Raw genomic sequence first — 71425 nt, forward strand, 5'->3', positions numbered from 1 at the left:
GGTTCAATGAGGACCCAATTCAAGGATAGGATTGCCAGTTGACTGCTTTGGAGCAAACCCCTCATTTCCTCAGAAGTGACACATGTACCAGTGTATACAAGTTTGCATTCGCTTCTGACTGAAGTATTTCTTGAATTTTGAATCTCTGTGATCAGAGAGAGGGTATTTACAACGTAGAATGGACGAAAAGGCCGCTGAAAACGGACCGGCTCGGTTCTCGTCCAGTGGCATCCTTTTTCCTCCGGAAGAGCGATTGCAGCTTCGATTGCGATGGGAAAAGGCCATGGATTTAACCCGTTACACATTGCAGGTAGATTTTGGTTCTTTTCCTTTTCCGGCCAAGTAGTAAGCCCGGTTGGCTTCTGGGTACGTGACTTTGGAGAGAGGCAATTTGTAGATGGCATCGTTGTTGGTGGTGAGAAGCAGGAAGGTGAGAGAAGACAAGCAGAAAGCCCAGGTCCCCAAGGGCAGTCCAAACTGGGAAGGAAAAGAAATTAATAATAATATGATGATATTGGATTTATATCCCGCCCTCCACTCCGAAGAGTCTCAGAGCAGCTCACAATCTCCTTTACCTTCCTCCCCCCACAACAGACACCCTGTGAGGTAGATGAAGATATTGGATTTATATCCCACCCTCCACTCCGAAGAGTCTCAGAGCGGCTCACAATCTCCTTTCCCTTCCTCCCCCAGAACAGACACCCTGTGAGGTAGATGAAGATATTGGATTTATATCCCGCCCTCCACTCCGAAGAGTCTCAGAGCGGCTCACAATCTCCTTTCCCTTCCTCCCCCACAACAGACACCCTGTGAGGTAGATGAAGATATTGGATTTATATCCCACCCTCCACTCCGAAGAGTCCCAGAGCGGCTCACAATCTCCTTTCCCTTCCTCCCCCACAACAGTCACCCTGTGAGGTGGGTGGGGCTGGAGAGGGCTCTCACAGCAGCTGCCCTTTCAAGGACAACCTCTGCCAGTGCTATGGCTGACCCAAGACCATTCTAGCAGCTGCAAGTGGAGGAGTGGGGAATCAAACCCGGTTCTCCCAGATAAGAGTCCACACACTTAACCACTACACCAAACTGGCTCTCCAGTAATAATAATAATAATAATAATAATAATAATAATAATAATAATAATAATAATGATAATGATAATGTAGTAGTTGTTAAAGAAGTATTGTTCTCCATGTGGCCATCCCTACATCTTCTGGCAGCAAATTCCACACTTTAATCACTCTCTGTGTAAAGTAGTATTTCCTTGTGTCCTTCCTGAACCTACTGCCCGTCAGTTTCAGGTCCTTGAGTTCTATTCTTTTGAGAGAGGGAGAAAAAAATCTCTCTTTGTCAACTCTCTCCACCCCAGGCAGAATTTTATAAAGCTCTATCATGTCTCTCCTCCCCACCCCCAGTTGTCTCTTTTCTAAACTTCAACCATTTGAGTGGTCCATTTTTCATCCCCCTAGATGCCACTCAAATGGCTGCCAGCCAGTTACCAGAAGTGCTCTGAAACATCATTTGCACCCCCCCACCTCCCTGAATGTTCCCCAAAGACCCTCACTGGAAAGGTAAGGGGACTTGGCAACCCTATTGCTACAGCACACTGGACTGACACTTTCCTTGAGCTATGTGCTCTGACCCCATGATCTATCTCCCTTTCAGTCTCAGCAAGTTCAGACCTTATTAGCCTATATGGGTAGGGGTTAAGTGCATGGACTCTTATCTGGGAGAACTGGGTTTGACTCTCCACTCCTCCACTTGCAGCTGCTGGAATGGCCTTGGGTCAGCCATAGTGGTTAAGTGAGTGGACTCTTATCTGAGAGAACAGGGTTTGATTCTCCACTTCTCCACTTGCAGCTGCTGGAATGGCCTTGGGTCAGCCATAGTGGTTAAGTGAGTGGATTCTTATCTGGGAGAACAGGGTTTGATTCCCCACTCCTCAGCTTGCAGCTGCTGGAATGGCCTTGAGTCAGCCAGAGCTCTTGCAGAAGTCCTTGAAAGGGCAGCTTCTGGGAGAGCTCTCTGAGCCCCACCCACCACACAAGTATCATCAAGTCGCAGCCAACCTACGCTGAGCCCATAAAGTTTCAGAGGCAAAAGATGAACTCAGGTGGCTTGTGATTGCCTGCCTCTGTGTAGCCAGCAGTGGCTCGAGGCAGAACAGTTTCCCCCTCCAAAAGCAGTGGGGAGCAGCCGCGCACCTTATAGAATCATAGAGTTGGAAGGGACCTCCAGAGTCATCTAGTCCAACCCCTGCACAATGCAGGAAACTCACAAATACCTCCACCAAATTCACAGGATCTTCATTGCTATCAGATACAGCCTCTGTTTAAAAAGAGGCCATACAGCCTCTGTTTAAAAACCTCCAAGGAAGGAGAGCCCACCACCTCCTGAGGAAGCCTGTTCCACTGAGGAACTGCTCTAACGGTCAGGAAGTTCTTCCTGATGTTGAGCTGGAAACTCTTTTGATTTAATTTCAACCCATTGGTTGTGGTCCTGCCTTCTGGGGCCACAGAAAACAATTCCACAACATCCTCTATATGACAGCCCTTCAAATACTTGAAGATGGTGATCATATCACCTCTCAGCCACCTCCTCTCCAGGCTAAACATGCCCAGCTCCTTCAACCTTTCTTCATAGGACTTAGTCTCCAGACCCCTCACCATCTTCGTCGCCCTCCTTCTCATGAGCTGCCTAACTCACAGGATTCTCATTGCTGTCAGATGGTCATCTAGCCTCTGTTTAAAAACCTCCAAGGAAGGAGAGCCCACCACCTCCTGAGGAAGCCTGTTCCACTGAGGAACCGCTTTAACCGTCAGGAAGTTCTTCCTAATGTTGAGCCGGAAACTCTTCTGATTTAATTTCAACCCATTGATTCTGGTTCTACCTTCCGGGGCCACAGAAAACAATTCCACACCATCCTCTATATGACAGCCCTTTAAGGACTTGAAGATGGTGATCGTATCACCTCTCAGCCGCCTCCTCTCCAGGCTAAACATGCCCAGCTCCTTCAGCCTTTCTTCATAGGACTTGGTCTCCAGACCCCTCATCCTCTACAGGACAGCCCTTCAAGTACTTGAGGATGGTGATCCCATCACCTCTCAGCCACCTCCTCTCCAGGCTAAACAGGCCCAGCTTCTTCAACCTTTCTTCATAGGACCTTCACCACGGAGCACTCTGTGAGGCTGCCCTAGCTCCGCCCCTGTGTCTGATGCAGCTGGCAGAGTGACGGGCAACCCTGTGGTGGGCTCTACAGTGCAGTTGCACCCGGGGCTTGGACCGGCACCCTTGCTAGGACTGTGTCCCAGCCAGCCGCCTGGTTTGCCCTGGACTTCCTTGGTGGTCTCCCATCCAAGTACCAACCGAGGCAAACCCTGCTTAGTTTCCAAGATCAGAGAAGACCAGGCTAGCCTGGACCGTCAGGGCCATTCCCTGCTATCTAAACCCTTTACACGGAGATTCCACAGATTGAATCTGGGGTGTTCTTCAAGGAAAGTATGCAGATATCACTGAGACATGGCTCCTCATTTAGGGAACACCTGGTTCTCTAAGTGGAGTGGCACCTGTTGTTTTGGCCACTGTGTGACACAGAGGGTTGGACTGGATGGGCCATGGCCTGATCCAACATGGCTTCTCTTATGTGACACAGAGGGTTGGACTGGATGGGCCATTGGCCTGATCCAACAGGGCTTCTCTTATGTTCTTATGTGACACAGAGTGTTGGACTGGATGGGCCACTGGCCTGATCCAACATGGCTTCTCTTATGTTCTTATGTGACACAGAGTGTTGGACTGGATGGGCCATTGGCCTGATCCAACATGGCTTCTCTTATGTGACTCAGAGTGTTGGACTGAATGGGCTATTGGCCTGATCCAACATGGCTTCTCTTATGTTCTTATGTGACACAGAGTGTTGGACTGGATGGGCCACTGGCCTGATCCAACATGGCTTCTCTTATGTTCTTATGTGACACAGAGTGTTGGACTGGATGGGCTATTGGCCTGATCCAACAGGGCTTCTCTTATGTTCTTATGTGACACAGAGTGTTGGACTGGATGGGCCACTGGCCTGATCCAACATGGCTTCTCTTATGTTCTTATGTGACACAGAGTGTTGGACTGGATGGGCCATTGGCCTGATCCAACATGGCTTCTCTTATGTGACTCAGAGTGTTGGACTGAATGGGCTATTGGCCTGATCCAACATGGCTTCTCTTATGTTCTTATGTGACACAGAGTGTTGGACTGAATGGGCTATTGGCCTGATCCAACAGGGCTTCTCTTATGTTCTTATGTGACACAGAGTGTTGGACTGGATGGGCCACTGGCCTGATCCAACATGGCTTCTCTTATGTTCTTTATGTGACACAGAGTGTTGGACTGGATGGGCCATTGGCCTGATCCAACATGGCTTCTCTTATGTGACTCAGAGTGTTGGACTGAATGGGCTATTGGCCTGATCCAACATGGCTTCTCTTATGTTCTTATGTGACACAGAGTGTTGGACTGGATGGGCCACTGGGCTGATCCAACAGGGCTTCTCTTATGTGACACAGAGTGTTGGACTGGATGGGCCATTGGCCTGATCCAACAGGGCTTCTCTTATGTCCTTATGTGACACAAAGTGTTGGACTGGATGGGCCACTGGCCTGATCCAACATGGCTTCTCTTATGTGACACAGAGTGTTGGACTGGATGGGCCATTGGCCTGATCCAACAGGGCTTCTCTTATGTTCTTATGTGACACAGAGTGTTGGACTGGAGGGGCCATTGGCTTGATCCAACATGGCTTCTCTTATGTTCTTATGCAACATAGCAGTCAAGGACTACATGCTTAATTGGTGTTTTCTTTCCTTGGTTGGATCACCCAGATTAGGGATCCAAAGCAGGGTTTTTCTGCTCTCTTCTTTTCCTTGCTTGGGTGCCCATCTTACTTCTTCCCCCTCCTTTCCCCCCCTGCATGTGCTTTGTAGTGGTTGCTTCAATATGACATTGCTGTATCTCCTGCGTTTTTCCACTGCACATTTAAAGTGAAGGGAAATCCATGGGAGTTACAGTGATAGACCACTGAAGTGATGTAACATTGAAGTGGCCACTAGAGGGAGCAAAGCACCTGTGGAAAAGAAGTGGGGAAATGAAGCAAAATGGATATAGAAGTAATGATTTTGTGTGTATTTTTCAATGGAGCTGAGCAACATCTTGCCAGTTTGGTGTAGTGATTGAGTGCATGGACTCTTACTTGGGAGAACCGGGTTTGGTTCCCCACTCCTCCATTTGCACCTGCTGGAATGGCCTTGGGTCAGCCATAGCTCTTGTAAGAGTTGTCCTTAAAAGGGCAGCTGCCATGAAAGCCCTCTCAGCCCCACCCACCTCACAGGGTATCTGTTGTGGGGGGAGGAAGATAAAGGAGATTGTGAGCTGCTCTGAGATGCTGAGATTTGTGGAGGAAGGCAGGATATAAATCCAATACCATCACCCACCTCACAGGGTGTCTGTTGTGAGGGAAGAAAAATAAAGGCGATTGTAACCGCTCTGAGATACTAAGATTCAGGGTAGAGAGCGGGATATAAATCCAATACGTTCTTTTTCGTCATCATCCTTGTGATACCCTTAAGGGGATAGTATCGCTTCCCGAGTACTTGAAGAATGCTCTTAAAATCTCTTAAAATCTCAGGAACTTACCACAGAAAACATATTGGACAGCATTCCTCCCACGTAGGCAGTAAACAGAGCTGTGAAAAGATGAAAGATGATCAGATCAGAATGCATTTCCATGCATTATGGGAGACTTTGAGATGGGGGAAGAAAAAGATGACATTTTGGCCTTTTCTTTAAGCTTTCAGTAGCTGTGATTCACATTCAAGAGTTACCAAAGGTGCTAAAACGATCCAGAAAGATCTGCTAATAAAGCTTTGAATTTTTGATTTCCATGGGACAGCTGTAAGAAGAACCATTCTGGGCATATTCACTTGGAAGCAAGTCTTCTGCAATAATAAAGTAGAACTGATTCCCCATTCACTTTACGCCGCTCTCACGTTTCTCTTCTCGGTGGGGCTTCCTTCCAGTTTCACACTCTCTGCCCCAGGGCTGCAACTAGCGTCGGCTTTTTCATGCGGCAAACAGAAACTGGTTTTTAGAGGTGTCATGATCCTGGGCCCAGGGAAGCCTGCTTAGGAGTTACTGGGAAAAGCCTACATCTCCCAGGACCCCCTCTGTCTCTCTGATTGGGTGGCAAGGGTTTTGGAGGGAAACAGGCCCAGAGAGGGGTGGGGCCTGGGAAGAGCCCAGGAAGTGGGTGTTCTTTTCTAAGGAGGCAGAGTTGAGGAAGAGCTGCTGCCAGGGAGAGATCCTCATCCTGCGAGGTAGGGTGAGTAGGCCCAGGTCTGACTGAGACGGTATGGACAGTAAGTTCAGACGCGTTAGGGCATTTGTTTATTTCCCCCCTCACCCTTTTACTGTTTTATGCACCTTGGTTGTTTATATTGCACTGACTTTTAAATAAACCTTTTTGTTGTTCACTCTGCCTGGTCCTCACGCCTATTATTTGGCCTAGGCTACAGGAAGGGCTTCGGAGGGTACTCTGGGCCTTCTCAAGAGGAACCCTTAACCCAGAGTGGTGGCAGCAATTGGTAATACCCGCCTGAGCCGTGACAAGAGGTTTCTGTTTGATGTATGAAAAAGCCGGTGCTTAGGGTTGCCAAGTCCAATTCAAGAAATATCTGGGGACTTTGGGGGTGGAGCCAGGAGACATTGAGGCGGAGCCAAGAGCAAGGGTGTGACAAGCATAATTGAACTCAAGGGAGTTCTGGCCATCACATTTAAAGGGACAGCACACCTTTTTAAATGCCTTCTTTCCATAGGAAATCATGAAGGATAGGGACACCTTCTTTTGGGGCTCATAGAATTGGACCCCCTGGTCAATCGATTTTGAAACTTGGGAGGTACTTTGGGGAGAGTCACTAGATGCAATACTGAAAATTTGGTGCCTCTACCTCAAAACACAGCTCCACCAGAGCCCCCGAAACCTACAGATCAATTCCCCATTATGACCTATGAGAATCGATTCCCCCCCCACCCCGTTTCTGGCGACTCTGAAGTGAGGGATTGGCCTCTCTACTCATGAGTTGCTGCCAACTTCTTCAATTCAAAGTAACGCAGACACCCCATCCAAGAGGAAGCCTTTCAATTGGAGACTGAAGCCTCCGGAGGTGCAAAGGCACATGGTCCTCTGGGGGCGGGGCTTCCCCCCTGCCAGCTGACTGGGGGCGGGAAGGAGCCTGGACGGGGGAAGAACCCCCGCTGGGACCTGGGGATTGGCAAGCCTACCGGCGCTAGCTGTACCCCCGGGGCAGATAGTGTGAAATCGGAAAGAGAAGAGGAACGTGAGAGCGACGTAAGGTGAGTGGGGAAATCGGCCTAGGAGTTCTGAATAAACCTGCATAGGATTTGGCTGCGCCTGTCTGGTTGAAACTGGTGCTTCTTTTCGCAAGTGTTTAAACACTGGCTGGATCGTGTCCATAAACCTTTCATATAAGTCGTGCTTAAATTGGCCCTGTGAATGAATGCGCACAACCTCTCCTGCTTGTTCTGCCCTCAGAGTAAAAACATTAAAAATCAACTGAATTCTGGAGGACAACCAGAAACTGAAAATGGAACCCATATATCACTTTGCGCCTTTGGAGAGGAAATGTAGAAATGATGGATTATTTGGAGGCATGTTCTCGGGCTGCATGAAAGTTTTCTGTGTGGAAAAGCATCAGAATTCATGAAAGGGAACTTGCTTAGTACTAAGGATACCTTAGAGCAGGGGGTCCTCAAACTACGGCCCGCGGGGGCCAGATGCGGCCCGCTGAGGACGTTTATGCGGCCCGCCGGGTTATGGCAAAATCAGACCGGAAGTGACGTTCGACCTAAACTCGCGTTAGCAACGCACACTTCCGGCACTGGGCTGAGGCGATGGAGACAGAGTGTGAGGTGATACCGAGGTGAGGTGAGTTCCCAGGCCGGGGGTGTGTGGTGTGAGGAAGGGAGAGAGATGCAGAAGATGGAGAACTGACGGCCCGCAGCCTTGTACAGTAACAGCAGTCCGGCCCTCCAACAGTCTGAGGGACAGTGAACTGTCCCCCTATTTAAAAAGTTTGAGGACCCCTGCCTTAGAGAGTAGGAGAAAGAAAACGCTGGTGGATAGGGAGGATTTTGGGGGGTGATGGAGTGGGTGCGATGAGATGTGGCAGCAGACACTGGGGGGACAGGCAGTGCTTCTTAGTGTCACTGCTGCAAGAAATGGTGGTGGCTACAAGCATAGACAGCTTGAAGAGGGGAGTGGATAAACATCTGCAGTAGAGGTCCATCTGTGGCTATTAGTGACAAGGTATTGATAGAACACTGTCTGCGGCAGTGATGTTCTGTATTCATGGTGCTTGCGGGGGGGAGCAACAGTGGGAGAACTTCTGGAGTTGTGGCCCCACTGGTGCACCTCATGATGGTGCCTGGTTTTTTTGGCCACTGGATGACACAAGAGTGTTGGACTAGATGATCCATTGGCCTGATCCAACAGGGGCTTCTCTTATGTTCTTAAGAGCAGAGAACCATGAATGGCTATTAGTCACAAGGTTTGGATAGAACAGTCTGGGGTAGTGATACTCTGTATTCTTGGTACTTGGCAGGCAACGGTGGGAGGGCTTCTGGAGTTGTGGCCGCACTGGTGGACCTCCTGATGGTACCTGGGTTTTGGCCACTGTGTGACCCAGAGTGTTGGACTGGATGGGCCATTGGCCTGATCCAACATGCCTTCCATAATTTCTTAAGAGCAGAGGTCCATGAATGGCTATTAGTCACAAGGTTTGGATAGAACACTCAGTCTGGGGTAGTGATACTCTGTATTCTTGGTGCTTGTGGGGCAACGGTGGGAGGGCTTCTGGAGTTCTGCCCCATTGGTGAACCTCCTGATGGCACCTGGGTTTTGGGCCACTGTGTGACCCAGAGTGTTGGACTGGATGGGCCATTGGCCTGATCCAACATGGCTTCTCTTATGTTCTTATGTGACACAGAGTGTTGGACTGGATGGGCCATTGGCCTGATCCAACAGGGCTTCTCTTATGTTCTTATGTGACACAGAGTGTTGGACTGGATGGGCCATTGGCCTGATCCAACGTGGCTTCTCTTATGTTCTTATGTGACACAGAATGTTGGACTGGATGGGCCATTGGCCTGATCCAATATGGCTTCTCCTATGTTCTCAACCCAGGCCATGTGAGTGTAAGAGACAAAGCCAGGTACCCACCACAAACAATCGCCAAGACAAAGGTCTGCCAAGTGAGGGCATAGAACATGCCTCCTATCGCAATGCATGAAAGGCAGCTGTTGTAATTCCATAAACCTGCGTAGATTTTGTTAAAAGGAGTAGCCACGCTCAGGGCTGTGAAGAAAAAAGAGAGGAAGAAACGCCATGAATCAGTGATAAGACCAACTACATACTGGAATAGAACAAATAGCCAGCGTGGTGTTGTGGGTAGAATTTCAGACCAGCATCTGGATGACCCAGGTTCAAATGCCCACTCTGACATGGAAGCTTGTAGGGTGACCTTTGGCCTGCCCCTCAGCCTAACCTACCTAACTTCCTCAGCCTAACCTGCCTCACAATGCTGTTATAAGGATGGGGAAGAGGAGAATGATGGAAGTCACTTTGGGTTCACCACTAGGAACAAAAGTGGGATATAAGTGAAGTAAATAAACAAAGGTGGTCACCTCACAGGTATTCTCCAACCCTGCCAGTTCCTCAATGGACATTTTGGGATGCAAGGAAGGTCCATGCTTTCAAGGATGTCAGGCAGGAACTGCACTCTGTGGCTTCCATCTTCTGCTGAAGGAGGGGATGGAGTTCCACCATGCCAGCTAACACATGGGGGCACCTTATAGCAAGCCACACGATTAGTCTATCAAGACAGCTTCAAGAGTGGACTGGATAAACCTCTGGAGCAGAGGTCCATGTATTAGTCACAAGTTACAGATATAATACTCTGTCTGGAGCAATGATGCTCTGTATTCTCGGTGCTTGGGGGACAAGAAAGGGAGGGGTTTCTGGCCCTATTGGTGGACCTCCTGAGGGCAGCTGGATTTTGGCCACTGTGTGACATAGCATGTTGGACTGGATGGGCCATTGGCCTGATCCAACATGGCTTCTCTTATGTTCTTATGTGACACAGAGTGTTGGACTGGAGGGGCCATTGGCCTGATCCAACATGGCTTCTCTTATGTTCTTATGTGACACAGAGTGTTGGACTGCATGGGCCATTGGCCTGATCCAACATGGCTTCTCTTATGTTCTTATGTGACACAGAGTGTTGAACTGGATGGGCCATTGGCCTGATCCAACATGGCTTCTCTTATGTTCTTATGTGACACAGAGTGTTGGACTGGATGGGCCATTGGCCTGATCCAACATGGCTTCTCTTATGTTCTTATGTGACACAGAGTGTTGAACTGGATGGGCCATTGGCCTGATCCAACATGGCTTCTCTTATGTGACACAGAGTGTTGGACTGGAGGGGCCATTGGCCTGATCCAACATGGCTTCTCTTATGTGACACAGAGTGTTGGACTGGATGGGCCATTGGCCTGATCCAACATGGCTTCTCTTATGTTCTTACGTGACACAGAGTGTTGAACTGGATGGGCCATTGGCCTGATCCAACATGGCTTCTCTTCTGTTTTTCAGTTTTCAAAAGTTTATTGGTTTCAAAAAGAGTGAGGGTAGGGAATAGGGGGAGTAGAAAGCACAATACATTTTGACCTTGTTCTGCATAAAAATAATTTCAAAAAGTACAAGCTTAGTTCTACAATACTTTCTATACATAAATTGTCCTATATTGTTATGTTTAAACTAAACATCATCCACACATTAAAATTTTATAGCATAAATCTATTGTTAAAGTTATCTATTAGTTTTGACAATTCCAGTAAAGGCAATTTTATAATATAAAAATAAAGGGGGGGGGAGGAGAAATAAGTTCACACCAGAGAATCTTAAGAGTCTTGACTGTCTTACCATGTATAAAATTTCATCCAGTATTTTCTTGTTTCTTCTTTAGATTTCCCAGCCAACAGCTGGGGGCTTCTCTTCTGTTCTTATGGGCATACTTCCCCCCCCCCCCCCAGCATTCCTGAGAGAGCCCATTTGGTGTAGTGGTTAAGTGTGCAGACTCTTATCTGGGAGAACCGGATTTGATTCCCTACTCCTCCACTTGCAGCTGCTGGAATAGCCTTGGATCAGCTATAGCACTTGCAGTAGTTGTCCTTGAAAGGGCAGCTGCTGGGAGAGTTCTCTCATCCTCACCTACCTCACAGGGTGTCTGGTGTGCATGTGTGGGGAAGGTAAAGGAGATTGTGACCACTCTGAGACTCTGAGATTCAGAGTATGGGGCGGGATATAAATCCAATATCATCTTATCAAAGATTTCAGGTTTTCACGGCTGGCATCATCATTAGGGTTTGTAGAATCTTTCGGGCTCACGTGCCGTGTTCTACTGGAGAAAGTTTTTCTTCCAGACGTTTCGTTCTCAGCTGCGGAGAACATCCTCAGTGGCGAGGACGTTTCATTCTCCGCAGCTGAGAACAAAACGTCTGGAAGAAAAACTTTCTCCAGTAGAACACGGCACTTGAGCCTGAAAGATTCTACAAACCCTAACAATATCATCTTCATCTGCTTCTTCTTCTTCTGATTATGGGGAAAGCATCTACATGTGTAGACTCTCTACACAACTAGGCTATGTGTTCAAATCTGGAGTCGAATCTCCAAAGTGGCCTTGTTGTTGCTGGAGTGAGCGATTCAGTGCACCTGGGCAGGGGGGGGGGGGGTGCCACACCACTCTAATGGTGTATAGGTGTCATCTCCTTGAATGGGATGCCTCTCTGTCAGGACCTGGGAGCTGGCCTCTGACCCCTTTTCTCCCTTTGTCTTCTCCTTCTTGCACATGGCCTTCCATGTAGACATATGTCTCTGCAGGTCTGTTCTGTAGAGACAATGCCCTCACACTTCCACACATATGAAGCTGTCCATTTGTGATAGAGAAAGTACTCTTTAGATTAGGTATCTTTCTCTCCTTTCAACTGCAAGCTGATTAACTGGCTCTACCTTAGTAAATGTAGGTTTATCTCCCCCCCCCCCCCATATACTTCTTGGGAGATGTATTCACTGTACTCAGAATCATGCCTCTATGACTGAGGAACATAACAGAAGCCATGTTGGATCAGGCCAATGGCCCATCCAGTCCAACACTTTATGTCACATACCCCCCCCCCCCCCCACAAAACAAGTGCCATCAGGAGGTCCACCAGAGGGGCCAGGACACTAGAAAACCTCCCACTGTGCCCCCACCCCAAGCACCAAGAATACAGAGCATCACTTGCCCCAGAAAGAGTTCCAGCAATACGTTGTTGCTAATAGCCAATGATGGACCTCTGCTCCAGATGTTTATTCAAAACATATGTCTGAGGAACTGCTCCAACATTAGGAAGAACTTCTTGGCCATTTGAGCGGTTCCTCAGTGGAACAGGCTTCCTTTGGAGGGGGTGGGCTCTCCTTCCTTGGAGGTTTTTCAACAGAGGCTAAATGGCCATCTGACAGCTATGAGGATCCTGTGAATTTAGGGGGAGGTATTTGTGGGTTCCTGCATTGTGCAGGGGGTTGGACTAGATGACCCTGGAGATCCCATCCAGCTCAATGGTTCTATGACTGGGCCAAGCTCTGTTATATTAACCAAATATCCCAATACTTGCATGGGAGACCACCCAAAAAGGCTCTGCAGAAGAAAGCCCTGGCAAAACCACCTCTGCTTCTCTCTTGCCCCTCGCTGGGATTTCCATAAATCTGTTGCTGCTTGACGGCACATAACATCATTTGATGGCACACTTCTACATCTAGAGACACATCATACCTGCAGGGATTCCCACCGCTGAACCGATCACAGCGTGGGCGAAGATGAGCGGGGAGGAGATAAACAAAGCCACCATAATGATGCCTCCAGTCCAAGGGTTATCACAGCCGTACACCTGCCCGACTCCTACGGGGATCGACTGGAATAGCTACCGAACAAACAATGGGAAATGAGATTTTAAGGTTGCATCCTAAGGACTTCCCTGACACAAATGGTCCAAACTAGCTTGATCTCATCAGATCTTGGAAGCGAAAAAGGTTTGGCCTTGGGTTGGGGCAGCAGGGGTCCTTTTGTAGAAAAAGACGTGCTGAAGCTCATTAGCACAACTCATTAGCACAACTCATTTGCATATGCCACATACCGCCTATGTCTGTTAGACTGTCTACCGTGCTGCTCCTGTTTCGCAATGTTTTGGGGAGGGACTGTGGCTCAGTGGTAGAGCATCTGCTTGGTAAGCAGAAGGTCCCAGGTTCAGTCCCTGGCATCTCCAACTAAAAAGGGCCCAGGCAAATAGGTGTGGAAATCCTCAGCTTGAGACCCTGGAGAGCCGCTGCCAGTCTGAGAAGACAATACTGACTTTGATGGACCCAGGGTCTGAGTCAGTAGAAGGCAGCTTCATAGGTTCATATGTTCAATGGCTGTTTTTTATGCCATTATTTTAACTCTGTTGTTTTGTTGTTGTGAGCCGCCCTGAGCCCTCTTGAGGGATAGGGCGGGGTATAAATCTAAAAATTCAATTCAATTCAATGTCCCTGACATCGCCGGAAGGTGTATTAAATTCTATCAGCTCAGCATCTGCCTTAAAATGCTTCTTGAATTAGAATTGTGTTCACAAAACCTTACTCCCACCATACTTTTTACATTACTTTCTCCGATGTGGCCACAGAGGCACAACGAAGGTTTCCATCTGTCGGCTTTTATATGTTTTGGTCCCATTTTTTTTTTGTGGGGGAAAATATTAGAAAGTTTGTCCGATCTTAAGAATTCAGCAGAATTCTCACGGGAGGTTTGAACCATGGAGCCCAGAAGCAAGCAAGGTTCTCTCTAAGCTGCAGAGAGCCTTGTGAGCAAAAATTCGACTCGGCATTAAAGTCGTGAGCTCCTGGCATTAAAGTCGTGAGCTACCGCATAAATTAGTGTGCTAGCCTGGGGTGGTTTTTCCTGAGCTGTCTTTGTAATTCCAAGTGTATTGAAACTATTTCCCATGTATTATTGAACTGTCCTCTTTATGATGGTATTCGTTGTATATACTTGAAAGATATCTTAGCAGATATGTTGGGCTGTGCTGAGTCAGGCAAAGTCCACAAACTTTTAAATGACACTTGCGCTGAGGTAACTTTAACGGTGGCTAGATTTCTCTAACAGGCCCTGGAAATACGACAGAGAATGGTTCTGGAATGACCACATTTTATTTGTTTTAATTATTTAATTTGGCTAAACTCGACTCATATATATTTTACTTATTATATGTATTTTAGCTCCCTATGTACTCTAGGGCCAAAAGAGGTAAAACTTCAAAGTACCCGTACCCGGGCTTTCTCTGTTATGGCTCCACAATTATGGAATCAACTTCCAGAAGAAATGCGGGCCTTGCGGGACTTTGAACAATTCCGCAGGGCCTGCAAGACCATCTTGTTTCGAATGGCCTTCACTGACTAGAACTGTTAAGTAAGTTCGCCATCTAGGTAATAGCACAAAATATTAATTTTACTGTTTTTAGAATTTTAATAGATTTTAATTAATTGTAGTTTAAAATGTTGTACTGTACAATGTATATTGAATTTTGTTGTTCGCCGCCCTGAGCCTGCTTCGGCGGGGAGGGCGGGATACAAATAAAAGGTGATTGATTGATTGATCGATCTATAATCTAGGATTTTATATTATTTATATTGCTATTTTACTGCTAAATCTGTTTTATGCCAATAAAGGCTTGCTGAGCTAAGACAAAAATGTGTGAGCAGGGGGCTAAAAATCAGTGAGCTAGCTCACTCTAACTCAGCTTGATGATGATGATGATGATGATGATATTGGATTTATATCCCGCCCTCCACTCCGAAGAGTCTCAGAGCGGCTCACAATCTCCTTTCCCTTCCCCCCCCACAACAGACACCCTGTGAGGTAGATGAAGATATTGGATTTATATCCCGCCCTCCACTCTGAAGAGTCTCAGAGCGGCTCACAATCTCCTTTACCTTCCTCCCCCACAACAGACACCCTATGAGGTAGATGAAGATATTGGATTTATATCCCGCCCTCCACTCCGAAGAGTCTCAGAGCGGCTCACAATCTCCTTTCCCTTCCCCCCCCACAACAGACACCCTGTGAGGTAGATGAAGATATTGGATTTATATCCCGCCCTCCACTCTGAAGAGTCTCAGAGCGGCTCACAATCTCCTTTACCTTCCTCCCCCACAACAGACACCCTATGAGGTAGATGAAGATATTGGATTTATATCCCGCCCTCCACTCCGAAGAGTCTCAGAGCGGCTCACAATCTCCTTTCCCTTCCCCCCCCACAACAGACACCCTGTGAGGTAGATGAAGATATTGGATTTATATCCCGCCCTCCACTCTGAAGAGTCTCAGAGCGGCTCACAATCTCCTTTACCTTCCTCCCCCACAACAGACACCCTATGAGGTAGATGAAGATATTGGATTTATATCCCGCCCTCCACTCCGACGAGTCTCAGAGCGGCTCACAATCTCCTTTCCCTTCCCCCCCCACAACAGACACCCTGTGAGGTAGATGAAGATATTGGATTTATATCCCGCCCTCCACTCTGAAGAGTCTCAGAGCGGCTCACAATCTCCTTTACCTTCCTCCCCCACAACAGACACCCTGTGAGGTAGATGAAGATATTGGATTTATATCCCGCCCTCCACTACGAAGAGTCTCAGAGCGGCTCACAATCTCCTTTACCTTCCTCCCCCACAACAGACACCCTGTGAGGTAGATGAAGATATTGGATTTATATCCCGCCCTCCACTCCGAAGAGTCTCAGAGCGGCTCACAATCTCCTTTCCCTTCCTCCCCCACAACAGACACCCTGTGAGGTAGATGAAGATATTGGATTTATATCCCGCCCTCCACTCCGAAGAGTCTCAGAGTGGCTCACAATCTCCTTTACCTTCCTCCCCCACAACAGACACCCTGTGAGGTAGATGAAGATATTGGATTTATATCCCGCCCTCCACTCCGAAGAGTCTCAGAGCGGCTCACAATCTCCTTTACCTTCCTCCCCCACAACAGACACCCTGTGAGGTAGATGAAGATATTGGATTTATATCCCGCCCTCCACTCCGAAGAGTCTCAGAGTGGCTCACAATCTCCTTTACCTTCCTCCCCCACAACAGACACCCTGTGAGGTAGATGAAGATATTGGATTTATATCCTGCCCTCCACTCCGAAGAGTCTCAGAGCAGCTCACAATCTCCTTTCCCTTCCTCCCCCACAACAGACACCCTGTGAGGTAGATGAAGATATTGGATTTATATCCCGCCCTCCACTCCGAAGAGTCTCAGAGCGGCTCACAATCTTCTTTCCCTTCCTCCCCCACAACAGACACCCTGTGAGGTAGATGAAGATATTGGATTTATATCCCGCCCTCCACTCCGAAGAGTCTCAGAGCGGCTCACAATCTCCTTTCCCTTCCTCCCCCACAACAGACACCCTGTGAGGTGGGTGGGGCTGGAGAGGGCTCTCCCGGCAGCTGCCCTTTCAAGGACAACCTCTGCCAGAGCTATGGCTGACCCAAGGCCATTCCAGCAGGTGCAAGTGGAGGAGTGGGGAATCAAACTCGGTTCTCCCAGATAAGAGTCCGCACACTTAAACCACTACACCAAACTGGCTCTACACCAAACTGGGATCAATGGAAGCAAGTATTTTCTTTTAGCGGGGAGGGAGAAAGAAAGAGCACAAGGAAATGTAGACGTTCCAGAGCTCTGCTCCTGTGAGCTCCTGCTCAAAACGAGACCTAGATGGGAGACCACCAAGGAAATCTGGAGCTGCTATGCAGAGGCAAGCAATGGCAAACCACCTCTGTTCCCCTCACGCTTTGAAAACCCTCTGGGGTTCTCACAAATTGGCTGCGACTTGCAAGCACTTTACACACACATCCGGTGGACTGTTGAATAACTCGTGAGATAAGACGGCCCCCTTCTCAGATGTGATCGCAGGTCGCTTTGTATAAAAATAGGTGGCGGAGCTCATTAGCATAACTCATTAACATACGCCGCCCCCCCCCCAGCCAAAAGCAACCTGATGCAAGAAAGGAGAGCCCCGGGTGAGTGAGGCCTTCTTGAGCTGGCTAGAGATCCAGCCAGCCCAAACAGACCTTGCTCTCCTGGGGCTCTCCTGGGCCGGCCCCCACAGTCAAAAGGCCAGCGAGCCACCTTCTGCCCAAAAGAAGTGGAGAAAAGGTGATGTGGGCTTCTCCAAGGGTCTGATTCAGTATAAGGCAGCTTCATATGTTGGGGAGGGATGGTGGCTCAGTGGTAGAGCATCCGCTTGGGAAGCAGAAGGTCCCAGGTTCAATCCCTGGCATCTCCAAAAAAGGGTCCAGGCAAATAGGTGTGAAAAACCTCAGCTTGAGACCCTGGAGAGCCGCTGCCAATCTGAGAAGACAATACTGACTTTGATGGACCAAAGGTCTGATTCAGTATAAGGCAGCTTCATATGTTCATATGTCAAGGGGTTAATGAGGGTTGCTGGGGGCATGCAAAGTCCCTGGTGGCTGGCTGGCTGCCCGCTCTCCTAATCCAGGGATTGTTATGCAGCTGCACCTACTGTTCAATGGACAAAGTAAGTGGCGAGGAAGAGGGGGAACCATCAGAAAGGTTCAGGAGCTGCGCTCCTGTGAGCTCCTGCTGAATCCGAGACCTGGATGTGATGTTATCCATGAGGCACTTGAGCTCTTCCTCCTTCCACTATGAAGTTTGTCTCCGGTCCAGGATGGTATGAACCGAGCCATTGTGAGGCAGACCCCTTTTCGAACCCGAGCCGGTATGTGCCCTTCCCTTCTTTGAAAACGAGCAACCGGGGTCGCCCCATGCGACGAATGCTATGAATGCGAAACAGGAATAGCTGGCCACCAAAACAAAGGGCTCCTTTTAACATTGAATCAAATGCTTGACGCAAGAATTTGTCTTGGATTGGCGGCAGGAAAACTGCATACCGCTCAGCCAGGTTGTTTGGGGAAAAACTGAAACGATGCCTGTTTGGGGGCTCTTGCAGAGATAAGGCGAAAACAAGATATTTCAGAGAGTGCTTTTTTTGTTGTTCAGTCACACGGTCAAACTCTTTGCAACCCCATGGACAAAGTCACGCCAGGCCCTCCTGTCTTCCACCATCCTCTGAAGTCTGCTCCAATTCGTATTTGTTACATCAGTAATGCTGTCCAGCCATCTCCTCTTTTGCCGTCCCCTTCTTCTTTTGCCTTCTGTCTTTCCCAGCATCAGGGTCTTCTCCAGTGAGTGCTCCCTTCTCATTGGGTGGCCAAAATATTTGAGCTTCAGCTTCAGCATCTGACCTTCCAGGGAACAGTCAGGGTTGATTTCCCTTAGGACTGACTGATTGGATCTTCTTGCAGTCCAAGGGACTCTCAAGATTCTTCTCCAGTGAGTGCTCCCTTCTCATTTGGTGGCCAAAGGATTTGAGCTTCAGCATCTGACCTTCCAGGGAACAGTCTGGGTTGATTTCCCTTAGGACTGACTGACTGGATCTTCTTGCAGTCCAAGGGACTCTCAAAATTCTTCTCCAGGGAGTGCTCCCTTCTCATTTGGTGGCCAAAGGATTTGAGTTTCAGCATCTGACCTTCTAGGGAACAGTCTGGGTTGATTTCCCTTAGGACTGACGGATTGGATCTTCTTGCAGTCCAAGGGACTCTCAAGATTCTTCTCCAGCACCACATCTCGAAAGCATCTATTCTTCTGTGCTCGGAATCTGGTGTAAATACTTCCCTGAGTTGAAGATGCCCAGCACAGATTCCAAAATGTTCTTAGGGCTGGAGACTTAACCTGTAATTTTCCACAGAGTTCGGTGGCCGCTGTTGTCTTTCGTGTCAACACTTTTTAACCTTTTTTAACAAGAATTTAACTACCAAGGATGCATACCGGCATATCCTAAATAACTCTTCGCTGCCAATTGGGTGAGCGCTTAGGGGAATGTTGCTAAGGGAGAGACCAAGAAAATCCTTTCCCAGCAGAGGTGCGAAAGGGCATCTAATCCCCCCACCCTTAGTACAACTTGGTTGTAAACAAAAATGAACGTTTGAAAAATGGACAAACCAGCAAGATAAGCTCGGCCTCCCCTCTAACGTCCCCCCCCCCCACATATCTTAAGGAGAAGCCTCTTTCCTACCTTTCCTACATATATCCAGGCCTCAGATTCAGCAGGAGCTCACAGGAGCACAGCTTCTGAACTGTTCTGAGAGTTCCCCCTTTTCCTTCCCATCTATCTTGTCCATTGAGTAGTAGGTGCAGCTGCATAACAATCCCAGGATTAGGAGAGCGGGCAGCCAGCCAGCCACCAGGGGCTTTGCCACACCCCCAGCAGCCCTCATTAACCCCTGGAGAAGCCCACACCACCCTTTCTCCACTTCTTATGTGATTTTGGGCAGCGGGTGGCTTGCTGGCTTTTTGAATGGGGTGGGTGGCCCAGGAGAACCCCTGGATCTCTAGCCAGCCCAAGCAGGCCTCGCTCGTCCGGGACTCTCCTTTCTTGCATTGGGTTGCTTTTGGCTGGGGGGGGCATATGCTAATGAGCTATGCTAATGAGCTCCACCACCTATTCTTCTACAAAATGACCACTGCAAACAGCTGAAATTCATGCCTTGCGGCTCTCAAACATCTGATGTTTATCCTGTGTGGCTCTTACATTAGGCAAGTTTGGCCACCCCTGCTCTAGGAGAAATGATCTCTGTACCTAGAGAACCGTGGTACTTCTGGAGATCCCCAAGCAACACTGGAGATTGGCAACTCAATATCATGGGCAGATTGCTTCATTGCCAGCGTAACCTCCAGAAACCAAATTGTTTGGCCCAGCAAGGGTGGTGTCTGTGAATTGGGTTTAGGAGCCCAGGGAGGTTCTGTTGCCTGCCGAGATGGAAACAATTCTGGCCCTGTATCGCCTTGTAGAACAGGGATGGGGAACCTCCATCCCGAGGGCCATATACGGCCCTCGAGGTCACTTGGTGTGGCCCTCGGGGATTGCTGGACAGATACATCGATTGCCATGTGGCAGCCTCCCTAGGGCCTCTCTCGCCAGTGAGGATCGTGGGGCCCAGCCACACAGTGCGGCAGCCTCCCTGGGGCCTGGCCGGCCGGCCAGAATTGCTGCAGGGCCTGGAAAAGTTACTGTCACAGTTCCGTTTGCACTTGATTATCCCAGAGGGTGTGGCCTAATATGCTAATGAGTGTATGATCAAATATGCTAATATTAGTGGATGTGGTCTAATATGCTACTGAGTTCCTGCTGAGCTTTTTCTACAACAAAGCCCTGGACCTTTGAATTTGCCTAGGGCAGCAGGCCGTGAGCGTGTGTGTGTGTGTGTGTGTGTGAGATTAGGCTCTCCCCACATGACTTCAAATAGAAAAACAATTATTTGGATTAATTTTGCTGGCCTGAATCATTCTCCCTCAGCGGAGCACTGTTTTTTAAGTTGATAATTCTTTATGGCCCGCGAATGATATTATAAATATCCATATCGCCCTTGGCAGAAAAAAGCTTCCCTACCCATTGTAGAAAGTAACTGAACTGCATGTAAGTGAAATGCTAACGGTTTGTAAAGAGGCGGCGGTGAGTTTAGTATGACCGGTGTTATAATTGTAATCGTTTTGTTAGCGTAGGGCTGTGTTTTCCAAGCTGCAAATAGAAGCCTGGTTGGTGTGATGTTGAGTTTGTTCCTTATTTGAAAGAGGACTGCATTGGAAGCGGGGTTGCCAGTCTCCAGGTGGGACCTGGAGATCTCCTGGGATGACAACTGATCGACAGAGGAGAGCAGTTCCCCTGGAGATAGGGTTGCCAAGTCCCCCGCAGCCTCCGGCTAGCAATTTGGGAGGGAAAACTCTATGGTACAATAGGTACCGTAGAGTTTTCCCTTCCAAATTGCTAGAGAGTCTGGGAAAACCATAGAGTTCTCCTGGAAGCGCATAGAGCAACCGGCGCGCGACGTGACATCACTTGCGAGTGACATCATCGCACCAGCGACGTCTGGGGAGGATCCCCCTCGCTGCCCAATGCGGGCTGGCGGGTTGGGAACCTCCGGGGTGGGAGAAACCCCGCCCAGCCTGGGAACTTGGCAATCCTGCCTGGAGAATACGGCTGGTTTTGGAGGACGAGCTCTGTGGGATTATGCACCGTTGAGGTTCCTCCCCACCCCACATCTTGCTCTCCCCAGGCTTCACCCCCAAATCTCCAGGAATTCGATAGCCCCGCCTTGGCAACACTAGAAATCAATCACTGAAAGGGGCTCTGCCTAGCGTTGCCAATCCCCAGGTGGGGGCAGGGGATCCCCCGGTTTGGAGGCTCTCCCCCCACTTCAGGGTCATCAGAAAGCAGGGCGAGGAGGGAAATGTCTGCTGGGCACCCCATTGTTCCCTATGGAGACAGATTCCCATAGGGTATAATGGAGAATTGATCTGCAGGTATCCGGGGCCCTGGAAGGGATGGTTTTTTGTGTTAGAGGCACCAAATTTTCAGCATAGCATCCAGTGCCTCTGCTCAAAATGTTCCCCAAGTTTCAAAAAGATTGGCCCAGGAGGTCCAATTCTATGAGCCCCAAAAGAAGGTGCCCCTATCCTTCATTATTTCTAATGGAAGGAAGGTGTGGATCCTTTTAAATGTGGCAGCCAGAACTCCCTTTGGTGTGCAATTATGCTTGTCACGCCCTTGCTCCTGGCTCCGCCCCCAAAGTCTCCTGGCTCCACCCCCAGAGTCTCCAGATATTTCTTGAATTGGACTTGGCAACCCTACCTCTGCCATTAGTGCAAAGACCCACCGTTGAGAGACGTGGGGGCTCTCTGTTGTCTTACCAAAGGCACTTGGATCTCTGACCAATTGATGCTGGGCACCGAAGTTATGGGTTGAATGGGAGTCGTCGGGAAGAACAGGTTGTAGTGGCCAGTAGCTGCGACGAAGAGAGTCAGCGGCAGGTTGAAGGGGAGAGTGAAAACCGGCAGGTCCCACTTGCTAAAGACGGCGCCCAACGCACTGGTGAAAAGAGGGCTGCAAGACAAGAGCCGACGATGTCAAAAGAAAGCAGCAAGATGTCATTATGTCATCAGTGGGGCTTTTCTTTGGTAGAAAAAGCCCAGCAGGGACTCATTTGCATATTAGGCCACACCCTCTGACACCAAGCCAGCCGGAACTGCGTTCCGGTGCGTTCCTGCTAAAAGAAAAGCCCTGGTAATCAGCATGGAAACATTGGCTATATCTGCCATTAGGGTTGCCAGCTCTGGGTTGGGAAATACAAGGGGATTTTTTTTGGGGGGGGGGGGGGGGTGGCGGCTTGCGGAGGGCAGGGTGGGGGAAGCAGTGGGGCCAAGGCTTTTTTTGTAGCAGGAACTCATTTGCATATTAGGCCGCACCCCCCTGATGTAGCCAATCCCCCTAGAGCTTACAGTAGGCCCTGTATGAAGAGCTCTGTAAGATCTTGGAGGATTGGCTACATCAGAGGGGTGTGGCCTAATAAGCAAAGGAGTTCCTGCTACAAAAAACCCCCATGAGTGGGACCTTATTGGAATATAATGCCACAGGGTCCACCCTCCAAAGCAGCCATTTTCTCCAAGGAAACCAATCTCTGTAGTCTGGAGATCGGTTATAATTCCAGGAGACTTCCAAGTGCCATTTGGAGGCAATGGCCAGATTAAACCCTGTGGAGGCCTCTAGGCAGTCAAAATCTCAGGAGCCCCCTCAAATTATTTCAGAGTTGGGACACCCACCCCACCTAGGGCTGCCACGCCCACGAGCCAGGCAGAGGTTCTCCCACCCTGGAGGTTCCCTACCCGCCGACTCACCTTGGGCCGGTGGGGGGAAACCTGCCCCCCAACGTTGCTGGCGTGATGATGTCACCCACAAGTGACATCATTGCACTGGTGACATTGTGCGCCAGCTGCTCTAGGAGTTTCCAGGAAAACTCTATGGTTTCCCCGGACACTCTAGCCATTTGGGAGGGACAAGTCTATGGTACAATAGGTACAATAGGAGGCCGCAGGGAACTTAGCAACCCTAACCCTGACCCCCTGCAGCAGCCACCTTCTCAAAAGCCCCTTTGACAAAGCTGTTGGGGAGAGGCAGAGAGAGGCAAACTTGAAGACAACGCCAGCAGCAGCTGTACCAGGCAAGTTTCTTTTTTCATACCCTGCCCTTTTCTCTGAATCAGAGACTCCGAGCGGCTTACAATCTCCTATATTGTCTTCCCCCACAACAGACACCCTGTGAGGTAGGTGGGACTGAGAGAACTCTCCCAGCAGCTGCCCTTTCAAGGACAGAGACTCCGAGCAGCTTACAATCTCCCATATCGTCTCCCCCCACAACAGACACCCTGTGAGGTAGGTGGGACTGAGAGGGCTCTCACAGCAGCTGCCTTTTCAAGGACAACCTCTGCCAGAGCTGTCTATATATGTGTATGTATATATGTATATGTGTGTGTGTATAGATATAGATCTATCTATCTGAAATTTGTATTGATCTGTATTGATTATCATGGTTTACCTTTCTGGTTTCCCCCACCTGGTGGGCTGGCAACGGTGAGGTTGTTTGCCATTCCCTTCCTCTGCACAGTGACCCCAGGCTTCCTTGTTGGTCTCCCATCCAGATCCTAACCAGGGCCGACCCTCCTTCGCTTCCGAGTTCTGACGAGACGACCTGGGCCATCCAGCTCAGGCCAACAACTACAACAGAAGCCCCTGTGGCATGCCTTCAGCATTTTAGCTGTGCAGCCCAATCGTGTTTATTCAGAAGGAAGTGCCACTGTGTGTTTTAGAAGATCATTCTTCTGTTTGCTCAGGTAAAGGACTTTAGCTACAGCCACTGTCTGCATTACACCATAAACATTTTAAAAAAAAACCCTCAAAAAGCCTCACCTGGAACTTTCTAAGACTATTTGGAAGGCTCCAGGAATGATGTTGGTGGGAGTAGGGGAGGAATTCTAGCAGGATCTCATTTGCATATTAAGCCACACACCCCTGCTATAGCCAATCCTCCGAGAGCTTACAAAAAAGAGTCTTGTAAGCTCTTGGAGGATTGGCTACATCAAAGGGGTGTGGCCTAATATGCAAAGGAGCTCCTGCTAGAATTCTACCCCTGGTGGGTGCCATGGTGCCAGTGGGCACAATGTCAGTAGTGCAAAAAGGGGAACAGGTGTATTACTCTGCTTAGAGGAGACATTCAGCGCATGGAATTGTTGATGGTGGAGGAGGAAAGGTTATAGTCGCATCTCCCAGTTGTCAAAGAGAACTGTGTATTTATTTCAGTTAAACATGAACTTTTATACATTTGCTAACAGATGGCTGAGGGAGGGAGGGGGAGAAGATCGGCTTTAAAATGCATAGGTGAGGAAGAGGTTTGCAGAATAAAGCCAACAAGAGCCAGTTTGGTGTAGTGGTTAAGTGTGTGGACTCTTATCTGGGAGAACCGGGTTTGATTCCCCACTCCTCCACTTGCACCTGCTGGAATGGCCTTGGGTCAGCCATAGCTCTGGCAGAGGTTGTCCTTGAAAGGGCAGCTGCTGTGAGAGCCCTCTCCAGCCCCACCCACCTCACAGGGTGTCTGTTGTGGGGAAGGAAAAGAAAGGAGATTGTGAGCCACTCTGAGACTCTTCGGAGTGGAGGGCGGGATATAAAGCTCTCAATTTAAATCAAAGGTAGAAGGATGTTTGTGTGAGCAGCTGTCTGCCACTCTGAATTTGCAAATTAACCTTGCTGGGCCAACGATCAGACTTAGTAGAGGCTATTTCATGTTCATGAGAGTCTACGCCTTGGGACTTGACCTACTTTGCATGAAGAGGGTCTCAGGTTCAGTCCTCAGACATCTCCAGTTTAAGGTCTCAGGCTTGATTTAGGAATGATACTGGAGAGGCCACATAAGAACATCAGAAGAACCCAGCTTCATCAGGCCAGTGGTCCATCTGGTCCAGCATCCTGTCTTACACAGTGGCCAACCAGTTCCTCTGGAGGCCCAGCAACAGGGCGTAGAGGTTGAGGCCTTCAAAGAACATAAGAAGAGCCCTGCTGGATCAGACCAGTGGTCCATCTAATCCAGCATCCTGTCTCACACGCTGGTCAACCAGCTCCTCTGGACAGCCAACAACAGGGCATGGAGGCCGAGGCCTTCGTAAGAACTTAAGAAGAGCCCTGCTGGATCAGACCAGGGGTCTATCCAGTCCAGCATCCTGTCTCACACAGTGGCCAACAAATTCCTCTGGATACCCTGCAACAGGACATAGAGGCCAAGGCCTTCCTAAGAATATAAGAAGAGCCCTGCTTGATCAGACCAGTGGTCCATCTAGTCCAGCATCCTGTCTCACACAGTGGCCTACCAGTTCCTCTGGAGGGACATCAACAGGGCATAGAGGCTGAGGCCTTCATAAGAACATAAGAAGAGCCCTGCTGGATCAGACCAGTGGTTCATCTAGTCCAGCATTCTGTCTCACACAGTGACCAACCAATTCCTCTGGAGGGCCAGCAACAGGGCACAGAGGCTGAGGCCTTCATAGGAACATAAGAAGAGCCCTGCTGGATCAGACGAGTGATCCATCTAGTCCAGAATTTTATCCTGGAACCTCAGTACAACATTTAACAACTTGGATCAACGCATGTTAATTGCTCTTTTTGTTTCCAGCTCTCCAAGTTGTTGAATGTTCTACTGAGGCTCCAGAATAAAACACTGAGAGAAAAAGGCTGAAGAAGGTCTGAAACCGTGAGGAATTCCGGGCTGTGGTCCCTTACTCTCTCGGAGATAAGCTGTGCTGGAGATTTGAGGACTCCACCCAAGTTGCTGAACATAAGGGAGAACAGCAGGAAGGCAATTACCTCTGAGGAACTGTACCTTATTATCTTCATACAAAAGGCAGTGTGGGGGAGTGAACAGAACTCTTTTTCCAGCTGCGTTTGTATTATGAGCGTTTGTGAATTTTGTATCAGGAGTGGTTTATAAGTTACTTATGATGACTATCGCTATGCGTGTATTTTGATAAATGTAGCTTGCATATACACTATATTGTGTAAAAGTGTTATTATTATTCCGGTGTTTTTTGACTTTATTATTTTCTCCAGGGGAGCTGATCTCTGCCAGCTGGAGTTCAGTTGTAAAAACAGGAGATCTCCTGGCCTCACCTAGAGGCTGGCAACTCTCCGCTCTCCATGCATTCAGTGGTTGTTTTGGGGGGTGGGGTTGTATGTCAAGGGCTAGTCTCAGGGACTGTGGGGGATGGGAGTGGCATGGAATGTCCAGTCAAATCACAGCCAACAAACCCAGGTCAGGGTAGACAGGGTATGGATACTTCGAGGGAACTGTTATGGAGTTTAATTGTTCTATTGCCTCTTGCTTTTATGGCTTCCCGCTTTTATGGCTTGTATAGCTTCCAGCCAGCCCCAACAATTCTGCTTGCGTGTGTAAAAAGTGCTGTCTAATCACATCTAACCAAGCCCTTAGGGTTTTCAAGGACATAGATGAACAGGCAATAGGGGTAGCTTGTTGTAGCCTTCCTGTGAGTAGTAACCCTCAACTTCCTTGGTGGTCTCCCATCCAAACACTAACCAGAGCAGACCCTGCTTAGCTTCTGAGATCTGACAGAATCACACAAGCTTGGAAGATCCAAATCAGTGCACGGGGAGATGTAGTCTCTCAGAAATCCCTTTGCTGATTAAATCAGTGCACCGGGGGATGTAATCTCTCAGAAATCCCTTTGCTGATGAATTTCAGGACTTTTATGTGTAGCAGAAACTCCTTTGCCTATTAGGCCACACCCCCCTGATGTAGCCAATCCTCGTGGAGCTTACAGTAGGTCCTGTATGAAGAGCCCTCTAAGCTCTTGGAGGATTGACTACGTCAGGCTGTTCCGGTAGCTGCAAGTGGAGGAGTGGGGAATCAAACCCGGTTCTCTCAGATAAGAGTCCACACACTTAACCACTACACCAAACTGGCTTTCAACTGGTTGCCCATCCCCAGGTCCTGGCAGGAGTCTCCCCAGTTTCTGAGGTTTCTTGCTGCCTCTGGTTAGCTGGCTGGCGGGAGCTTGTTGGTTTTAAAGGTGCATTCTTTTTATTTCTTGCATGGGATCCAGGGAACTGGGCAAAGGGAGCTCTGGCTCTTTCCCTCCCTCCCCAGGGGACTAGGTGGGGGAGGAGCCTCAAAGGAAAAAAAATGAGGTTTTGCTGTATCACTCCTGTGCGATTGAGCAAGCCTTGCAAAGCAAGCTGAGATGCAGAAGGAAACGAGAGAGGGAGAAGGAAGCAGGCAAGAGCCAGTTGCTTGGGGGCCCGATAGGAGCCCTCTGGGGGGTCTGATTTGGCCCCCGGGCTGCATGTTTGACACCTGTCCTAGACCATCCCCATTGCAACGTGCCCAGTGCAATGATGTCACTTCCAGGTGATATCATCATGCATGGCACATTGAGCGATGATGGGGCTCTTTGGGAGCAGGGATCCCCCCCAGAGGTCTGCTCCATGCCGGCGGGTTGGGGCCCCCCAAACCGGCAAACTTGGCAACCCTCTCCAGACGTCCCTGGGGAAGTCTAATAAATATTCCAGCAGTTTAAGATCCAAGTATGAGAAGGGAATAGAGAGGCTTGAGACTCAGCCCCCTCCCTGCACTTACCATGTCATGGACATGAGAACCACCGGAAGCAAAAGCCACCAATAATAATCGCCTTTGTCTGAGAAGACGGCCATGAGCATTCCCACAAGGACCCCATTGTAGCCGTAGAGTCCGGCCGCTATGGCTGATCTGTGGGGAGAAGAAGAAGAGTTGGTTTTTATATCCCTCTTTTCACCCAAAGAGTCTCAGAGCAGCTTACAAGTGCCTTTCCCTTCCTCTCCCCACAACAGACACCCCAATGTTCCCTCTAAGCTGCAGAGTCGCGTGAGCAAAAATTCTACTTTGTGAGCTGCTGGCATTAAAGTTGTGAGCTCCTACATCAATCAGTGTGCTCTGGGGGTCATTCTTCCTGAGCTAAGACAAAAATGTGTGAGCTGGTGGAGGCTAAAAACCTGTGAGCTAACCAGCGATCATTTTGTAGAAAAAATAGGTGGTGGAGCTCATCCAAGGATTGTTATGCAGCTGCACCTACTATTCAATGGACAAGGAGGTGGAACTCTCAGAAGGAGGAGGGGGAACTCTCAGAAAGGTTCAGGAGCTGCGCTCCTGTGAGCTCCCGCTGAATCTGAGGCCTGGAGCTAGCTCACGCTAAATCAGCTTAGAGGGAACACTGTCTCCCATCATACTTTTAAAATTACTTTCTCCTGTGGTCACAGTGGCATGAGGAAGATTTCCATCTGTCTGCTTTATATGTTCTGGTCCTTTCCCCTTTGTGTGTGTGTGTGTGTGTGCGTGTGTGGGAAATATTGGGAAGTGTGTCCAATCTTAAAGGTAAAAAGGTAAAGGTAGTCCCCTGTGCAAGCACCAGTTGTTTCTGACTCGGGTGATGTTGCTTTTCACGACGTTTTCACAGCAGACTTTTTTTTACAGGGTGGTTTGCCATTGCCTTCCCCGGTCACCTACCCTCTCCCCCCAGCAAGCTGGGTACTCATTTTACCAACCTCAGAAGGATGGAAGGCTGAGTCAACCTGGAGCCAGCTAGATAAGATAAGATAAGTTTATTTTTTATATCCCGCCCTCCCCCGCCGATGGCGGGCTCAGGGCGGCTCACAGACACGGAACACCGTGATATAAGTAAAATACAATATAAAGCAAACAATTTTAAAATACAATTCAGTTACAATTCAATTACATAGTTAATTAGATGGATAAAACGGTGCTATAAAGTGCTATAGATCACAATCATGCACAAGATGGCTGGATGGCTACAGATCCGTTTAACCAGGTTCTGTCCCAAAGGCAAGCTGAAACAGAGAGGTTTTGCAAGCCCTGCGGAACTGGTTCAGGTCCCGCAGGGCTCGCACCATCTCTGGAAGTTGATTCCACCATCGAGGGGCCATTGCTGAAAAGGCTTGCTCCCTGGTTGTCTTCAGTCTAGCCTCTCTTGGCCCAGGGATTTTTAAGAGGTTTTGGGAGCTAGATCTCAGTGCTCTCTGGGGAACATATGGGGAGAGGCGGTCCCTAAGGCAGGCAGGTCCTCGGCCATATAGGGCTTTAAAGGTAATAACCAGCGCCTTATAGTGAACACGGTACACAACCGGCAGCCAGTGCAGGTCCCGCAGCCCAGGCTGCACGTGTTCCCACCGAGGTAGTCCCAGCAGCAGCCTGGCCGCCGCGTTCTGCACTACCTGAAGTTTCTGTGTTCGGCATAAGGGCAGCCCCATGTAGAGGGCATTGCAGTAGTCTAGTCTCGAGGTGACCGTTGCGTGGATCACAGTTGCTAGGTCGCTGCGTTCCAAGAACTCAGGTCATGAGCCGAGTTTAGGACTGCAGTACTGCAGCTTTACCCCTCTGTGCCACGGGGTTCTCTGTCAAATCTTAGAGTTCAGCAAAATTCTCACAGGGGGTTTGAACAATGGAGCGCAGAAGCAAGTATTGGGGGCGGGGTAATAAAGCAAGAGCACAATACAGTTTAGAGGTTCCGGAGCTCCACTTCTGTGAATGCCTACCCAAAATGAGGCCTGTGAGTAACCCAGGAAAGAGAAAGAATCGAGGGGGGGGGGCGGAATGCCCCTGAGGAAGCATTAGCCCCAGGTAACAGAGTAGACAAAAAACGAATCTTACTGAAATAACTCTTCTCGACCCAAAGGCTGAACCTGGGGACTTGGTGTCACCTCTCTGCCCATCGGCATCATGGGATGCCTCACCTTGCATAAACCCCTGTGCAAACATCATCCGTGTCCCATGACCCTTCGGTCTGTGATGGGTGATAGCTCAGTCCAGGGCAATGACTTATGATTTGACGGCTTTAATTGCCACTTGTGGGTGTGTGATAAGTGCACTGTTATAAACCCTGGGCCCTCTATGTAGGGCAAGGTAGCCTGTATATCGTAATAAGCAAATAGTGAGGTGTAGTGGTTTGGTTAGGATCTGAGAGATTCAGATTCGAATCCTCACTCTGCCGTGGAAGCTGGCTGGGCGGCCTTTGTCCTGTCACCCCCTGTCAGCCTAACCTACCTCACAGGGTTGTTGTAGGGATGGACTTCCTTGAGCTTAGAGAAAAATGTGGGGCATAAATATTTCCATACTTCTTTAAATCAGGGGTGTCGAACCCATTTGTTATGAGGGCCAGATCTGACACAAATGAGACCTTGTGGGGCGGGGCCGTGTGTGTACCTTTTTAAGATTAGGTAGCAGAGATACAAAGAGCCCCGTGGCGCAGAGCGGTAAAGCTGCAATACTGCAGTCCGAACTCTCTGCTCACAACCTGAGTTTGATCCCGGCGGAAGCTGGGTGCAGGTAGCCGGCTCCAGGTTGACTCAGCCTTCCATCCTTCCAAGGTTGGTAAAATGAGTACCCAGCTTGCTGAGGGGGAAGAGTAGATGATTGAGGAAGGCAATGGCAAACCACGCCGTAAAAAAATCTGCCGTGAACACGTCGTGATGCGATGCCACCCCAGAATCGAAAATGACCGGTGCTTGCGCGGGGGACTACTTTTACCTTTAGCAGAGAGACAAACTTTATAAAGGACACAGACAAATACAATTAAAGATTTTTTAAAAACACCTTAAAACATGCTTAAAACATTAGTACTTGTTGGTCTTAAAGGTGCTTTCTTTGTGCTTCTCCCATGGGATCCAGGGAACTGGGGCAAAGGAAGCTCTGCCTCTTTCCTTTCTTCCCCAGGGGACCAGGAGGGGGAGGAGCCTCAGCCAATAGAAGGTCTGCTGTACGATTGAGAGAGCCTGGCAAAGCAAGCTCCGCCTATCACCCTTCCTCCCCAAGGGAGGAGCTTCAGCCAATAGAGAAAATAAAGGTTTTGCTCTGTAACTCCTGTGCGATTGAGTCAGCCTCGCAAAGCAAACTGTGATGCAGAAGGAAGCAAGAGAGAGGGAAAAGGAAGCAGACGACAGTCAGTTGCTCGGGGGCCTGATAGGAGCCCTCTGGGGGCCTGATTTGGCCTCCGGGCTGCACCTTTGACACCCCTGCTTTAAATTCTGTCTCTGTCAAATAAATAAATCATGACGATTGGGATGACGATGAGCCACTTTGGATCTTTGTGGGGCAGAAAAGTGGGATATGTGAGGCAAATCTAAACAAACAAATATTTGTGAGCTTTGAATCGGAATGCTCAGATGTGTGAGCATTCCCTCTCCCACCCAAAATTGATTTGATGATGGTGAAGGAGAAGAAGAAGAGATGGTTTTATATCCCTCCTTCATTTCCTGAAGGAGTCTCAGAGCAGTTTACAATCTCCTTCCCCTCCCCACAACAGACACCCTGTGAGGCAGGTGGGGCTGAGAGAGCTCTGACAGAACTGCTGTTGAGAGGACAGCCCTGAGAGAACAGGGACTGACCCAAGGCCACCTAGTTGGCTGTATGTGGAGGGACGAGTGGGGAATCACACCCAGTTCTCCAGATTAGAGTCCACCGCCCTTAACCCCTTCAGCAAAGTTATACCCTGCCATTCTTCCGAATGAGAACCCAAAGCAAATTTCAGTATTCTCTTTTTCTCTGTTTTATCCTCACATCGATTCAGGAGCAGGTGAGACAGGGTGTGTGTGTGTGTGTGTGTGTGTGCGCGCAATCGGTTCAAGGTCATCCAATGACCTTCCATGAGTGGAAATTCTAATGTGGGTCTCCCAGATTCTAGCCTGACACTCTTAACCACTACACCGCACTGCCTGAAATCTGCTGCCAGAGTTGTACTGCTCTGCTTTGCTATGGAATACGAAAATCTGGAACACATGGGTATGATCGGTAGGCCATGAGCCCATTGTAGGGCTGCCAATCCCCAGGTGGGGGCAGGGGATCCCCCGGTTTGGAGGCCCTCTCACCACTTCAGGGTCATCAGAAAGCAAGGGGTGGGGAGGGAAATATCTGCTGGGAACGCCATTATTCCCTGTGGAGACTGATTTCCGTGGGGTATACTGGAGAATTGATCTGTGGGTATCTGGGGCTCTAGGGGGCGTGTTTTTTTTGAGGAAGTGGCACTAAATTTTCAGCATAGCATCCAGTGCCTCTCCTCAAAACACTTTCCAAATTTCAAAAAGATTGGACCAGGGGGTCCAATTCTATGAGCCCCCAAAGAAGATTGGACCAGGGGGTCCAATTCTATGAGCCCACAATTCTATGAGCCCCCAAAGAGCCCCCTATCCTTCATTATTTCCAATGGAGGGAAGGCATTGTGTGAAGTCCCTTGAAATGTGATGGCCAGAACTCCCTTTGGAGTTCAGTCATGCTTGTTACAGCCTTTCTTCTGGCTCCACCCCCAAAGACTTCTGGCTCCACCACCAAAGTCCCCAGAGATTTCTTGAATTGGTCTTGGCAACCTTAGCCCATTGGTACTCTCGCACCAATGGGCTGTTTAGAGAAATGACTGGACAACGAAGGGACCGCTTACCTGTCCTGGCTCAGAAGAAGAGCTGTTAAGGTTGAGACGATGGCTCCTAAGCACCCGGTGAGGGTCAGCCAGAAGCTCTGGACCAGGAATCCAGCAACCATGATCAGCCCACTGAGAGGGTTGCTGACAAACATCACTTGAGACACGCCCCGCAGAACCCAGTCAATGAACTGGAACACCAGAGACTTATCTGAAAGATAGCCCCATTGCGTTACGGATGTGCAGACGAAGAGTGCTTCTCACAACACAAACATGTACATACCCTAATAGGTTAGGCCTAACATTCCTCTAATTGTTGGGATCTAATAGTCCCCTAATATGTTAAATTTGACATACCCCTAATAGGTTGGACCTGAAATCCCTAATAGGTTGGGCTTGACACACCCCTAATAGGTTGGACTTGACTTACCTAATAGGTTAGACTTGACATACCCCTAAAGGGTTAGACCTGACATACCCCAGATAGGTTGGGCCAAATACACCCCTAATAGGTTGGGCCTGATATACCTCTAATAGGTTGGATGTAATACACCCCTAAAAGATTGGTCCTGATTCACCCATAATAGGCTAGGCTGGACATTCCCCAATAGGTTACATCTGACACACCCCTAATTTGTTGGGCCTAACTCACCCATAATAGGTTGAGCCTGACACACCCCTAATAGGTTGGGCCTGATATACTCCTAATAGGTTGGGCCTGACACACCCCTAATAGGTTGGACCTGACATATTCCTACTAGGTTACACCAGACTCACCTCCAATAAGTTAGATTACCTATGGGAAGGGTGGAAAAGAAATCTAAAATAATAAATAAATAACAAATACTTTCCTCATGATTGGTGACTATTTCAGTGTGTCTGAAGAAGTGTGCATGCACACAAAAGCTTATACTCAGGATAAAACTTTGGTGGTCCCAGGGGTGGAATTCTAGCAGGAGCTCCTTTGCCTATTAGACCCCCCCCCCCCACCGATGTAGCCAATCCTCCAGGAGCTTACAAAAAAGAGCCTTGTAAGCTCTTGGATGATTGACTACATTTATTTATTTTACTTATTTTGTTTGATTTATATCCCGCCCTCCCCGCCGAAGCAGGCTCAGGGCGGCTCAAAGCATAAAAACATAAAAACAGTCAAAACAATACATATTATAAGTCATACATTACATAAATTATTCATTATACAGTTAAAACAATCACATTTTCATTAGGTGCTAGGTCTTGATGTTATATATATATATATATATATATATATATATATATATATATATATATATATATATATATATATATATATATATATATATATATATATATATATATATATATATATATATAAATTTCTCAGTTTCAATTTTTCAATGACGACGGTACTCCTTCTATGATGTAAGTTCCATATTAGTTAAAAGCCAGCTGGAAGAGAGTGGTTTTGCAGGCCTGCGGAACTGGGGAAGGTCCCGCAAGGCCCGCACTTCCTCTGGCAGTTGGTTCCACCAGTGGGGGGCGGTGATTGAAAAGGCCCTTTCTCTGGTGACTTTCAGTTTGGCCTCCTTCAGCCCAGGGATTACTAATAGATTTTGTGAACCAGATCTAAGTACCCTCTGGGGAACATGTGGGGAGAGACGGTCCCTAAGGTGGACAGGTCCTCAGCCATAGAGGGCTTTAAAGGTAATAACCAGCACCTTGTAATGAATCCGGTATACTATTGGCAGCCGGTGCAGTTCCCGCAGCCCCGGCTGTATGTGCTCCCACCAGGAGATTGTGAGCCGCTCTCAGACCCTGAGATTCAGAGAGAAGGGTGGGGTACATCCAGTTTGAACCAGTTTGGTGTAGTGGTTAAGTGCGCGGACTCTTATCTGGGAGAACCGGGTTTGATTCCCCACTCCTCCACTTGCAGCTGCTGGAATGGCCTTGGGTCAGCCTAGGGTTGCCAAGTCCAATTTCAGAAATATCTGGGGACTTTGGGGGTGGAGCCAGGAGACTTTGGGGGTGGAGCCAGGAGACACTGGGGTGGAGCTAGGGGGAGGGGGGGGAAATGGCGCCAAGGAGCGTGACGAGCCGCCCCATCTCAGAGTAGGCAGCCGCTGCGCTGCTGCCGCCTCTTCTCCACCTCTTCTCCGCTCACCGTAGCTGGTCCTCCGAGATGGGCTCAGCCTGAGCCCATCTCGGAGGAGCAGCTAAAATGAAGCCGAGAAGAGGCGGCAGCAGCGCAGCGCCATCGCCCGCTCCGCCTCTGAGGTAAAATCAGAGAAGGGGAGGGTGGAGGCAGGCCAGGAGCGTGGCGAGCCGCAAGTCCGGGTCCTAGAAGGACCCAGATTCGCGGCTCGCCATGCTCCTGGCCTGCCTCCACCCTCCCCTTCTCTGATTTTACCTCAGAGGCGGAGCGGGCGATGGCGCTGCGCTGCTGCCGCCTCTTCTCGGCTTCATCTTAGCTGCTCCTCCTCAGCCTGAGCCCATCTCGGAGGAGCAGCTACGATGAGCGGAGATGGGGCGGCTCGCTGCGCTCCATGGCGCCGTTTCCCCCCCTCCCCCCGCTTCTGTTTTTTGGGGAGCGGGGGAAGAGGCTGGAAATCCTAGGGTCCCCCGCCAGGGTGGGAGGGTTGGGAAGCCTAGGTCAGCCGTCGCTCTGGCAGAGGTTGTCCTTGAAAGGGCAGCTGCTGTGAGAGCCCTCTCAGCCCCACCCACCTCACAGGGTGTCTGTTGTGGGGGAGGAAGATTGTGAGCCACTCTGCGATTCGGAGTGGAGGGCAGGATATCAATCCAGTATCTTCTTCTTCATCATCTACGGTCTTCTTCTTCTAGATGGGCCAGGGTAGCCCAATCTTATCAGATCTAGGCAGCTAAGAAGGGCCAGCCCTCGTTGCCACCTGGATGGGAGACCACCAAAGAAGTCCAGGGTTGCTATGCCGAGGCAGGCAGTGGCAAGGCACTTTTGCATGTTCCTTGCCTTGAAAAGCCAATGGGCTTGCCATAAGTCCGTTGTGACCTAACGACAAAAATAAAAATCTACCCCATCAGGGCATCTGATTCGTCCCGTTGTTCCAATGTTAAGCAGGGGTTGCCTCTCCCGCAACATCTGGCCGGCTTCTTCCTTGCCAACGAGGTTGTAAAATATGACACTCATTCATTATTGTTTGTGAAAATGTTTTGCAGTTAGGAAGATGATTGAGCGGCGCAGCGACTGCCGGCAGAGTTCACGCCGAAAACAAACGGGCTTATTTATGGGGCTTGCTTCTCGTTCGGCAGATGGCGCGGGCCCCTCAGCCTGCCAGCGTATGCTGGGATGGCAACGCACCCTTCTGTGCATAATTTAAACTTCACGCTGGGGGGGGGGGGGTTGGCGAGATCCACACGTCAGCCGGGGAGGGGAAGGAAGGGGAGAAGAGAAAGATGGAGGCACCCTTGGGGAATATGGAATGTAAATGAAAGGTTAAATGAAGGCCTGTCGCTAAGGCTGCCAACAAGGGTTGCCAAGTCCAATTCAAGAAATATCTGGGGACTTTGGGGGTGGAGCCAGGAACAAGGGTGTGACAAGCATAATTGAACTCCAAAGGGAGTTCTGGCCATCACATTTAAAGGGACAGCACACCTTTTTAAATGCCTTCCTTCCATAGGAAATAATGAAGGATAGGGGCACCTTCTTTTGGGGCTCATAGAATTGGACTCCCTGGTCCAATTGTTTTTGGGGGGTATTTTGGGGAGAGGCATTAGATACTATACTGAAAATCTGGTGCCTCTACCTCAAAAAACAGCCCCCCAGAGCCTCTGATACCTCCAGATCAATTCTCCATTATACCCTATGAGAATCAATCTCCACATAGGGAATAATGAAGTGTTCAGTAGCTTCCCTCCTCCTCCCCCCCATGTTTCTGGCGACTCTGAAGCGAGGGATTGGCCTCTCTACTCACGAGTTGCTGCCAACTTCTTCAAAGTGACACAGAAACCCCATCCCAAGAGGAAGTCTTTCCAATCGCAGACTGAAGCCTCCGAAGGTGAAAAGGCACATGGTCCTGTGGGGGCGGGGCTTCCCCGCGCCGGCCAGTTGACTCGGGGTGGGAAGGAGCCTGGGAAAGCGGAAGAACCCCCGCTGGGACCTGCGGATTGGCAAGCCTACTGCCAGCTGTGACTCAGAAAATTAGGAAAGGCTTTTGGAGATATGGGAGACCAGTGGGAGCATGATGCTGTAGAGTCAACTCTCCAAAGTTGCCATCTTCTCTAGGAGAACTGATCTCTATAGTCTGGAGACCAGTTGTAATTCTGAGAGATATCAAAAAAACCCACCTCGAGGCTGACAACCCTGCATGTCACCATCGTTGAATGTGCTGCCATCTGGGGCAGCCTTTTGTAGCGGCCATTTTGTGGATGTGCCCACCACAATATGTCAGCCATTTTGTGGGTGCATCAGAATTCTAAAGCTGCCCGCAGGCTGAAGAAGGTCGGGGGTCATGGATCTGAGAGATCACTTGTGAACTGAATCCTGGTTTCTGAAGTTAACTGTGGTTAAAAAGAGCCATGGTTGTGTGTTCAATCTAACCATGTTTCAAAAAAGAATCTAGCCGTGTTTCAAAAAGTGTGATGTGGTGGCTAAAAAGGCAAATGCAATTTTGGGCTGTATCTATAGTGTTCAGATCATGTGAAGTGATGGTATCGCTTTACCCTGCTCTGGTAAGACCTCACCTGGAGCATTGTGTTCAGTTTTGGGCACCATTTTTTAAGAAGGACATAGACAAGCTGGAACGGGTCCAGAGGAGGGCGATGAAGATGGTGAGGGATCTGGAGACCAAGTCCTAGAAAGAAAGGTTGAAGGAGCTGGGCATATTTAGCCTGGAGAGGAGCTGAATGAGAGGTGATATGATCACCATCTTCAAGTCCTTGAAGGGCTGTCCTATAGAGGAGGGTGTGGAACTGTTTTCTGTGGCCCCAGAAGGTCGGAGCAGAACCAATGGGTTGAAATGAAATCAGAAGAGTTTCCGACTCAACATTAGGAAGAACTTCCTGACCGTTAGAGCGATTCCTCAGTGGAACAGGCTTTCTAGGGAGGTGGTGGGCTCTCCTTCCATGGAGGTTTTTAAACAGGCTAGATGGCCATCTGACAGCAATGAGGATCCTGTGAAATTAGGGGGAGGTGCTTGTGAGTTTCCTGCATTGTGCAGGGAGTTGGACTAGATGGCCCTGGAGGTCCCTTCCAGCTCTGTGATTCTAAGAACCATGGTTGTGTGTTTGCTCTGAATGGGGCCGTTGGCTTGCATGTGCATTTACCTTTCAACCAGTCTCCAAATGCTTGCATGTCTCCTGTGAAATAGCTCAGCGCCCCCCAGATTTGTTTCCAGATTTTTCTCATCTGAGTTGGCATCTTGCTGCTCTTTTCTCCGGGCGCTTCCACCTCCATTGCAGTTGTCAAGTCCTGTGATGAGAAGAAACGTCCTGTGTCAGTCACCACAACATACTTTTCAACAAATCCCAAGTTCTTTCGTTCCATATCACGGGGGAGAGCAATTTGCAGGAAAGCAAGGAAAAGAAAAGGTGCTGGATGTATAGCAAGGTCTGCAACACAAAGGAAGAAACCCTAGGGCACCAGGAATCTTCAAATACAATCACAAATAGCCATCCACCAAGTAGAGTTGCCAGGCAGTGTTTGACAACTGGTGTGTGTGGCGTCTGTAGGCTGGGATATGTGGGGGTGGGTGGCAGTGACACCAGCTGTGGAGTCATGTCACTTCTGGTAAAAAAAAAAAATGGAAGTGGCATAGGTAAGTCTAGGAATCGCTGGAAACTCTATGGTAGAAGCATAGAGCTTTTGGCAATTCCTAGAGCTACCTTTCCAGAAGTGACACGGCACTGCAGTCAGCATCACAGTCTTTCAAAAAAAAAATTCTCCATTGTTGCTGAGTGGTGAATGTTGGAAGCAAGGGATAACCCGCCCTGACAGGGGACTTGGCCGCCATCTTAGCTTTTGAGCCGCCACATCCCAAGTTTGCCTACCTGGGCTTCCTTCCTCTCCAAGAGCGGCAGGCTTTGAGAGGGGTCTTGGGCCCACGTGGGGCAGCGCTGGCTCTTAAGTTCAGAGTCCAAAGGCTTGTGTCCAATTGGGCCTGTGGGCGGGTGGGCGGAGAGCCCACTGAGATCGGCGAGGGAGCATCCGTCCATCTCTCTTAGCCTGGCATGCGTGATAAAGGGCAGGGAAGAGGAAGTCAGTTGAAGCAACTGCCCCCTCCAACCTCGGCAAGAGGTTTATTTCTTTACTGTTGTGGAGTCAGGTGTCCCTCATTAGGTTATTTGGTTTATGGCCCCGCTTGCAGCTGGTAGGTTGCCTGTGTTGAACCAGGGATCCAATTTAGGCAAAATTGAGGGTTTTATGGGTCACGTCCATGCAGGTTTTTGATAGCAGGATGTGGCAGTGGAAAGGGTTGCCAAGCGATAGCCTACGAATACTACATATGCCACGTCCGATACTCCCTCTAAGGTGTGGAGTCTTGTGAGCAAAAACTCTGCTTTGCGAGCTACTGGCATTGAAGTTGTGAGCCGCTGCATGAATTAGTTTGCTCTAGGGCCATCCTTCCTGAGTTAATGTATGAGCCAAAGGCTAAAAAACTGTGAGCTAGCTCACACTAACTCAGCTTAGAGGGGACAGTGCCCACGTCCCCTCTGGCCCAAGATTAGCATTGCTAAGTCCAGGTCAGGAAGCTCCTTAGGGCAGCCACGTTCTCAGGCCAGGTGGGGGTTCTCCCTCCCTGGAGGTTCCCAACCCGCCAGCCCACATTGGGACGGCGGTGGGATCCCCCTCCCCGATGTTGCCAGCACAACGACATCACTCGGAAGCGACATCATTGCACCAATGACATCACGCGACGGACGCTCTAGGAACGTCCGGGGAAACTCTACGGTTTTCCTGGATGCTCTAGTCACTTGGGAGCAATCCCAAATGGCTAGAGCGCCCAGGAAAACCATAGAGTTTTCCTGGATGCTCCTAGAGCAGCCGGCGTACGATGTCGCTCTGGAGAAAATGGTCACTTTGGAAGGTGGACTTCATGGCACCGTACCCCATTGAAGTCCCTCCCTTCCCCAAACTCCACCCACCTCAGGCTCCACGCCACCCCAAATATCCAGCTATTTCCTCACTTGGAGCTGGCAACACCATAGCTTGGGGACGCTGTGGGGCACCTATTGGTTAAGCAGGTGGCAGTGGGGTGGCCAACTCCATGTTGGGAAATACTAGGCTTACCAATTCCCAGGTGGGGACAGGGAATCCCTCGGTTTGAAGGCCCTCGCCCCACTTCAGGGGTGGAGGGAAATGTCTGCTGGGCACTCCATGGAGACCGATTCCCACAAGGAATAATGGAGAATTGTTCCACGGGTACCTGGGGCTTTGGAGGGGGCTGTTTTTTGAGGTAGGGGCACCAAATTTTCAGCATAGCATCCAATGACTTCCCTCAAAACACTAGCCACGTTTCAAAGAGATTGGACCAGGGGGTCCAATTCTATGAGCCCCCAAAGAAGGTGCCTCTATCTTTGATCTTTGTTTTCTATGAGATTTCCAGGCCCCAGGTGGAGGCAGGCAAACCTCTTGCCCTGGAGAGGAAACGGAGAGGAAGGAACTATTGCAATTCACCGGGGCTGGAACTCCCTTCAACTGCAACACTATTGATCTCGCAAAAAGTTTCCATAACAGTTTGCAACAAATGAAACTTTGTTTATTTGGGGGGGGGCAGTTGCAGGAAGACGCAAAGGAAAGTTTATCATGCAAAAAACTACATATTCTTTTAAAAAAAAAAAAACTCTACATATTCTGATCATTCCCCATCGTATTGATAAAGGAATTTCAAGGAACAAACCCAAAGGCCGCTTGATCTATTCACCCACCTGCACATTAGGCTTCTCTTCTCTGCAGTGTGCTGCTATTAGGATCCTGTACCTTTAAGAAGTGCGTGCCGGGGCAAATTCCAGCTGAGGCTGTGTTGTACTAGCACAGGGGTGGCCAAACGGTTACTTGGGAGCCACACGTGGCTCTTTCACACACATTGTGTGGCTCTTGAAGCCCCTACTGCCCTGCTGGCCAGCTTGGCAAATGCATTTAAAGTTGCTTTCTTTCCACCTCCGGTCCCCCTCCCCATCTATTTTCCTTCCTTCCTTCCTTCCTTCCTTCCTTCCTTCCTTCCTTCCTTCCTTCCTTCCTTCCTTCCTTCCTTCCTTCCTTCCTTCCTTCCTTCCTCTCTCCCTCCCCCCTCTTTTCCAGCTCTAAAACATCTGACATTCATGTCTTGTGGATCTCAAACATCCACAAGACATGTAGATGAAACTTAAGAAAGTTTGGCCACCCCTGGCTTAGACCATCATTCTCCCCTCCCTCCATTTTCTCACAACAGCAACAACCCTGTGAGGTAGGCAGGGCTTTTTTTGCAGCAGGAGCTCCTTTGCTTATTGGGCCACACCCCCCTGATGTAGCCAATCCTCCTGGAGCTTACAGGGATCTTCGTACAGGGCCTACTGTAAGCTCCAAGAGGATTGGCTACATTAGGGGGTGTGGCCTAATAGGCAAAGGAGTTCCTGCTACAAAAAAACCTTCAACCCTGCATTTATACCCTCAGCCTAACATTTCCAGGAAGCGAAGATCCATGATGCTGGGAGCAAACTAGAACATTAAGGTTGTCAGCTCTGGGTTGGGAAATACATGGAGATTTTTTTTTGGGGGGGGGGGGGGACCTGGAGAAGGCAGGGCTTGGAGAGGGGAGGGTACAATGCTGCAGAGCCCGCTCTCCAAAGCAGCCATTTTCTCCAGGGGAACTGATCTCAGCCATCTAGACATCAATTGTAACAGAAGAAGAAGATATTGGATTTATATCCCGCCCTCCACTCCGAAGAGTCTCAGAGCGGCTCACAATCTCCTTTCCCTTCCTCCCCCACAACAGACACTCTGTGAGGTAGATGAAGATATTGGATTTATATCCCCCCCTCCACTCCGAAGAGTCTCAGAGTGGCTCACAATCTCCTTTACCTTCCTCCCCGACAACAGACACTCTGTGAGGTAGATGAAGATATTGGATTTATATCCCGCCCTCCACTCCGAAGAGTCTCAGAGCGGCTCACAATCTCCTTTACCTTCCTCCCCCACAACAAACACCCTGTGAGGTGGGTGGGGCTGGAGAGGGCTCTCACAGCAGCTGCCCTTTCAAGGACAACCTCTGCCAGAGCTATGGCTGACCCAAGGCCATGCTAGCAGGTGCAAGTGGAGGAGTGGGGAATCAAACCCGGTTCTCCCAGATAAGAGTCCGAACACTTAACCACTACACCAAACTGGCTCTCCCACACCAAACTGGCTCTCCCAGTGGGAGATTCCCAGTCTGGATGCTGGCATCATTGCACGTTCATTGGAAGGAGGGGTCATTTTGTAGAAAAGGAGGTGCCGGAGCTCATTAGCACAATTCATTTGCATAACTCATTTGCATAGGCCACTTGCCCCTGACATCACCGGAAGGTGGACTCCATTCTGTCAGCTCAGTATCTACCTTAAAACACTTCTTGAATTAGAATTCTCATAATAAAACCTTTCTCCCATCATACAGGAGGGCTTCTATGGGGCCCCCAAGCAACTGGCTGTCATCTGCAACCTTCTCCCTCTCCCTGGCTTCCTTCTGTAAAACAGCTTGCCTTGCAAGGCTTGCTCAATTGCTCAGGAGCTACAGAGCAAAGCCTCTATTTTCTCCATTGGCTGAGGCTCCTCCCTGTTTTTCCAGGCTCTCTCAATCGCACAGCGGAGCTACTGAGCCAAGCCTCTCTTCCTTCTATTGGCTGAGACTCCTCCCCATCCCCTGGGAAAGAAGGAAAGAGCCAGAGCTTCCTTTGCCCAGTTCCCTAGATCCCATGGGAGAACTACAAGGAAAGCACTTTTAAGACCAACAAGTCATAGTACATGTTTTTAGCATGTTTTTTTTTTTAATAATTGCATTTGTCTGTGTCCGTTATAAAGTTTATATTTCTTCTACCTAATCTTAAATAGGTGCACACATTGCCTGGCCCAACCCAACAAGGCCTGGCCCAACAAGGTCTCATTTATGTTAGATCCGGCCCTCATAACGAATGAGTTCGACACCCCTAAATTAGAGGTTCCGGAGCTCTGCTCCGGTGAGCTCCTGCCCAAAACGAGGCCTGCGTAGAGCACACCCTCCAAAGCAGCCATTCTCTCCAGGGGGACTCATCTCGGTCGTCTGGAAATCAATTGTAACAGTGGAAGATCCCCAATCCAGATACTGGCAACATTGCATGTTTGCGGAGCTTTTTTTTGTAGCAGGAACTCCTTTGCATATTAGGCCACACCCCCTGGTGTAGCCAATCCTCCCAGCGCTTACAGTAGGTTCCTGCTACAAAGAAAGCCCTGCAGGTTCACTAAAAGAAAGCATAATTAAAACAGGTGCCAGCAATTTCAAACAAGCTCCAGCTCCAGAAACACCTCAAAACTCCCCGTTCCTAACAGGAAGAATTAAGACCCAAATGAAAACAGATTCCGCTTCCAGAGACTTGTCTTTGAAGTATTTGCCTTCCAGGGACTCTTCTTATCTCTTCCCACGGGTTGTTTCTGTTGGCATGCTTAGAGGGCAGGACCCGGGGAGATAAGAGCAGACACAGACGATCTTCCTTGCTGGGGAAAAAAAAAAACACAAGCCAACCTTCTGCTAAATGTTGTTGAGCAGAGACTCATGTTTGGAATTCTTACGTGGATATTGAGAAGAGAATCCTTCCAAGTTCAACCAGATTAAGAGCTTCATGCGGCAGGACGACGGTCTTTCCCCTGATTCGTTTTATTTGCTTTGGAACGCTTTTTTAAAAAAAGATCTGTTAACATCTTGTTGGCAAAGAGGGACTTGGAGAAAATTTCGAGAGAACCTGAGAATCTGACATCAAATCGCACCTGCTAAGATAAGGCTTTGCCACAGTGCCGGCAAAACATTAACTCTCCTTACCTTGAGCGGAGTCCAGCGAGGAAGTGCGCGCTTTTGCCAAGTCGACTGCTTCAAGAGTGTGCAAAGATAGCGGTGGTGGAAACGCACCGCTTATATAGCCCACAAGAACGCAGCGCCCAGCATAAGTTACTCTGGCATTCCCGCCTCCTCTCACTTCACCCAAATACACTCTGCGTTCCAAAGCCGATTCGAGAAAAGCATGCCCTGCACAGCAGTTTCCTGTGTCACTGACCAAGAGGCTCAGACCACTCTCCCACCTAGCCCCCGTCCCCAATTCCTTGCCCCCTTCCACAACTGCTTCTCTCCCGGTAAAGAGGTTCCAAGTCCAAAAATGAAAACACGCTGAATGCAAATCCGGCAGACGATAAGTAGTTGAAAGTCTCTTTTTTGTGACAGAGCTGAGCACAGTGTTTAAATCTCTCTTATTAAAATCAGCTGGATGCTTTGTTTGGGTTGGAACGAGCCTTTCGTCTCCTGAAAGCGATAGGCGAAGTACAGGCGGAACAAAATATTCTTCTGTGTCAGAGGAATAAATGTTAGGCAGTCAAAACGTGATAAATAATGCAGCTCCTTTTTTTATTTTTGTGAGTATATTTGATGATGATGATGATATTGGATTTGTATCCTGCCCTCCACTCCGAATCTCAGAGTGGCTTGCAATCTCCTTTATCTTCCTCCCCTGCAACAGACACCCTGTGAGGCAGGTGGGGCTGAGAGAGCTCTCCTGGAACCTGCCCTTTCAAGAACAGCTCTACAAGAGCTATGGCTAACCCAAGGCCATTCCAGCAGCTGCAAGTGGAGACGTGGGGAATCAAACCCGGTTCTCCCAGAGAAGAGTCTGCGCACTTAACCACTACACCAAACTGGGTCTGTTTGTTTGTGTGTTTGTGCGGGCATGTGAGAGTTGACTTCTCGTGACCCCTACTGGGAATTGGACATTCAGAGAGGCGTCTTCTATTGCCTCTGCCTCCCAGCTTCCGGTATTCCAGGGAGGTCTCCCATCCAGAGTTGACCCTGTTTAGCTTCTGAGATCTGATGATATCCAGGTCAGGAATATCCAGGGATATCCAGGTCAGGAATAATGCAGTTTCAACCCACTTCTATGATTTATGATTTATTTATTTATTACATTCGGTTTCTATCCCGCCCTCTCCGCAAGCGGACTCAGGGCGGCTAACAATCATTTGTAAGTGGATTTTGACATTTCACACAAAAGATCCCATTGCAAAGTGCATTGAAAGTGTGTTATTTATTGTGTGTGAAAGCGCCCAAAGTCACCGAAAGTAGATGGATGTTTATGTTCATATTTCTTTGCGTGTCCTTTATTAATATATGTGTAGTGTATAGCATGGGGAAGGCAATGGCAAACCACCCCGTAAAAAGTCTGCTGTGAAAACGTTGCAAAGGCAACCTCACCTCAGAGTCGGAAACGACTGGTGCTTGTTATTATTCTGGTTTGTTATTATTGAGCTGACAATGCCAGGGATTTAACCTGGGAGCTTCTGCATGCAAAGCAGATGTTCTAGTGATGAGCCACTGAGGTCTTTCCCATCACCTCCTGCCTTGAGCTTTTTAAATGGAAATGCCAGGGATTGAACCTGGGACCTTCTGCATGCAAAGCAGAGGCTCTAGTGATGAGGCCTTTCCCATTGCCTACTGCTTGGTCCTTTTGACTGGAGGTGCCAGGGATTGAACCTGGAACCTTCTGCATGCATAGCAGATGTTCTAGTGATGAACCATTGGGGTCTTTCACATCACCTACTGCCTTGTCGTTTTTAACTGGAGATGCTGGGAATTGAACCTGGGACCTTCTGCATGCCAAGCAGATGCTCTTGCGATGAGCCACTGAGGTCTTTCTCATCACCTATTTCCTGGTCCTTTTAACTGTAGATGCCGGGGATTGAACCTGGGACCTTCTGCATGCCAAGCAGATGCTCTTGCGATGAGCCACTGAGGTCTTTCTCATCACCTATTTCCTGGTCCTTTTAACTGTAGATGCCGGGGATTGAACCTGGGACCTTCTGCATGCCAAACAGATGTTCTAGTGATGGACCATTGGAGTCTTTCACATCACCTACTGCCTTGTCCTTTTAAACTGGAGATGCTGGGGATTGAACCTGGGACCTTCTGCCTGCAAAGCAGCTGCTGTTCCACTGAGCCACGTTCCTGTGATTCAGCTGATGGAATATTCTGTATGGGAGGAGGCCAGCTGCCAAGGAATGCTGGCAAGAGATGAGCTGACGTGCCGAACGGGCAGGTAAGGCATTTGCTGGCCTAGAGAGTGACTTTTGAGAACACAATTTGTATCTAACATATTATTTCTTATTTATTTCTGTGCCCTGCTTTGCCCCCAGCAGGCCCACAAAGGGACTAGCTGGTGTATTGGTGGTAGAAGGTGCTGTAAAGTCTTGGTTGACTGATGGTGACCCCATAGAGTTTTCAAGGCAAGTGACATTCAGAGTTGGGTTGCTATGGGCTGTCTCTGCTTAGAGACCCTGGAGTTCTTTGGCATCCCTCAAGCACCAAGTCCACAGCTGCTATGTAGAGACAGGAGATGACAAATCACCAATTGACAAATCACTGAGCCAGTTTGGTGTAGTGGTGAAGTGCGAGGATTCTTATCTGGGAGAACCGGGTTTGATTCCCCCCTCCTCCACTGGCAGCTGCTAGAGTGGCCTTGGGTCAGCCATAGCTCTCGTAGGAGTTGTCCTTGAAAAGGCAGCTTCTGGGACAGCTCTCTCAGCCCCACTTACCTCATAGGTTGCCTGTTGTGGGGGAGGAAGGCAAAGAAGATTGTGAGCTGCTCTGAGACTCTGAAATTCGGAATGGAGGGCAGGATAAAAATCCAATTTCTTCTTCTTCTTTGCCTTGTAAGCTCTTGGAGGATTGGCTACATCAGGGGTGTGTGGCCTAATATGCAGAGTAGGCTTCCCAATCCCCAGGTCCCAGCGGGGGATCCCCTGGTTTTACAGGCTTCCCCCCTCCTGCAGCCAGCTGGCCGGCGGGGGAAGTCCCTTGTGAGGAAAAGCCCCCTACTTTTCATACACATGAACATCATGATCACCAGCATGGTTGCCAGGGTGCCTGGAGATTTGACTCTCACACATCTGCTCTAAGAAGTGAACTCTGCTTACAGTTTCTAAGGCTTATATGGCAGGTTTGCATTCTACATCTCTGAAGAGTGGTAGCCAGAACTACAGACATGCTCCAGCTGCTCCTTGTGTGCCCAGTCTTGGCCACTGCCGTGGAAGAAGCAAGGCCACCATGTTTCCAGCCTGCCTTCATGAATCTAAGGCTAACAACAAGCAGAATCCATCTTGCTTTCCTGATTCCATCTCAAGCATCTGCTTCAGCTTTTGCATAAGGCAATCAAGCTTGTCCAAGCACACCCTGCCAGGCTAGAGACTCCATTCCTCCTTAGTGGGAAAGTCACACGTACACACCCTAGCCTGCAAGCAACCCATTAACTCATGAATGGATTAATAGCTCAACTGTTGATCCTAATTGCTCAGCAATACCAGAACAATTACTCTTGCCCAGCAGAAGATGAGAAAAGAGGAAGGACATCTCCTGTCTTCATCAAGTCTTTTGTCTACACCGGGTGGTACCTAGGCCATGTATTTTATTCCCTATTGTCACCCTCCTAGTTAATCCCATTTAAACTTAAGTACCCAGCTATTCCCATTCTCACTCCAGCCTAAGTACCCTGGGGCCAACCCAGGCAATATTGCAGCTTGGAAATTTCCAGGTCCACTGGACTAAGGTGAAGTTCATTGGCCAAAGCAGGCATCCAATTAGGTGTCAGTAAGGAATGTCCAGCCCTCTTGAACCTCCCATCTCTCCTCCCTTGGACCTCCCAGTCCCAAGGGTCTGAGGAAGCCTATTTAACCTCTGACCCAACTCCACTCATGTGTGCTTTCTATTCAGCAACCCCTATTACCCGCTGTCTAGATCCATCCCCAATTCTGGCCACAGTGTTGGGTCCATTTCCCCTGTCCTCTTAAGTCGCCATTGGAAACCTTCCTGGAAGACTACGATGGTAAATATTACCCTGTCTGTTTATCCATATATGTTCCCCTATTGATCTATCTATATTTCCTAGACCTGTGTGAATGTGTGAGTGTTTTGTATTTTTACCTTGTATGAAAGAAATATTATTCTAAATAAATTACAATTGATTTTTACTAAATTAGAGTCTCTTATTGAGCATTGACTCTCTGAACGGTTGAGCCTGGTATACAATTGATAACAAAGATTCCTTTTTGGGGCTAGCTGTCTCTCAGTCTAATTCCCCAAGTTATTTTGAGAGCAGTTTCCCTAACAGAAATTGGTGGAGAAAGCTTGGGCATTATCCTGTTTGTGTGAACGCACGCGAGTCGACACGCGTGTCTTCATACAGACAGACGTAAGGTTGCACCGTTCAGAAAGTCTTGCTAGCGAGGCTATTGCGTGAGTGATTGAGTGAATGAGTTCTGTGTGAACGGCTCTAGCGAGCATCTATAATTGTGGGTTGGGCTACTCCCATTTCTATCATTCAGCGTTGGACTTCTCAGCCGCCCCGAGGAGGCCAGACACCTCGCAAGAGGACTGAGCCCGATCGAATGCAAGGGGGAAGTCCCGTGAAGCCTGGCCGCCGTCCCGAGGCCTTTCTAAACGCGTCTATCGTGGGAGGGAATGTCAGGACAGGCTAGGATTGTTTAAGACCTGGAAAGAGCGCCCTTCCCTTCTCCCTTTTCTTTAGAGCTTAGTGCACACATGCACACACACTACATACACACTCAGACACTTGCACACACACACCCAAGTCCTTACACGAGTCTAGGCCAAGGCTAGTCTAAGGCACCCGACAGTCAGGAGGGCAGGCGGGTCGTAGGACCGCTGCAATCTGACTGCTGGGCAACTTTTTATTTTGTTCACCCGAGACGCGATCGTTGGGTCGGCTCGTGGATTTCCCTTTGGCTGAGACGCGATCGTTGGGTCGGCTCATTGCCTAAAACTCTGCCCGGAGACGCGATCGTTGGGTCGGCCCGTGGCTCCCCTTTTTCACCCGAGACGCGATCGTTGGGTCGGCTCGTGGACTTCCCTTTGGCTGAGACGCAATCATAGGATTGGCTCATTGCCTAAAACTCTGCCCGGAGACGCGATCGTTGGGTCGGCCCGTGGCTCCCCTTTTTTTTCCACCCGAGACGCGATCGTTGGGTCGGCTCGGTGCCCCGTAACCTTAGCTGAAGCGCAATCGGAGATTGGCAGTAGGCAAAACAAAAAGGGAACTTAAGAAACCAACCCAAGTGTTAAAATAGCACATAGGAGCCAGAAAGCATCTGGAAATATGCTGCTAGTTCTTTCACTTGGCTGTGCCTTTAAGAGAATTTACTGGAAGGAGCAAGAAGCTCTCCTTTAGGGTTAAAAAAAATTTGTCCCGGGTCTGAGGAGATAGGCAATCTTCCCAGCCGAAAAATTTCCCTTTTGCTTAGGGCCAACAGAGGAAAAGCTCAGGCTCTGAGACTTTTAAAACTTTTGATTTGTTTGGAGGCAGAGGCTAGAGAAAAGCCCCTCCTGAGGAGCTCAACAATGTGTGCAAGGCCATAAGCCCATGCCACAAACATTTGTTAGTGTTGCAGAGAACTAAGGAAGGTCCTGCAACTCTCTCCTTTACTTGTGAGGCACACAGAGGTGTCCTGCAAGTTCTTTACTCCCCAATAAGCAGGAAAAGTGCCAGGGAAAGCCCCTGCATCAGTTAATTTTGGTGGCCTGTGGTTAGGCACCTAATAGTGCAGGAAAACCAGCCCTGCAAGTAAAGTTAGAACTTTGAAAAGAACTAAATTGTAAGATATGGAAATCCTTGCCCAGAAGGAAGAGATCCCCAAATTGGAAAAGTGGTTGGTAAAGAAGGGAGATAATCCCTGGAAAAAGGGACTCTTTAACCAAGGCTCTGATCCCCTCCAATCTCTCAGAGACATTTTTGAGGAGGGTTGCAGCAATAAAACAATTAGCACCGGCAAGAGAGATCTTTTTGCCACATGGGGCTTGTTTGAAGCCTTGCGGGATAGCTCAACCTTGATTAAACAACTCAAGGAACAGCTAACCCAGAAGGATCAGCAGATAGAGGAAAAGGAACTCATACTCCAGACCCATGAGGCTGAAAAAGCAGAATTGCATAGGAAACACGCCGCAGAGATAAATAGACTGGTGGCGGAAAACAATTGCTTGGACCTCGACTGGCAACATGCAAGTCGAACCATAGAGGAGATTAAGGCAGAGAAACACACCTTAAACTTAGTGCATCAAGACATGCTGCCTGCTCTAAGAAAGGCCCAAATGCAGGTAGCCTCTTTGGAAAAAGAATTAGAACAAGCTAAAGCCAGAAATGATAAATTGCAACATGCTGCTGAATACGCTGCGGAAAAGAACCGCAAAGCGAGAGAAGCAGCCAATCATGAGGCATGTAAAAAGGAGATTGCCGCTCTACAAAAGAAGTTGGCCCTTAAAAGTGCTTTCATAGCTGCCGTCTCACCCCCTGGCCTCTATGAGTTTTCATCAGACGAGGAGAGTGAGGATGAAGAGGTGGTAGAAGGAAATAAAAGCAGGTCAGCCCCAGTCCGTCCTGTGGTCACTAAAAAGACCACAGCCAGAAAACAGAATGGAGCTGAATCTGTAAAAGTAGTGAAGGAAACCAGATCTTGGGGAGCAGAGGACATTAAAATGGCTGCCAGCTTCCTTGGCCCCTATAACATAGACACCTCAGTGTTGTGGATGGCCAGCGCTAGAATTCACTACAAAGAAGCCTCCTTAACTGAATTAAACCATGTGCTGATATTATGCGCCTCAGGCCCTGAACTAGACAAAGTAAGAAATGTAATGTATCGCCTGAACCTGTCTAATGCCACCATCTTAGAATGGATGGCTGAGGTACTATTTGCCACCTGGGATGGAGAGGATATAAAAGATCTCTACCATCAGACCTTACAAGGTCATGATGAGCGTCCAGTGAGCTATCTAATAAGGAAGAAATTCCTAGCAGAAGCAGCTAAGGTAGTATCACCCAAAGACAATGGGGAACCAGATTATGAGAATCAAAATTTCATATCCGATGTGATCAGAGGTCTCAATATACCCACCTTGAGGTGTTATGGCATAACAGCCCTGGTAAACACCACCTGGAAAGATCTAGAGGCTAATCTTGACAGAGTTGGCAATTTTATGGAAAGAGAGAGTAGAATGAAAGCTGACTATGCAAAAAGGGAAATAGTTCATGAAGACTACACAGCTAGATTAAGTGCGCATGAGAAGGAGATAGCAAATTTAACCCACTCTCTCCATGAGGTCAAATGGAGACTGGAGAATGCTTTAAAGCATGCCCAAGTCTCTGAACAAAGAGTTGCTGTTTTAGAAACACAGCTCACTCAGGCACAATATAATCAAGAGCAGGGTGGGCATGGAAAAGAGAGCCAGAACTGGAAGTTCCAAAACAATGGCCTTGGTTCCAGCTCTTCTTGCCATCCCCAGCTTGCCCCAAAGGTTCCCCTTCACAAGCAGGCTTATGCTCCTAGGCAGACACAGTCAGCCTCTGGGCAACCCTGGCCTCAGCGGACTCCTCGAGACAAAGTCAGAATGGCAGCTTGGTCCCAGCTTAGAGCCACTGGAGCAGACATGAAGCAATTTGATAAGCAGCCCACACATATGTTACTTGCTGCCCTTTCAGAAGCCATGAAGCCACCAGGGCACATGGTTCCCAAAGCCCCAGGGTTTGCAGAAAATGGAGGTAGCTTCCCCAAAGCTACTGCTTTGGAAAATTTCCCTAATAAGGAAAGGGTAGGGAAACTTACAAATCCTACTCATGAAAAGGATTTAGAAATCCAAAAGCTTGCTGAGAAAAATCAGGAACTTCAGCAAAAGTTAGAAGCTAGTAAAGAAAAGGAAACTGCCAGTCTCCTGCAACATGTCCTGGAGTCTTGCAGGGCCACAGAGAGGAGACTGGAAATTCTGGAAGTGCAGGATAAAAGGAAATATGGCGGGGCAAACCCAGCTGTGCAGCCCCAGACTTCTTTCCCCCATGAAAATGAGAAAACAGTCCCTGTTTCAGTTCTCTTACCCCAGAATCATGAAGGAAATGTGGTCTCTGAGCCTATGCAGAGTTCCACAATCATGGCACAAGGTATTCATTTTAGCAAGGACTTGCTCCAGACACTCCTACATGAGCAAGTCTCAGCCCTTCTGGCTAGAAATTTACTGTCTTTATCTCATCCCATTTGGGGAATTTGAAAGCCAGAATTCTGTGGAACTTCAGAGAATGGTAGTCCCACATGGGCAGGCAAGGTTCCTTTGTCTCTGAACCTCCCCCCACCCAAAGGAAAATCTAACATCTAGACTTGAATGTCTCTTAAAACAGAGAGATCTGGCCTTATTTAGGTTTAAAGGTAACAAGGGCACCCTTTCCCTTGACTAAATAAGAAAACATACAAGCAATGACTTGGACTACAATTAGACCAGGCCATTTCTCCAGGTGAGGCCTGGAGATCTCCTGGAATCCCAGCAAGGGTTCCAGCCTGCAGTTAGTTTCTCTGCAGGGTAATGGGAGCTTGATGTAGTATGTATTTAGTCTAACCCTTTAAAAATGCCAGCATCAAGTACCTGAGAAAGAGAGATTGAACTAGTTTTTGTTAATTCAAAGCATTCAGAGCAAAATGTAAGAAACTGACTGTTTTTAACTTTCAAATTGGCTGAATGAAAATTTGTGAAACTCCCAAGTTCATCTTTCTCTCTCTTGCTTATAAAGTCAAAAAAAAAATATTTATTTCCTCAGTTCTATGAATGTTAAATGGTATAGCCTCTGAGCTTGTACAGAGTGCCTGCAGATTAGTCCAAATAGAGCTGGCTAAAGTATTGCAAATGCTCAGCACTCCTGCCATCAGGAAGAAATGCTAATTGTTCTCCCTCTTGCTCAATGGAAATCTGTAGCAGTAAAGATTTGATAAGTAACTAAGGCAAAGGAATGGAGTTTTAAATGCATTGCCCTGAGAAATTAAATTTTTGTCTATCTCAGGTCTCCTTAAGGCACAAGCAACTCAGTGTCTTTGAGAGAGAGAGCCTCATTGTCTTATAAGAGGTGTTGCCTCTCCTTCTCAAAGGTCACAGCAACACAAGACAGCTAACCTCAAATGGGCAAGTCTGTCATTTAAATTTGAAAGTACAGAAAGGAGAACCTCCAGCTGCAAGAGCAGCAACAACTAATGTAGTACTGATTGGCAAATCTCCTGCAGACCCTCTTGAAAATAAAATCAGCCAAATTCAGCTTGAGTCAAAGAAACTGGAAAAGAGTTACAATTTTGAGCCCCACCCAGGCAGAAAGCTCATTATTCTCCTCCTCCACCTTTCTTTGTAAAAACTTATCAGGGTCAGATAAGAGAGTACTGGCCAAATCCATTGTGTCCGTTTTAGCCTTTTGTTAAAGCTAAGCATTCAGTTAATCCAAGAGGGAAGGAATTTTGGTTTGTCTGTTCAAACCTTCCCCTCCTTTCCCATCTAGGGGGGGGGGGGAGGGTGGAAATACAGTTGAGGTATTTTTGTGCTATTTTGAATTCTCATCTTCTGATTTTGGGTCTAAAAAGATATAATTTCAAAAGTTTCTCATTACAAAACCAAACTTTTTTTATATTGCAGTCTCTCACAGAGACAGCCTCTTCCCAGCCAGAGAAATACCTGGATGGAAGATGTGCATACTACTGTGTTTTTGTAAAGTTGCCAGTCTCCAGGTGGGACCTGGAGGTCTCTCCCAAAATCATAGCCTTTCCCCCAGTACATTGAGGCTAAGCCTCTGGAGGAAATGAGTGTCCAAGGACATGGACTGCATGCCTTGTGATCTCCAAATTTGACCCAAATTTCTAGAAATCTCCAGCCTGGAGCTGGCATCCCAAAGCTCTGCTTACAGCCAATCGTTCTCTGCTAGAGAAAATCCTCTGCCTGTAAACTGCCCTAATACTAGGAGTTCTCCTAGATTAGAAGCTTTCTTTCTGTTATTTTTGCTGTACCTTTTAGGTCTTAAAATATTTTTTCTAGTGACTGGTACCAATCTCTCCTATACTTAGATTTTGTAGCTTTAATTTTAAGGGAAACACTTTCAGGAAATTGCTCCTCAAAGTCTATTGGGCATTCCCAGTGCTTTGTAGTAAGAGGGAAATGCTGTGCAATCTATAGGCCCTTTGCTGGGCATTGGAGCTCAGAAAATTTTATCTCACAAATTTTGGTTCCTACAAGAAGTATAGGACATCTGTACACTTCCTTGGGGTAAGATTACCCTCTCCCTGTGCTTTTTCTCTCTTAAGCCTCAAGAACTAATACTCTGGTTGTTGGCAGAATTCCTGAAAGCTCTTGGTTTCCATTAGAAATCTGGATTCCTCAAATGTACTTCAACTATTGATATCTTCATTTTCTCTCTGAATGCCATTTGCATCATCAATCTTCCCTTTTAGCTATTTGGTGAATCTTGAGTTTTAATTTTAGTTTAATCCAGTCTGCCTGTGGAAAGAGGTATCCACATGTTCTTAAAAGGCCCCAACTTGTGGGCTCAGTATCTTTGTTTGGTCTTAAGCAATATAATGACCACTGAATGGTTCTGCCTCCACCTATATCTTGTTAGAACTAGACTTTTTCTGAGTGAAAACCCTTTTCTATTTTCCCATGTTCTCAAGGAAATGAGCAATAACCTGTTAGATTCTTAACATAGATTCCTCAGGGTTCATTTCTGATCATGATTTTCTTCTTGCCACTAAATGTCCTTTGTGTTATTTTTGCATCTATAACCAGTTGGCTGAGCCTATCAAGGCTCCCCAATTTAAGTCTTGTTGTATTATGCTCAAATTTTGGTCTACTTGGTATTTCTGACAGCATGTTGCCTTCCAGCAACACATTCTTTGCACTCTGTGTATGCACAGAGGAAAATCATTCTCTGGCACAAGCCTTAAACCTGGAGCAGTGTGCCATCATCCTAGTTTTGCCTTTTACTCCATAAAAGGTTTCTTCGTCAAGGGATATGCTTTCATGCCTCAAGTCTTTCTTTTGACTTGTCCTTGCAACTACTCAGCGTTTTCTCTTGGTACCACAGATGCCTTGCCACATCTTTTCTCTTTTTATGAATTGTTTTAGTGTGTTTGTCAAGGTGAATTAACCATAATTTGATTTCTAGGATTTATTTTGTTAAGTTTGCTCATCTTTTCCTTCAATATAGATGTGCAGGGAATCTGGACCTGCAAATCAAATCTAATGCATGCTCAGTAGTTTTAAGAGTTGTTGATAGTCCTGTTGAGAATTGTTTTATGTATGTGTAACCATTATGTTGCTTTTCAGAGTTCTGGTTTTGTTAAGTTTTTGTTGAAATCTATGCTCACATGTGAGACCCCCATACCGAGATCGTTTCAGCTGAACTGGCCCAGAGAAAAACTGGATTTAGTGGGACCTGATCAGCTCACTTATGTCCAGGTTTTTAATTTCTCTGCTCTAGCTCACCTGTCATTTTGGGTATGATCCCTCTCATATAAAGCTAGCTAGCATTGTTCTATTGAGGCCTCAGTTTTTGTTTTTGAAGTTTTTCTATTGTTTTGACAATTTATTATATTCCAAAGCTATAGCAAAAGTTTTCTTTTGTCTCTTCTTTGTGGAACTATTTTCATTATGGGGGACGCCCCAACTATGGTCAACCTTGTGCACAATGTTTTTATTTTAAGTTTTATGTTGCAACAAAGAATATTTTGGGTTGTGTTTTCTGAATTGTGTATGTTACTTTCCTTCCTTGACAAGGAAAAAGCCTCCTAAAGTCCTGAATGCTTAGTGTAATAGGCAAACTGGCCCAATGCAGGCCCCTAACATGACATATGTAAGCTTGTGACGTAAAAGCTCACTGGTCACCACACTCTGGACAGGAGGACACTTCACTAATAGCTTTTTAAAACTCCTTTCTTCATGGTTGAATGTATGCATTTTTGATCTGCTTTCACTGCTCCCTACAATGGTACAGAATCATCTCCATGTTGTCATGTGTGAATGTTTTTGGTTCCTTTTTGGTTCTTTCCTCAAAGCCCACTGTTGCTCTATGGACCATCAGTGATACAGGCTGAAAAGCACCATTGCCAATTACATGCTGGGTTACAGGAAGACTCCCTTTTAGCAACAATAAAGACAGATTTCGCTGGGTGCTAGGGGGGGTGGGAAGACTCTTTAGTTTACCCTCCACTAGGACTTTCACATACCCAATAGGTACATGGAAGAAGATCCTCTTCAAACCCCAGTATAAGAAGCTTATCAAGGGGGGGAGAAGAAGAAAAGAAGACTCAAGATTAAGATATGGATCCACTTGTAACCATAAACTCTAACGTACCTGTGTGTTTTCCTAATCAATTATTGTCATGATTGTGTGTGATTTATAGATCAATTCTTGTTATTTATCTGGTTTAAATGGCAGTAATGATTTTATGAACTCAACTTTTATTTCAATGATTGTAACCCTGTGTTTTAATACTGTATGCCCTACAATGTTGCCAATGCCTGTTATCCCTGCATCGTAGTATTCAAAGGAAGGAACCTTTGGCCTATTGGAATATTTTTCCAAATTAATTTTTGAGTAGTTGAGATAGTGGCTCCAACCTTTTTAGATAGACGGTACACCCCGGTAGACAATTGAAGCTACGTGGACTCGCCGCCTGTCAACTACAGATATGGACATTGTGTTATTGCAAGACCTCGCCACCAGATGGTGACATAGGTCTTGAGGGGGGGAACTGTGAGGAAAAGCCCCCTACTTTTCATACACATGAACATCATGATCACCAGCATGGTTGCCAGGGTGCCTGGAGATTTGACTCTCACACATCTGCTCTAAGAAGTGAACTCTGCTTACAGTTTCTAAGGCTTATATGGCAGGTTTGCATTCTACATCTCTGAAGAGTGGTAGCCAGAACTACAGACATGCTCCAGCTGCTCCTTGTGTGCCCAGTCTTGGCCACTGCCGTGGAAGAAGCAAGGCCACCATGTTTCCAGCCTGCCTTCATGAATCTAAGGCTAACAACAAGCAGAATCCATCTTGCTTTCCTGATTCCATCTCAAGCATCTGCTTCAGCTTTTGCATAAGGCAATCAAGCTTGTCCAAGCACACCCTGCCAGGCTAGAGACTCCATTCCTCCTTAGTGGGAAAGTCACACGTACACACCCTAGCCTGCAAGCAACCCATTAACTCATGAATGGATTAATAGCTCAACTGTTGATCCTAATTGCTCAGCAATACCAGAACAATTACTCTTGCCCAGCAGAAGATGAGAAAAGAGGAAGGACATCTCCTGTCTTCATCAAGTCTTTTGTCTACACCGGGTGGTACCTAGGCCATGTATTTTATTCCCTATTGTCACCCTCCTAGTTAATCCCATTTAAACTTAAGTACCCAGCTATTCCCATTCTCACTCCAGCCTAAGTACCCTGGGGCCAACCCAGGCAATATTGCAGCTTGGAAATTTCCAGGTCCACTGGACTAAGGTGAAGTTCATTGGCCAAAGCAGGCATCCAATTAGGTGTCAGTAAGGAATGTCCAGCCCTCTTGAACCTCCCATCTCTCCTCCCTTGGACCTCCCAGTCCCAAGGGTCTGAGGAAGCCTATTTAACCTCTGACCCAACTCCACTCATGTGTGCTTTCTATTCAGCAACCCCTATTACCCGCTGTCTAGATCCATCCCCAATTCTGGCCACAGTGTTGGGTCCATTTCCCCTGTCCTCTTAAGTCGCCATTGGAAACCTTCCTGGAAGACTACGATGGTAAATATTACCCTGTCTGTTTATCCATATATGTTCCCCTATTGATCTATCTATATTTCCTAGACCTGTGTGAATGTGTGAGTGTTTTGTATTTTTACCTTGTATGAAAGAAATATTATTCTAAATAAATTACAATTGATTTTTACTAAATTAGAGTCTCTTATTGAGCATTGACTCTCTGAACGGTTGAGCCTGGTATACAATTGATAACAAAGATTCCTTTTTGGGGCTAGCTGTCTCTCAGTCTAATTCCCCAAGTTATTTTGAGAGCAGTTTCCCTAACACCCTCCCCCACAGCCATTATGCACCTCCATGAACAATTCCCTTAGGGAATGATGGGGAATTGATCTGCGGGTATCGGGGGCTCTGGGGGGGCTGTTTTTTGAGGTAGAGGCGCCAAATTTTCAGTATAGCATCTAGTGTCTCTCCCCAAAATACCCCCCAAGTTTCAAAAGGATTGGACCAGGGGGTCCAATTCTACGAGCCCCAAAAGAAGGTGCCCCTATCTTTCATTATTTTCTATGGAAGGAAGGCATTTTAAAAGGTGTGCAGTCCCTTTAAATGTGATGGCCAGAGCTCCCTTGGAGTTCAATTCTGCTTGTCACACCCTTGCGCCTGGCTCCACCCCCAATGTCTCCTGGCTCCACCCCCAAAGTCCCCAGATATTTCTTGAATTGGACTTGGCAACCCTAATGCAGAGGAGCTCCTGCTAGAATCCCTCCCCTGTGGCCCCAGTACAGTTGATCTCTTGCTCCACATTATCACTTTGCGATTCTTCTGTGTTACATCCAGGGCTTCTTTTGTAGCAGGAACTCCTTTGCATAATAGGCCACACCTCCCTGATGTAGCCAATCCTCCAAGAGCTTACAGGGCACTTAGTACAGGGCCTACTGTAAGCTCCAGGAGGACTGGCTACATCAGGGTTGTATGGCCCAATAAGCAAAGGAGAAGGGGTGGAATTCTAGCAGGAGCTCCTTTGCCTATTAGGTCACAAACACTTCTGATGCAGCCAATCCTCCAAGAGCTTACAGGGCTCTTCTTACAGGGCGTACTATAAGCTCTTGGAGGACTGGCTGCATCAGGGGTGTGTGGCCTATTATGCAAAGGAGTTCCTGCTACAAAAAAAGCCCTGGTTACATCGGATATTGTGCATTGTTATTTCACTTAATCATACTTCAGCATTTTTGTTATTAACATGGCGGTTTTTTTGTATATATAATCTTATACCCACCGTGGTCCTGTTCCTTCCCTTTGAGGATAACATGGTGGCAAAGAGAAAGATACAAACTGCTTTGGGTTTGCACTGTGGAGAAAGGCTTTTTTTTTTGTAGCAGGAACTCCCTTCCATATTAGGCCACACCCCCTGATGTAGCCAATCCTCCTGGAGCTTACAGCAGGCCCTGTGAGAAGAGCCCTGTAAGGAATTCTAGCAGGACCTCCTTTGCCTATTAGGCCACACACCCCTGATGTAGCCAGTCCTCCTGGAGCTTACAGCAGGCCCTGTGAGAAGAGCCCTGCTAGGAATTCTAGCAGGACCTCTTTTGCCTATTAGGCCACACACCCCTGATGTAGCCAATCCTCCTGGACCTCACAGTAGGCCCTGTGAGAAGAGCCCTGTAAGGAATTCTAGCAGGACCTCCTTTGCCTATTAGGCCACACCCCCCTGATGCAGCCAGTCCTCCTGGAGCTTACAGTGGGCCCTGTGAGAAGAGCCCTGTAAGGAATTCTAGCAGGACCTCCTTTGCCTATTAGGCCACACACCCCTGATGTAGCCAGTCCTCCTGGAGCTTACAGTGGGCCCTGTGAGAAGAGCCCTGTAAGGAATTCTAGCAGGACCTCCTTTGCATATTAGGCCATACCTCCCTGATGCAGCCAATCCTCCTGGAGCTTACAGTAGGCCCTTTATGAAGAGCCCTGTAAGCTCCAGGAGGATTGGCTACATCAGAGAGGTGTGGTCTATTATGCAAAGGATAATAGGATTCCTGCTGCAAAAAAGCCCTGATGAGATATAAAAGAAGTGACTCAAGAAATATAAAAAAAATTAATAAAAACAGGAGTTTTTATTAGTCAAGCAATGTCACCCACAGTGTGCTTCTACTTCCCAAGGGAATAGCCAGAGGGTATTTCACAAGGATGTTCCGCTTTATGTAACAGAACGTGATGTGCCACCGCAAAGCTCTTTGTCAGCAGCCCGTAAATTCTTCTGGGCCCTCGCCTCCATTAATTGCTGCTTAGTTTCCTTCACTATAAAACAATTGGCTCATAATTCAAAGGGAGGAGTTTTAACAGGCTGATAATGAAACCAAAAAGAAAGACCTCTGCCTTCCTGGTCCATATTGGTCTCTCCTACAAGAGATGAAGGCAGTGTAACTGGCTCAGTTCTCTAAGAAGAGGAGGAGAAGAAGCAGGAAGAAGAAGAAGAAGAAGATATTGGATTTATATCCTGCCCTCCACTCCAAAGAGTCTCAGAGCGGCTCACAATCTCCATTCCCTTCCTCCCCCACAACAGACACCCTGTGAGGTAGATGAAGATATTGGATTTATATCCCACCCTCCACTCCGAAGAGTCTCAGAGCGGCTCACAATCTCCATTCCCTTCCTCCCCCACAACAGGCACCCTGTGAGGTAGATGAAGATATTGGATTTATATCCCGCCCTCCACTCCGAAGAGTCTCAGAGCGGCTCACAATCTCCTTTACCTTCCTCCCCCACAACAGACACCCTGTGAGGTAGATGAAGATATTGGCTTTATATCCCGCCCTCCACTCTGAAGAGCCGCAGAGCGGCTCACTATCTCCTTTACCTTCCTCCCCCACAACAGACACCCTGTGAGGTAGAAGAAGATATTGGATTTATATCCTGCCCTCTACTCTGAAGAGTCTCAGAGCGGCTCACAATCTCCTTTCCCTTCCTCCCCCACAACAGACACCCTGTGAGGTGGGTGGGGCTGGAGAGGGCTCTCACAGCAGCTGCCCTTTCAAGGACAAGTCCTGCAATAGCTATGGCTGACCCAAGGCCATTCCAGCAGGTGCAAGTGGAGGAGTGGGGAATCAAACCCGGTTCTCCCAGATAAGAGTCCGCACCCTTAACCACTACACCAAACTGGAAGTAGGAGAAGAAGATGATATTGGATTTCTACCCTCCTCTACACTCTGAATCTCAGAGTAGCTCACCATCTCCTTTAACCTCCTCCCCCATACCCAGGGCCGGTGTGTGAGAGCAGGCAAAGTATGCAGTCGCCTAGTGCGCCACCTCCCAGACGCATTACTCTGGCTCCCGGCCACTGTCACCTTGTCCTCTCCCATCACCAAGCTGCCCTCAACAAAGCCAAGCCACCCCCCTTCTCTCCCCGACGTGTGACTTGGCCTCCCACCTCATCCTATCCTGCCACCCTCCTTCCTGACATGACCGGCACGCACTTATTCTGACAACTTTTTTGATAACATCAGTTTTTTTTTTTAAATTAAAAATCAGTGAATTAAAAATGTGAAAGGTTTCAAGTTTGGCGCTCTTCAATTTCCCTATATATTTTTTAATAATGGGAGGGGGGGGCGCTTGTGGGGGATTCGCCTAGGGCGCCAGAAAACCTCGCACCGGCCCTGCCCACAACAGACACCCTGTGAAGTAGTTGAGCCTGAGAGAGCTCTCACAGAAGCTGCCCTTTCACACAGGGCCTTTTTGTAGAAAAAGCCCAGCAGGAACTCATTTGCATATTAGGCCACACCCCTGACACCAAGCCAGCCAGAACGGCATTTCTGTGCATTCCGGCTTAAAAAACAAAAGCCCTGGCTGTGTCCACAAGGTATTTGCATACTACTACATTGTAGTATTTAGTGTGATGCTGTGATTTAGGGGCTCAGTTCAGGCCTGGAGAGGCTTGAGTCACCGCACCTCAATTCTGGTCACCGCACCTCAAAAAGGATATTATAGCATTGGAAAAAGTCCAGAAAAGGGCAACTAGAATGATTAAAGGGTTGGAACACTTTCCCTGTGAAGAAAGGTTGAAACGCTTGGGGGCTCTTTAGCTTGGAGAAACGTCGACTGCGGGGTGACATGATAGAGGTTTACAAGATTATGCATGGGATGGAGAAGGTAGAGAAAGAAGTCCTTTTCTCCCTTTCTCACAATACAAGAACTCGTGGGCATTCGATGAAATTGCTGAGCAGTCAGGTTAAAACGGATAAAAGGAAGTACTTCTTCACCCAAAGGGTGATTAACATGTGGAATTCACTGCAACAGGAGGTGGTGGCGGCTACAAGCATAGCCAGCTTCAAGAGGGGATTGAATAAAAATATGGAGCAGAGGTCCATCAGTGTGTGTGTGTGTGTGTGTGTGTGTATTGGCCACTGTGTAACACAGAGTATTGGACTGGATGGGCCATTGGCCTGATCCAACATGGCTTCTCTTATGTTCGTATGTTCTATGTTCTTATGAGTTCAGGTCTTCCCTCTCCAACAAAGCTCACTGGGTGACTTCAGGCCGGCTGCGGTCTCCCAGCCATAGAGTTGCCAACCTCCAGTTGGGGGCTGGAGATCTTTTGGAAGGACACCTGATCTTCAGAGTACGTAATTTGCTTACTGGTTTATTTAAAACATTTATCCCACTTCTCCTTCTGGCTGCTTTGAAAGTGGACTGCAGAGCATTACATCCTGCGAAGGTGCTTCCCCTCCGTAAGCCCTACTCTCCCTTGGTTCCATTCTCAAAATTACCAGGGACTTTCAAACCCGGCGCTGGCAACCCGACCCAGTCCACTGAACCTCACGGGGTTGTTTTAACTTAATAGAAGATAAAATAGAAAAGAGGGAAAATGATGTAAAAATGGGGCACATTCCACATTCCTGTCTCTTACAGAAACGGGGCACACCTCACTCGTCAGCATTTTGCAGGACGCGGTGCTCGCTGGATCGTGGCCACGGCACATAATTCATTGCCGTTCTTCTGTGATATAACCAGTTACTTAAAATAGCCGAGGGCAGGTCACCGAAAAGAGGTTCTTTTTCGGGGATCCCTGTTTGGAAAGGCACGAATAAAAAAGTTTATGAAAGGCAATAACAGTTGAGTCAATAATAACATTCACAAGTATAAAATGTTTTGCAGGGCAATAAAGTTCGCAGAAGGAAGCGATGCTAGGTGTTAGCACTGCAGTTCTCTGCTCAGAGGAATCCTGCAGATTGGTTTCACACATAGGGTTGCCAAGTCCAATTCAAGAAATACCTGGGGCCTTTGGGGGTGGAGCCAGGAGACTTTGGGGGTGGAGCCAGGAGACATTAGGGGTGGAGCCAAGATCAAGGCTGTGACAAGCATAATTGAACTCCAAAGGGAGTTCTGGCCATCACATTTAAAGGGACGGCACACCTTTTCAATGCCTTCCTTCCATAGGAAATAATGAAGGATAGGGGCACCTTCTTTGGGGGCTCATAGAATTGGACCTTCTGGTCCAATCTTTTTGAAACTTGGTGGGTATTTTGGGGAGAGGCACTAGATGCTATACTGAAAATTTGGTGCCTTTACCCCAAAATACAGCCCCCCCCAGAGCCCCAGATACCCACAGATCAATTCTCCATGATTTTCTATGGGAATAAATCTCCATAGGGAATAACAGAGTTTCCAGCAGACATTTCCCTCCCCTCCCCCCGCTTTCTGACGACCCTGAAGCGGGGGGAGGGCCTCCAAACCGGGGGATCCCCTGCCCCCACCTGGGGATTGGCAACCCTATTCACACATTACCTGGAAGTAGGGTTGCCAAGTCCAATTCAAGAAATATCTGGGGTCTTTGGGGGTGGAGCCAGGAGAATTTGGGGGTGGGGCCAGGAGACATGGGGGCGGAGCCAGGAGCAAGGGTGTGACAAGCATAATTGAACTCCAAGGGAGTGCTGGCCATCATATTTAAAGAGACAGCACACCTTTTAAAATGCCTTCTTTCCATAGAAAATAATGAAGGATAGAGGCACCTTCTTTTGGGGCTCGTAGAATTGGACCCCCTGGTCCAATCCTTTTGAAACTTGGGGGGTATTTTGGGGAGAGGCACTAGATGCTATACTGAAAATTTGGCACCTCTACCTCAAAAAACAGCCCCCCTAGAGCTCCCAATACCCGCAGATCAATTCCCCATCATTCCCTATGGGAATCGTTCATGCAGGTGCATGATGGCTGTGGGGGTGGGGCTTCCCCCGCCGGCCAGCTGGCTGGGGGAGGGGGGAAGCCTGTAAAACCAGGGGATCCCCCGCTGGGACCTGGGGGTTGGGAAGCCTACCTGGGAGAGAAAGGAGCGGTTAGAGGCCCAGCCTGGCTCTGTGATAAATAGGCTAGTGTGGGATGCAGGTTTGTGCGTACTGAACGAGCACATTCATGTGCTACACGCTAAGTCTCAAGTCGCTTCAGACTTCTGGCCAGGCCTCAGATTCAGCAAGAGCTCACAGGTTCCCCCTCTTCCTCCCCACCTACCTTGTCCATTGAATAATGGGCGCAGCTGCATAACAATCCCTGGATTAGGAGAGTGGGCAGCCAGCCAACCACCAGGAGCTTTGCCACGCTCCCAGCAGCCCTCATTAACCCCTGGCGATGCCCACTCCACCCTTTCTGCCCTTATGTGATTTTGGGTGGCGGGTGGCTTGCTGGCCTTTGGGCTGCGGGGGGTGGGGGGTGACCCAGGAGAGCCCCAGGCGAGCGAGGCCTGCTTGGGCTGATTGGATCTCTAGCCAACCCAAGCAGGCTTCGCTCACCCGGGGCTCTCTTGCATCGGGTTGTTTTTGGCTGGAGGGGGAGGCATATGCTAATGAGTTATGCTCATGAGCTCCACCACCTATTTTTCTACAAAACGACCCCTACTCCTGGCAATCCTGTGCATTCATGACCTTGGAAATGCCCTGTCCGTAACAGCCTCGCTTAGGTCTTGCCAACGGAGGGCCCCCGTGGCTTCCTCAATTGGGTTCATCCCATCTCGCACTGGGTCTTCTTCCTCTTCTTCTCCTGCTGGCTTCAGCTTTTCTGAGCATTAATGTCTTTTCTGGTGATACACTCGGGGCTTTTTTTAAAAAAGCAGGAACGTACAGGAATGCATTTCCGGCTAACTTGGTGTCAAGGGCAGGGCCTAATAGGAAAACGAGTTTCTGCTGGGATTTTTCGACCAAAAAAAAGGAAAGGAACGGTCCCCTGTGCAAGCTTCAGCCGTTTCCGACTCTGGGGTGACGTTGCTTTCATAACATTTTCGCAGCAAACTTTTTACGGGGTGGTTTGCCATTGCCTTCCCCAGTCATCTACACTCTGGGGATTTATTTGACCGACCTCGGAAGGATGGAAGGCTGAGTCAACCTGGAGCCGGCTACTTGAACCCAGCTTCTGCCAGGGATTGAACTCAGGTTGTGAGCAGAGCATAGGACTGCAGTACTGCCGCTTTAACACTCTGCGCCATGGGGCTCTTATAAAAAAAAAGCCCTGTGCAAAACAATGGTAACATCAGGGGGTGTGGCCTAATATTCAAATAAGTTCCTGCAGGGCTTTTTCTACAAAAACCCCTGAGTGGAACAATGGTGATGTCAGGAGTGTGGCCTAACATGCAGATGAGTTCCTTCTGGGCTTTTTCTACAAAAAAGCCTCATGCAAAACAATGGTGACATTAGGGGGTGTGGCCTAATATTCAAATAAGTTCCTGCTGAGCTTTTTCTACAAAAAACCTGTGTGAAACAATGGTGATGTCAGAGGAGTGTGACCTAATATGCAAACGAGTTCCTGCTAGGCTTTTTCTGCAAAAAGAGGCCTTGTCCAAAACAATGGTGACATTAGGGGGTGTGGCCTAATATTCAAATAAGTTCCTGCTGAGCTTTTTCTACAAAAAAACCTGTGTGAAGCAATGATGATGTCAGAGGAGTGTGGCCTAATATGTAAACGAGTTCCTGCTGGGCTTTCCTGCAAAAAGAAGCCCTGTGCGAAACAATGGTGACAGGGGGTGTGGATAATATAGAAATGAGTTTCTACACCTAAAAGAGGAGCAATTGGCTCCAGTACAGAAGCCAAACTTTTAGAAACGGGGAAATGTGAGAAGTGGGGAAAGGGGCTAATCTTAGGTTTTATTTTTATTTTTTTAAAAAAATGATTTGTAAACCAACTTGAGCCCTCAGGTGGGATATATTTATATAAAACAACACATTTGGGGAAGGGCTGTAGCTCAGTGTTAAAGCTTCTGCTTTGTACACAGAAGGTCCCAGGTTCAATCCCCAGCATCTCCAGTTAAAAGGACCAGGAAGTAGGTGATGGGAAAGACCTCTACCTGAGAGGCCTCTGCCAGTCTGAATAGACAATATTGACCTTGATAGACTCTCATCCAGTATAAGTCAGTTTCATGTAAGATTACTATATGCCAGCTCTGAGCTAGGAAATACCTAGAATTTTTTTTTTTTTGGGGGGGGGTGGAACCTGAGGAGGATGGGGTTTGGGGAGGGAGAGCTTCAATGGGGTATGATTCCATATTGTCCATGTTCCAAAGTGGCCATTTTCTCCAGGTGAACTCGGTCACCTGGAAATCACTTGTGATAGCAGGAAATCTCCAGCCACCACCTGGAGATTTGGCAACCCCTTGGGACTCATTTGATGGATGGGGCGGTAATGCTCTGTGTGGCAGTGATGCTCTGTATTCTTGGTGTTTGGGAGGCACAGTGGGAGGACTTCTAGTATCCTGGCCCCACTGATGGACCTTCTGATGGCACTTGGGTTCTTTTTGGCCACTGTGTAACACAGAGTGTTGGACTGGATGGGCCATTGGCCTGATCCAACATGGCTTCTCTTATGTTCTTATGTGACACAGAGTGTTAAACTGGATGGGCCATTGGCCTGATCCAACATGGCTTCTCTTATGTTCTTATGTGACACAGAGTGTTGGACTGGATGGGAGATTTGCCTGATCCAACATGGCTTCTCTTATGTGACACAGGGTGTTGGACTGGATGGGCGATTTGCCTGATCCAACATGGCTTCTCTTATGTTCTTATGTGACACAGAGTGTTGGACTGGATGGGCGATTTGCCTGATCCAACATGGCTTCTCTTATGTTCTTATGTGACACAGAGTGTTGGACTGGATGGGCCACTGGCCTGATCCAACATGGCTTCTCTTATGTTCTTATGTGACACAGAGTGTTGGACTGGATGGGCCATTGGCCTGATCCAACATGGCTTCTCTTATGTTCTTATGTGACACAGAGTGTTGGACTGGATGGGCCACTGGCCTGATCCAACATGGCTTCTCTTATGTTCTTATGTGACACAGAGAGCTGGACTGGATGGGCCACTGGCCTGATCCAACAGGGCTTCTCTTATGTTCTTATGTGACACAGAGTGTTGGACTGGATGGGCCACTGGCCTGATCCAACATGGCTTCTCTTATGTTCTTTTGCTATTGCTGTTGTTGTTATTAGAAATTGGAGATATAAGACTTCCCGCCTTGGGAAGATGCCCTTACTGTATTCATCAGCAAAAGGGCTGCACTTCTATCCACGATGTGCCAAGAAAGTTTTAATCCTTTCTAAACATTTGATCTCATTAGAATGCAAAGGGTGGGGGGAACACACACGTTTGTTTAGCAACTGAAATAAAAGTTCTTGGCAAAAGCGCCATTGAAGAAAAGCTCCGCACTTTACGTTTTATGCGCTCCACAGAAATCTTGACAGAGACCACCACCCCTGTTCACTGGCTGCACTCCAGGGCCCATTCCTAAGTGGGCTTCCAATAATTCAATGTTGCAACATTTCCGGGGGAATACAATCTTCCCTTTTTTAGCCAACAACAGGATTTCCCTGATAAGAATATCAGCAGAGCCCTGCTGGATCAGACCAGTGATCCATCTAGTCCAGCATCCAGTCTCACACAGGGGCCAACCAGTTCCACTGGAGGGCCAGCAACAGGGCAGAGAGACCGAGGCCTTTATAAGAACATAAGAAGAGTCCTGCTGGATCAGACCAATGGTCCATCTAGTCTAGCATCCTGTTCCACACAATGGCCAACCAGTTCCTCTGGAGGGCCAACAACAGGGCAGAGAGGCTGAAGCCTTCATAAGAACATCAGAAGAGCCCAGCTGGATCAGAACTGTAGTCCACTTAGTCCCAGAATTCTGTCTCACACAACAGGGCCAACAACAGGGCAGAGAGGCCATGACCTTCATAAGGTCATAAGAAGAGCTATGCTGAATCAGACCAGTGAGGGTCCATCTAGTCCGGCATCCTGTCTCAGACAGTGGCCAACCACAGTAGAGAGGTTGAGGCCTTCTCCTGATGTTGTCTCCTGGCTCAGTGCCTCTGAATGTGGAGGTTCCCCTCACTCACCATGGTTAGTAGCCACTGATAGACTTATCCTCTACAAATCTATTAACTTCCCTTTTAAAACTGTTTATTTTTGTTGAAGAAGAAGAAGATATTGGATTTATATCCCGCCCTCCACTCCGAAGAGTCTCAGAGCGGTTCACAATCTCCTTTCCCTTCCTCCCCCACAACAGACACCCTGTGAGGTAGATGAAGATATTGGATTTATATCCCGCCCTCCACTCTGAAGAGTCTCAGAGCGGCTCACAATCTCCTTTCCCTTCCTCCCCCACAACAGACACCCTGTGAGGTAGATGAAGATATTGGATTTATATCCCGCCCTCCACTCCAAAGAGTCTCAGAGCGGCTCACAATCTCTTTTCCCTTCCTCCCCCACAACAGACACCCTGTGAGGTAGATGAAAATATTGGATTTATATCCCGCCCTCCACTCTGAAGAGTCTCAGAGCGGCTCAGAATCTCCTTTCCCTTCCTCCCCCACAACAGACACCCTGTGAGGTGGGTGGGGCTGGAGAGGGCTCTCACAGCAGCTGCCCTTTCAAGGACAACCTCTGCCAGAGCTATGGCTGACCCAAGGCCATTCCAGCAGGTGCAAGTGGAGGAGTGGGGAATCAAACCCGGTTCTCCCAGATAAGAGTCTGCACACTTAACCACTACACCAAACTGGCTCTCCTGTTGCCATCATGGCCTCTTCTGGCAGCAGATTCCAGATTTTAAAGTAAAAAAAGATAAAGGTCCCCTGTGCAAGCACCAGTCGTTTTCAACTCTGGGGTGACTGCTTTCACAACATTTTCATAGCAGACTTTTACAGGGTGGTTTGACATTGTCTTCCCCGGTCATCTATACTTCCCCTCCAGCAAGCTGGGTACTCATTTGTCCCACCTCGGAAGGAGGAAAGGCTGAGTCAACCTGAAGCCGGCTACCTGAACCAGCTTCCGCTGGGATTGAACTCAGGTCGTGAGCAGAGGGCTCCGACTGCAGTACTGCAGCTTTACCACTCTGCGCCACGGGGCAATAGATTTTAAAGTAGTAAAGCATAAAGTAGCATTTCCTTTTGTCTGTCTTGAAAATACTCCCTATCAGCTTCATTGGATACCCTTGAACTCTACCCCTCGGGAAGAGGAAGAAAAATTTATCTTGGTTAACTCTCTCCACCCCATGCATAATTTTATATACCTCTGTCGTGTCCTCTCTTAGTCGTCTCTTTTCTAAACTGAAACTCCCAGACTCGTCAGCCTTTCCTCATAGGGAAGGTGCTCAAAACTCCTAATATTCTTGGTTATCCTCCTGTATATTTTTTCCGAGCTCTGCAATGTACTTTTTGAGATACGGTGACCAGAACCGTTCACGGTATTCCAAATGGGGCTGCACCGTCGATCTATACAGGGGCATTACAATATTGGCTGTTTTATTCTTAATCCCTTCCCTAAGAATCCCTGACTTAGAGTTTGCCTTTTTTCACTGCTTCATCAATAGTCACCCACTTGGTCAGTTTGTGGAGGTCTTCACAGTCAGTCTTGGTTTTCACCATCCTGGCTAATTTTGTATCATCTACAAACACTTCTAGCCCCGAGTTCCAGATCATTTATGAATAAATTAAAGAGTACCAGCCCCAACAACAATTCTTCTGGGCAGGGCTGCCTTAACACACGGGCCTGATGGGCACTTCGCCGTGGGCCCCACGAGCATAGGGGCCCCATACTAATCTGTGTAAGATGCAGTATTAATAACCATTTATATTTTTATTACTGTGAGTAGTTGATGTAGGGGCCCAGTACACGGCTTTGACCGGGGCCCATAATGCTGTTAAGATGGCCCTGCTTCTGGAACACCACTGCTTATTTCTCTTCATTGTGAGAATTGTCCATTTATTCCTACACTTTGCTTCCTGTCATTTAGCCACTTTTTAATCCATAAGAAAACACTTCCTATTATCCCATGACTGTTAAGTTTACTTCCGATATAGTTCATATAGAGACTCTTCAGAGTGGAGGGCGGGATATAAATCCAATATCATCATCTCCTTCTTCTTCTTCTCCTCCAGAGGTCAGGTCTACCAATATAGTGGAAAGGGGTGGGTAGACCTGTTCTCCAGAGGCCAGGTCTACCAATATAGTGGAAAGGGGTGGGTAGACCTGTTCTCCAGAGGTCAGGTCTACCAATATAGTGGAAAGGGGTGGGTAGACCTGTTCTCCAAAGGTCATGTCTACCAATATAGTGGAAAGGGGTGGGTAGACCTGTTCTCCAGAGGTCAGGTCTACCAATATAGTGGAAAGGGGTGGGTAGACCTGTTCTCCAGAGGTCAGGTCTACCAATATAGTGGAAAGGGGTGGGTAGACCTGTTCTCCAGAGGTCAGGTCTACCAATATAGTGGAAAGGGGTGGGTAGACCTGTTCTCCAGAGGTCAGGTCTACCAATATAGTGGAAAGGGGTGGGTAGACCTGTTCTCCAGAGGTCAGGTCTACCAATATAGTGGAAAGGGGTGGGTAGACCTGTTCTCCAAAGGCCAGGTCTCAAGGACAGCATTTTCTTTAATGAAATTTGACTTAATTCTGTCTACTCTTATAATGTTTAAATTATTTTTTTTAATACTGTTTAAGCATAGTTTTTAAATACTGTTTAAGCATAGAAAGGGGTGGGTAGACCTGTTCTCTGGAGGCCAGGTCTCAAGGACAGCATTTTCTTTAATGAAATTTGACTTGATTCTGTCTACTCTTATAATGTTTAAATTATTTTTTTTAAATACTGTTTAAGCATAGTTTAAAAGAATTCATGCTTAGATTTTTTGCAAGGTTATGGAAATAATCACCTAAAAACTAATTTATATGACAATTAAATGTAGACTCATAACTTCAATGATACTAGCTTTTTTCGCTCACGAGGTAGAATTTTTGCTCGCAACACTGTGGAGCCTAGAGGGAACATTCGTCTTCCCCACATCTCTCTCTCTGCCTCAGCCTCTCCAGGTCAGCCACCATAGCCTCAAGGGAATGAACCTGCCCTCCCACCAGTGCCATGAGCTCCATGCAGCAAGCACACACCCACAATTTCCATCCAGTGGAACTCTCTGCAAAATGCTGGATAGCCCTCACTCTTTGCTGACTTTCTTTCAGAACTATTAGTTCCCTCCTGGGTTCTTTCTTCCAGCCCAGATGGCTCAGTTCTGCCTCTGCTTTTGCCTAGGAGAAGCCTTATACTCTAAGGTTCACCAGAAATACTAAAGTGAGTCCAGAGTCCATCGGGCAACGCCACACACCCTGATGTAGCCAGTCCTCCTGGAGGTTACAAAAGGCCCTGTAAGAAGAAACGTGTAAGCTCTTGGAGGATTGGCTGCAGCAATAGGTTGAATCAACTGAACCAATGGGTTGAAATTAAATCAAAAGAGTTTCCGGCTCAACATTAGGAAGAACTTCCTGATCGTTAGAGCGGTTCCTACGTGGAACAGGCTTCCTTGGGAGGTGATGGGCTCTCCTTCCATGGAGGTATTTAAACAGAGGCTGGATGGCCATCTGACAATGATGAAGATCCTGTGAATTTGGGGTAGGTATTCGTGGGTTTCCTGCATTGTGCAGGGGGTTGGACTAGATGACCCCGGAGGTCCCTTTCAACTCTATGATTCTATCAGGGGGTGAGGCCTAATATACAAAGGAGTTCTTGCTATAAAAAAGGGCCCTGATTTGGAGAATGAACTATATGGTATTATACCCTGCTGAGGTCTCTCTCCTACCAAATCTCCTGGAATTTTCCAACCCGGAGTTGGTAACCTAGCCTTCCGGTCCTC

At 48.1% G+C, this 71425-nt stretch overlaps 1 protein-coding gene across 1 annotated transcript; it reads right to left on the reverse strand.

Annotated features, from left to right (window-relative positions):
• Nucleotides 1-283: 283 nt before the first annotated feature.
• Nucleotides 284-37968, reverse strand: SLC14A1 (solute carrier family 14 member 1 (Kidd blood group)). Its single transcript, XM_060236214.1, has 8 exons — nt 37847-37968; nt 32594-32783; nt 27751-27879; nt 21966-22158; nt 12936-13083; nt 9284-9418; nt 5683-5732; nt 284-477 (listed from the first exon to the last, which is right to left on the reverse strand). Exons 1-8 carry the CDS (start codon nt 37938-37940, stop codon nt 298-300), a joined length of 1119 nt encoding a protein of 372 aa, XP_060092197.1. The 5' UTR covers nt 37941-37968; the 3' UTR covers nt 284-297.
• Between the last annotated feature and the right edge of the window lie 33457 nt (nt 37969-71425).

The sequence above is a fragment of the Heteronotia binoei genome, chromosome 4 (genome assembly GCF_032191835.1).
Source record: "Heteronotia binoei isolate CCM8104 ecotype False Entrance Well chromosome 4, APGP_CSIRO_Hbin_v1, whole genome shotgun sequence".
Taxonomy (NCBI): Eukaryota; Metazoa; Chordata; class Lepidosauria; order Squamata; family Gekkonidae; genus Heteronotia; species Heteronotia binoei.

What these genes read in the sequence shown, in the direction of transcription:
- SLC14A1 (XM_060236214.1), bottom strand. Translation starts at nt 37,940, where the DNA reads ATGCCAACTCAGATGAGAAAAATCTGGAAACAAATCTGGGGGGCGCTG. An exon ending in ATTTGGAGACTGGTTGAAAG is followed by an intron (nt 32,784 to 37,846) that starts GTAAATGCACAT and finishes GCTATCTTTCAG; the next exon opens with ATAAGTCTCTGGTGTTCCAG. An exon ending in TGTCTTGGCGATTGTTTGTG is followed by an intron (nt 5,733 to 9,283) that starts GTGGGTACCTGG and finishes ATCTTTTCACAG; the next exon opens with CTCTGTTTACTGCCTACGTG.